The sequence below is a fragment of the Pongo pygmaeus genome, chromosome X (genome assembly GCF_028885625.2).
Source record: "Pongo pygmaeus isolate AG05252 chromosome X, NHGRI_mPonPyg2-v2.0_pri, whole genome shotgun sequence".
Lineage (NCBI taxonomy): Eukaryota > Metazoa > Chordata > Mammalia > Primates > Hominidae > Pongo > Pongo pygmaeus.
The window spans coordinates 123,115,794-123,187,443 of record NC_072396.2 but is presented as its reverse complement, the minus strand read 5'-3'; the positions used below and the strand labels follow the sequence as shown (position 1 = coordinate 123,187,443).

General features: G+C 45.1%; 1 protein-coding gene across 3 annotated transcripts; it reads right to left on the bottom strand.

The window, feature by feature from the left end:
* Window positions 1-16,049: 16,049 nt before the first annotated feature.
* On the bottom strand, window positions 16,050-59,629 carry LONRF3 (LON peptidase N-terminal domain and ring finger 3). 3 transcript variants are annotated; one of them, XM_054472513.2, is made up of 12 exons: window positions 58,646-59,621; window positions 55,781-55,899; window positions 51,331-51,453; window positions 47,206-47,361; window positions 44,600-44,864; window positions 43,712-43,802; window positions 28,063-28,177; window positions 25,066-25,187; window positions 22,348-22,506; window positions 21,123-21,285; window positions 19,970-20,119; window positions 16,050-16,755 (listed from the first exon to the last, which is right to left on the bottom strand). In XM_054472513.2, exons 1-12 carry the CDS (start codon window positions 59,460-59,462, stop codon window positions 16,600-16,602), a joined length of 2,436 nt encoding a protein of 811 aa, XP_054328488.1. In that variant the 5' UTR covers window positions 59,463-59,621; the 3' UTR covers window positions 16,050-16,599. The 3 variants fall into 3 exon arrangements, with proteins under 3 accessions (XP_054328488.1, XP_054328489.1, XP_054328490.1); XM_054472514.2 differs by lacking the exon at window positions 47,206-47,361 and having other exon boundaries at window positions 58,646-59,625; XM_054472515.2 differs by lacking the exons at window positions 47,206-47,361; window positions 51,331-51,453 and having other exon boundaries at window positions 58,646-59,629.
* Between the last annotated feature and the right edge of the window lie 12,021 nt (window positions 59,630-71,650).

Genomic DNA, 71,650 nt, shown 5'->3' with positions numbered 1-71,650 from the left:
GATAGTAGTACTTGATCTATTGGACTGTTGTGTTAAAAAATACTTTGCCTGTTATGTAGGAAGCCGTAAATATATATTAGCTGCTGCTGCTGCTGCTGCTGCTGTTGTTGTTGTTGTTATTTACCCCTGTGTCGTGGTGGTGCACAGAAACTTCTCTAGCTGGGAGTTCCTGGGCTGGGGACCTCTCAGTCCATCTTGTCGTGGCCTTAGTGGGATGAATGATGAGGGATTCAAGTGCTTTATTCCACTGAAATCCTAGGCAGGGGAAATAATTTCTATCTTGTGGTTTGAAGGGGGTGAGCTGGAGAGATGGCCGTAAGCAAAAATGTAGGAGATTGTTGTTTATTATGCACATTTCAATAGCATATCTCCCAATCACACCATTATGGATGGTGTCTCTGGCAGATCTCTGTTAAAGTGCAAATAAATTACCTAAGAACCAAGACCAGAAATCTGGACTCTTAGCACTTTACATATCCATGTGAATTAGTTGCGGGGGTTTCTTTTTCCTGAAAACAGCCCTATTGGCATTGGAAGTAAGCATAAAGACAGAGAAAGGAAGCACGCCCAGAGGTAGTGGTGTGCTGGAAAAATGTAACAACCAGTTCTCTGTGAGGCGTGCCTTCATTTCTAGTGTGATGTAAATACTCCCACCTTGCCGATTTCAGATACCATCACTGAACATGGAGTTGGGAAGAGCTGCTTAGCAGCACGCCATTCTATAGTAGCACTGCCACCACACAGTTGCAGTAGACCTAAATACCTTCAAGAGCACAGATAACATCAAAAGTAGTAAAATAATTAGGAAGCAATAGGTTTTGAGTATTTATTACTTTGTTTTTAATGTTACTTAATTGTAAGTTTAGATAATTTTTTTTTAAAATAATGGCTGTGCTTAACAGCTGGCTTTTAAAATTTTTGAAGTCTTAATGATCAGCTCTCATGAGCTAGTATGAGCCAGTTCTAGTACGCCACAGCCAGAGCCCTGGTTTGTGTCTGGTTGATCAAGGTGAAGAGATTCATCTGGGTCCGTTATCACAAAGCCTCCAGGTCATATAAATCATAATCCTCGATTCTGGTCATGCCAACTGCTTGCTTTCCTCCTCCCTTCCCAGCCAGTCTCCCCACTTCTATTTTTTTTTTTTTTTTTTTTTGACACGGAGTTTTGCTCTTGTTTCCCAGGCTGGAGTACAATGGCACAATCTCGGCTCACTGCAACCTCTGCCTCCAGGGTTCAAGCACTTCTCCTGCCTCAGCCTCCCAAGTAGTTGGGATCACAGGCACATGCCACCATGCCCAGCTAATTTTTGTATTTTTAGTAGAGACGGGGTTTCGCCACGTTGGCCAGGCTGGTTTCGAACTCCTGACCTCAAGTGATCTGCCCGCCTCAGCCTCCCAAAGTGCTGGGATTGCAGGTGTGAGCCACTGTGCCCGGCCCCCACTTCTGAACACTCCAATCACTCCTCAAAAATTATCTGTATCACCAACTCCCACTTCTCTTCCTCTTGTCCAAACCCTAAGGGGCTTCCTGAGCCCAGCACCCAGCATCAGGCTGTGCCAAGGGGACTCCCTTGGTGGCTACCCATTAAACCGACTTGGCCAGCAAGCTGGGCTCTCATAGGCCAACCCTCTCCTCCTCACTCAAAAGCCTGCTGCAGAGACCTCCTTGGAGACCCCCTTGGAGACCAGATTTTAATTGGAATGAAACAAAATGGTGAGAAACCAGGCCCTGCTCCCCTGTAAGGAACTTGCATACCTTAAGCCCTGTTCGTTACCAGGCTGAACGGCTCATAACATTCCACACTACTGGTCAATTCTATGGATCACCAGATGTTTTTCATGAGTTGTTGCGTCTGCCTGGAGTGCTCTTCAGCCCTTCTCTACTCTCTCATCTGCTTCGACCCTTCTCTACTCCCTTATGTAGAAAGCATCTTGTTCTTCTGAGTTCAGCTCCTGCATCACCTCCTCCCAAAGCCCTCCCTGAACACCTCCCCAGGCAAGATTAGGTGCCTTTCCTATGAGGTACCACCACCATGCCCTGTGTAATGAATAAGTCCGTGTTTTCTTCCTTAGGCTGCGAACTTCTCAACGGCAGGGATAGTGTTGTATTCCTCTCTATAACCCAATGCCTAGCATATGACATGTGTCCTGCAAATGTTTGTTCCATTAATAAATGAATAACTTAGAGATGTTAATGCCCTTTTAGGGCCTGGACTAAGAATTACCATGATAGCTGAGCCTCTATTTTCCTGGCAGTTTCTATAGGTGAACATCCTCACATTTGAACCTTGAGGTAGGCGTGAACACTAGAAATCCCCCTTTCTCACTTTAAAAATTCCTTCATCTGTGGATTTGTAGCCCTTTAGACCTGTTAGCCAACAAAAAACCCTCCCTTTAAGGCATCTGGTCCCCAGCAGAAAGGACTGGATTGACTTGCTGCTTTTCTTTGTGAATCTACTTCACTATGGGGCTTTAAAAACATTCAGGAAAGATAGACCAGGCACTTGGATGGGATTGTTGAACCTGTGACCCCAGCCCTGAAATCTCTTGCTTCTTGTCTTCCTATTTAAAAAGATAATGTATGTCTATTTTGGGTGGGAAAATTATAGGAAATATTTTGATGACCTGTCCTATTGTGTCTGGAATTGGTGGGTTCTTGGTTTCACTGACTTCAAGCATGAAGCCGCAGACCCTCCCAGTGAGTGTTACAGCTCTTAAGGTGGCGCATCTGCAGTTTGTTCCTTCTGATGTTCGGATGTGTTCGGAGTTTCTTCCTTCTGGTGGGTTCGTAGTCTTGCTGACTCAAGAGTGAAGCTGCAGACCTTTGCGGTGAGTGTTACAGCTCTTAAGGCAGCACTTCTGGAGTTGTTCGTTCCTCCTGGTGGGCTCGTGGTCTTGCTGGGTTCAGGAGTGAAGCTGCAGATCTTCGCAGTGAGTGTTACAGCTCATAAAAGAAATGTGGACCCAAAGAGTCAGCAGTAGCAAGATTTATTGCAAAAAGCGAAACAACAAAGCCTCCACAGTATGGAAAAGGACCGGAGCGGGTTGCCACTGCTGGCTCGGGCAGCCTGCTTTTATTCTCTTATCTGGCCCCACCCACATCCTGCTGATTGGTAGAGCTGAGTGGCCTGTTTTGACAGGGCGCTGATTGGTGCGTTTACAATCCCTGAGCTAGATACAAAGGTTCTCTACCTCCCCATCAGATTAGTTAGATACAGAGTTTCGACACACAGCTTCTCCAAGGCCCCACCAGAGCAGCTAGATACAGAGTGTCGAGTGGTGCATTCACAAACCTTGAGCTAAACACAGGGTGCTGATTGGTGAGTTTACAAACCTTGAGCTAGAAACAGAGTGCCGATTGGTGTGTTTACAATCCTTGAGCTAGATACAGAGTGCCGATTGGTGTGTTTACAATCCCTGAGCTAGACATAAAGGTTCTCCAAGGCCCCACCAGAGCAGCTAGCTACAGAGTGTCGATTGGTGCATTCACAAACCCTGAGCTAGACACAGGGTGCTGATTGGTGTGTTTACAAACCTTGAGCTAGATACAGAGTGCCGATTGGTGTGTTTACAATCCCTGAGCTAGACATAAAGGTTCTCCAAGGCCCCACCAGAGCAGCTAGCTACAGAGTGTCGATTGGTGCATTCACAAACCCTGAGCTAGACACAGGGTGCTGACTGGTGTGTTTACAAACCTTGACCTAGATACAGAGTGCCGATTGGTGTGTTTACAATCCCTGAGCTAGACATAAAGGCTCTCCAAGGCCCCACCAGAGCAGCTAGCTACAGAGTGTCGATTGGTGCATTCACAAACCCTGAGCTAGACACAGGGTGCTGATTGGTGTGTTTACAAACCTTGAGCTAGATACAGAGTGCCGATTGGTGTATTTACAATCCCTGAGCTAGACATAAAGGTTCTCCAAGGCCCCACCAGAGCAGCTAGCTACAGAGTGTCGATTGGTGCATTCACGAACCCTGAGCTAAATACAGGGTGTTGATTGGTGTGTTTACAAACCTTGAGCTAGATACAGAGTGCTGATTGGTGTGTTTACAATCCCTGAGCTAGATATAAAGACTCTCCACGTCCTCACCAGACTCAGGAGCCCAGCTGGCTTCACCTAGTGGATCCCGCACCGGGGCTGCAGGTGGAGCTGCCTGCCAGTCCCCGCGCCCTGCACTCGCACTCCTCAGCCCTTGGGTGGCCGATGGGACTGGGCGCCATGGAGCAGGGGGTGGCGCTCGTCGGGGAGGCTTGGGCTGCACAGGAACCCACGGAGGCAGGGGAAGTCTCAGGCATGGCAGGCTGCAGTCCTGAGGCCTGCCCTGCGGGAAGGCAGCTAAGGCCCGGCGAGAAATGTAGCACAGCACTGGTGGGCTGGCACTGCTGGGGGACCCAGTATACCCTCCACAGCTGCTGGCCTGGGTGCTAAGTCCCTCATTGCCCGGGGCCGGCAGGGCCAGCCGGCTGCTCCGAGTGCGGGGCCTGCCAAGCTCACACCCACCCAGAACTCCAGCTGGCCCGCAAGCAAACGCACGCAACCCCGGTTCCCGCTCGTGCCTCTTCCTCCACACCTCCCTGCAAGCTGAGGGAGTGGGCTCCAGCCTTGGCCAGCCCAGAAAGGGGCTCCCACAGTGCAGCGGTGGGCTGAAGGGCTCTTCAAGTGCCACCAAAATGGTAGCCCAGGCAGAGGAGGCGCCGAGAGCGAGTGAGAGCTGTGAGGACTGCCAGCACGCTGCCACCTCTCACCATGAAGTAGATACAATTGTTTTGCAGATGTGAAAACGGAGACACAGTTTCTTTATCACATAGGTGGTAAGTGGTGGGGGCAAGATTCTAACGTGAACAGTCCAACTCTAGGGTCTGTGACCTCAACCACTGCACTGTAGTAATATTTGATGGATGGATTAATGAATTAATAAATGCAGTGGAAAGCACTGTGGCTTGAAGGGCTGTCTGTGCTGGATCAGGATCCCAAAATCTGATTTTAGTCCTAACTGTGATAGCCATTCCAACTCCTTCCGTGATCACCTGAATGACTGGGGGCACAGGGTGTGTGAGTTGACAGGCATGAGGTTCCTCTTTTTCAGCCAAAAGCAGTCTTCCTCAGTTGCATGAAACCCAAACTTCTGTGAATGGAGTCAAAGGTTTCTCCCAAGTAACAGATTGTGTGAGAGAAAGGCTCCTAGAACAGAGAAGCAATCTAAAGAGAAGTTTGGGTCGGGGAGGGTCAGAGAGAGAACAATCCCCAAAGGGGCCTTTCCAAATAGGCTGTAGCTCTTTAAAAAATTATTTGTTCTTCGCAATGAAAGTTCCATCTCCAAGAAGCCACACATCAGAACATTCATGGGGTGGGGAGGGCCAGCTGTGAGCTTCTTCTAGTGTGTTGAGTGTGCATTACATTTTAGGCTCTTGTCTCATTTGGCCACTAACTCATGGAGTGATCTTGAACACTGTTGTGCAATCATAGTTCTCTTATCTGCAAAATTGGAAAAATAATAGTGGCTGAAAGCAGGAGATTTAGCTGGGCTGAATGATTTCCTAAGGCCTCCTTCAGCACTGGTGAGAGGTGACAACGTGCTAGCAGCCCTCACTCGCTCTCAGGCGCCTCCTCGGCCTCGACGGCGTTTGAGGAGCCCTTCAGCCCTCCGCTGCGCTGTGGGGGTCCCTCTCTGGGGCTGGCCGACGCCAGAGCCGGCTCCCTCTGCTTGCGGGGAGGTGTGGAGGGAGAGGCGTGTGGCAGGAGCAGGCTGCGTGCAGTGCTCAAGCTCGCGGGCCGGTGCGGGTTCCCGGTGTATGCAGGCACGGCTGGCCGGCGCCTGCTGGGCTTGATCGGGGATGAGCTCCCTCTGGGCTGCCAGACTGCCCAGGCTAGGTGCTGCAAAGTCCCGCAGCGAAGGCCACTGAAAGGTGAAGCTAGCTGGGCTTCTGCGACAGGTGGGGACTTGGAGAACTTTTCTGTCTAGCTAAAGGATGGTAAATGCACCAATCAGCACTCTGTGTCTAGCTAGAGGTTTGTAAACGCACCAATCAGCACTCTGTGTCTAGCTAAAGGTTTATAAATGCACCAATCAGCGCTCTGTGTCTAGCTAATCTGGTGGGGACTTGGAGAACTTTTGTGTCTAGCTAAAGGATAGTAAACACACCAATCGGCACTCTCTGTCTAGCTAAAGGCTTGTAAATGCACCAATCAGCACTTTGTGTCTAGCTCAAGGTTTGTAAATGCACCAATCAGCACTCTGTGTCTAGCTCAAGGTTTGTAAATGCACCAATCAGTGCTCTGTGTCTAGATAATCTAGTGGGGACTCGGAGAACTTTTGTGTCTAGCTGAAGGATTGTAAATCCACCAATCAGCACTCTGTGTCTACCCCAAGGTTCGTAAACACACCAATCAGCACCCTGTCAAAACGGACCAATCAGCTCTCTGTAAAATGCACCAATCAGCAGGATGTGGGTGGGGTCAGATAAGGGAATAAAAGCAGGCTGCCTGAGCCAGCAGGGGCAGCCCGCTGGGGTCTCTTTCCATGCTGTGAAGGCTTTGTTCTTTTGCTCTTGGCAATAAATCTTGCTGCTGCTCACTCTTTGGGTCCCTGCGGTGTTTATCAGTTGTAACACTCACCTCCAAGGTCTGCAGCTTCTCTCCTGAAGTCAGCGAGACCACGAACCCACCAGAAGGAAGAAACTCTGGACACATCTGAATATCTGAAGGAACAAACTCCAGACACACCACCTTTAAGAACTGTAATACTCACCGCGAGGGTCCATGGCTTCATTCTTGAAGTCAGTGAGACCAAGAACGCACCAACTCTGGACACACTGGGATGTATGACTCTAGAACATACATCTGTGTGTATGTAGGTTTCAACGTTTATTTTTTATTTTGCCTTTTGAATCTCCAAATCTATACTATTTTTTTTTTTGATGCAAAAATAAATCAAATTGGCCACAGAGGTGAGCAGGGAGAAGAACAAGTTGGGCAAGCTGTGTTGATAATCAAGGGGCCCCAGAGCTTGTAGTCATTAGGGAGAGAGGCCTTCATGGAGGAGGACCCCAAAGACAGAAGAGGAGGCAGGTTTGGAGGGACTAGAGAAGGCCTGAAAAGTGAGAAGAGTGGTGGGCTTTATGAGAGGCACCCTAACTCACAGAGTGAGTAAGAACAACAGCTGTGGAGCAGACAGCCTGGATGCCAAGCCCAGCCTCCCTGCTTCATAACCACATGACCTTGAACAAGTCACTTTATTTTTCTGAGCTGCCGTGTAAAAGCTGGGTAATAATAGCACCGACTTCAGAACTAAATAAGGTAATGCTTAGCACAGTGCACAGCACATAGTTCACATTCAATAAATGGTTGCTGTTGTTTTGCTGTCATCATTACTGGAAGTTCTCCACCAGACATTTTTTGTAAAGTTAATTTTAAGTTCTGGGATACATATGCAGGATGTGCAGGTTTGTTACATAGGTAAACGTGCTATGGTGGTTTGCTGCACCTGTCAAGCCATCACCTAGGTATTAAGCCCCACATGCATTAGCTATTTATCCTGATGCTCTCCCTCCCACCACCTCTCTGACAGGCCCCAGTGTGTGGTGTTCCCCTCCCTGTGTCTCATTGTTCTCATTGTTCAGCTTCCACTTAAGAGTGAGAAGATGCAGTGTTTGCTTTTCTGTTCCTGTGTTAGTTTGCCAAGGATAATGGCTTCCAGCTCCACGCATGTCCCTGCAAAGGACATGATGATGTTCCTTTTTATGGCTGTATAGTATTCCATGATGTGTATGTACCACATTTTGTTTATCCAGTCCATCACTGATATCCATTTGGGTTGATTCTGTGTCTTTGCTACTGTGAATAGTGCTGCAGTGAACATATGCATGCATGTGTCTTTGTAATAAATGATTTATATTGCTTTGGATATATACCCAGTAATGGGATTGCTGGGCCAAATGGTATTTCTGGTTCTAGATCTTTGAGATATCACCACACTGTTTTATGCGATGGTTGAACTAACTTACATTCCCACCAACAGTGTAAAAGTATTCCTATTTCTCCACAGCCTCACCAGCATCTGTTGTTTCTTGATTTTTTAATAATTGCCATTCTGACTGGTGTGAGATGGTATCTCATCGTAGTTTTGATTTGCATTTATGAACTGAGTTGTTCTCTTGGGTCTGTGGCACTACACAATGGGCGGCCCATAATAGTGGGTAAGAATGTGGGCTTTGGAATCCATGTGGGCTCTGGCCCAGATCTTAATCAGCATGACCATTGGTAAGTAACAAAACCACCCCGTGCCATAGTTTACTTGCCTATAACAAGTATATAACAAGATGTCCACTTCACATATTATAGTGAGTTCTACTTCAGATTATTGTGAAGAACTCTACTTCACAGATTATTATTCCTTTTTCTTTTTGAGATGTAGTCTCGCTCTGTCACCCAGGCTGGAGTGCAGTGGCACAATCTCAGCTCACTGCAACCTCTGCCTTCTGGGTTCCAGCGATTCTCCTGGCTCAGCCTCCTGAGTAGCTGGGATTACAGGTGCATGCTAGTACGCCAGGCAATTTTTTTTTTTTTTTTTTTTTTTTTTAGTAGAGAAGGGGTTTCACCACGTTGACCAAGCTGGTCTCAAACTCCTGACCTCAGGTGATCCACCCGCCTCGGCCTCCCAAAGTGCTGGGATTATAGGCATGAGCCACCGCGCCTGGCCACAGATTATTATTTCTAAGAATGTTAAAAATTCTGGAAAAAAACATGGCACGTAATGAACACTCAATGGACACTGGCTTGGCCTTTGGATCAGTGACCAGCTCAATGAGGAGCTGCTGATACACTGTGTGTCCTTTGTGGGATCAGCCTACAGGTGCAAGAACATGGCTCATATTTCCTGAAGACATGACTGCAGTTTTAGTTTGGCCATAAATGACTTCCCAAATCAGGATGGAAGATCAAGTCCACAGTTATGGGAAGAGGATACATGATGTTCCGGCCAGGAGATGAAAAGCTAACCACTTTGGCTCTCATAATTAGCCATTTCCATGACCCTTCTCTGCCTTCATTCCTCTCTTTTCCTTCTTTTCCTCCCCCCATCCTTTTCTCTGTCCAATGGGAACTCATCACTGTAGACTGCCTAAGCAGAAGGGCTTAACTCCATTTGTGGACATAATGCTCCCCCTTCCCTAATAACCACTATCTTCTTATGAAAGTGTTCATTTCAGCTCACAGAAGAAACACACGGTCCTGAGACTGTAGAGTTGCCTTCTACCAGTGGCAACAGACATCCTGATAGGCCAAAGGTGCAATGATCTCCCCTGTTCCCATGACTGTATCGAATATCCCCATAATGCCCTTCTAAAATCCAAGAGAAGCAAGATTTCTGTAGCAAAACTGGATTTAGGGCAAGTGGGCTATTTCAGCCCTTTGCAGCATTTGTAGTGTCCAGAAATTGTTGATATTGACTTACTAGAAGGTAGGAAGTATTCTGCAAAGGGGTGCAATTTGGGAGGCCATACTTCAATAAATGGAGTAGAATTTTTTCAGGTCTTTGTAATGCAACGATGACATTTGATAATATATGTGTGTAAGTGGACAGGAAACGTGTATGACCAGTCAATGTGAGTATTGGTTGAAATGGGAAAATCAGTAACCAAAAACTGGAAAGGGTGGGAGAAGGGGCCTCAGAGATACAGAGGCAGGGCTCCTCAGAACTTACACTTCTCTACCTTGACCAGAACATACCTCTGCATTGAGCTGACCACAGACAAGTCTGACTAGGAAATCTACATTACCTGAAGAAGTCAATATGGGGAGTACTGACACCAGCCTCTTCCCATCCCACCTCAGGCCCTCCTGGGAATGAAGAAATCATAAAACATAAGAGAACAAGGAAAAGTTTAGGCTTCTGGGAGTCTAGGGCATTTTTCCCTCCTTTCGTTCATATCTCGTTTTTCAACTGGCGTTATCTTCTACGGAGGCATCTTTGGCCCTGGAGAACTCAAAAGAGCCAGAGTGGACCAGGCGTGGTGGCTCACACCTGTAATCCCAGCACTTTGGGAGGCCGAGGTGGGTGGATCACGAGGTCAGGAGATGGAGACCATCCTGGCTAACATGGTGAAACCCCGTCTCTACTAAAAATACAAAAAAATTAGCCGGGCGTGGTGGCGGGCGCCTGTAGCCCCAGCTACTCGGGAGGCCGAGGCAGGAGAATGGCGTGAACCTGGGAGGCGGAGCTTGCAGTGAGCCGATCGCGTCACTGTACTTCAGCCTGGGCGACAGAGTGAGACTCCGTCTCAAAAAAAAAAAAAAAAAAAAGAGCCAGAGTGGATCCCAGAAGAGAGGATGCAGTAAGTGTTGGCTTTGGTTCTAACAAAGGCCTGGGGTACAACGTACAACTGCAAACAGAACCTTCTTTTAAGATAGCTCAATTCAGTTCTCCAGAGAAAAATTATGCAGGGATTCTGGGCAGGACTGTCTTGGAAGGACTGGCTTGTGCCTTTAAGTGTACTCTATCTCTTAAGAACCAGCGAGTGGCAGACTGGGCACAGAAGGACGAAGTCTAACAGCCAGGTCTTTCCTCTGGGGCCTAGATGGGCAAGAGTTCTGATTTTTTTCAATATCCCCCAAGGTCCTGTTACACAGAATAAGATCAAGCTCAAGTGGAATTTTCTATCATTTCATTTTTAATTGTGCCATTCTTGTGTCCTTCTTCCCTCAACGGTAAGAACTCATTTAAAAGTTATCAATGGCATAAGACTAAAATCAGTACTGTAGAGAAGATGGGATGTTGCTGAAGCTCTTCTGCTGGGGTCAGCTTGGTCAGTATCACTTATTGTCACAAATGTTACCAATTTTCCTGTTAAAAGGTTAATGTTTTGGGCCTTAGCTTTTAGCCTATTATTAATAAACTGCTTGTTTAAAATAAAAACGTATTATTTGTTTTCTTGAACATTTTATGATGCCAAAGAAAATAGTAGGCAGTGTGTTCTGCTTTAAGCAAACCCAATATGTGAATGCTTGGATTTACATGTAAAGTAGGGGCAGATATTGACAAAATGCTTCAACATAATTCTTTATGTAACAAGCTTTTCTGGTGCATTTTGAAACACTTTATGGCCAGTTTTTCAGAACACATCAGTCACATTAATCAGTTCACACCTGCCTCGCTGTCACATACATGGGAGTTTGCTGTCTGAATGCAAGTATATTTCCTTAAAAGATCTTCTGATCAAAGCTATTACAACCAATAGGAACAAGAACGAAATAGATGTTCCTGAAGCATTCCTTTCTATTCAGCTTCCACCCTTCGAAGTGATACTGAAGCTAGTTGGATAATTCTTTTCCTAAGGTAGGAATACAGTTTTGTTGGACACAAAGTGAGGCAATAGGAAACATTTTTTAATGAACAAACAACTTTCACACGAACTGTCTGTATCACATTGTTATTACAACACAGATGAGCTGAAACATTTTTGTACAGATTTGGAGGATGGGAATCCTAAAAAGAAATCAAGCATATAGAGGTAGTTGAATAGCAATATGGGGGGAAAAAGCATTATCTTATATTTCCCTTCAGTTTGTTACAGTGCAAGAGTAAAATGGCTGCTTACCAAACAAATGGAAAACACACACACACATTTGCCACTGTTTACGTGGCTTGCTTGATATTTTAATCCTGGTATTACTTACAACTGCATAAGATGATGGAACTAATTTATCTAAAATAAGCCTATGGTGCCACATTGACCTATTTGCTTTCCTTTTATTCCATTATTAGTGTTGCTTTAACAATAGATAAATGTTAGTCAACTTTTAAAATTATGCATTAGCTACAGTGTTGCTTTGTAAACTTCTGTTAAATCACGTTTGCTGCAAAAACATTTTAAACAACAGCTACAGTCATGAAGCAAAAGCTTTAAAGTGACACCAGGAACAGAGATTACAGGCACTTCTCTCTGGAGGTTAACTTAGCATGTTTGGAAATCCACATTTGTAAGTGAAAATTTCTTCATTTCACCTCTGGATGTGTGTAACCCAGATTATTAAATAGTTGTACAGTGTAATAAGGTGGGAGCTATCATTCTAAGATGAATTGAATGTGTACATTTTATGTGGCTCCTTTTCCTTCCTTCTCTTTGAACTTAGAAGGGGCACAAATTGAAGCCCATGCTGCCAGCTGCTTTTTAGAACTGTCTTCCACCATAAATCAAAACCTCACTTCTCAGCCCCAAGAATGGGCTGAAAATCTCTTTTCTAGTGTTTGGGCTGCCCTCCATTTGCATCTTTGTCACACACCACTGCTATATTTCTGCCTTGGTGAGCAGAAATGGATGCAAAGTCAACATGTTGGGAACTCAAGAAATAAGTTCCTGAATAAAATTCCCATCTTGGAAATGGAGTTGGTGTGGGGAACACAGACAGATTGCAGTCTGTCAACAGTATGCAATCTGTTGACTGTAAGAGACCTCTGGGTGCTGTGAACCAGCCTCAGGAGCTCCACCACTCCAATGGCCAGTCACAGGGGATTATCTGAGCCCAGGCCAGCTCCACAGGTAGAGCTGGAAGCGCCACATGCGCAATGACTCAGCTTGCCCCTTGCTGCTGAGGCAGCACTGGGCTAGAAGCAGCTGGCCTTCAGAAAAGGCAAACTTTAAAAATCGTCATTCTCTGCCCCACTAAGTCAGGGGCAGGCACTCGTTTCTCCAAGTTGTCTACAGAAAATTGGTTTTTCATTTTCTACATTTTGCTGGTTATTTGCTAGCAGCAGTAGTACAGTACAAAGCAGAAAGATATGATGTCTGCTTGCTACCTAGTATATATATATATACACACACACACACATACACACACAAAGACATACATACACACACACATACAAAATATAACCTACTAGGCAAAGACTGGGTCAGTCATGATAGACAGAAAAACTAACTAAATCAGTGGCACTATCTACCATGGGGGACGTCTTATTTTTCTGGCCTAGATTTAGCTTTATGTCTTTCTTCTGTATACCCTGCATTCCCAAGCTGTGCAGCAAAACCAATTTCCCAGTGTAAAAATGGTCAAGACCAATTGATTACCTCGTTAAGGTACATCCCAAAGAAAGTCAAAGCTTAGCCTTGCATCCTGCCTTGCAACTAGACAAAATATTTAACATAGTGGGGGCTCAGTTTTCTCATTCGTAATATGGGGATAATAACTGTTCTCGCAGGGTTGGTATGAGAAATAAATGATTTAATGAACTCAGGTATGTGAGATCATTTGGCTCAGTACCTGATATATGGGGATCTCAGTACATTTTTGTTGAATCTGTTACTTTGGGCAACATAAAGAAATACTATCAACTAAGCACAGAAGTCACAGATTGTAAACTCTCATCATCTGGGATGGGTAAGGTTCTCAATACATTTTGGAGAACAGGGAGTGATAAGTTGGTTATTCTAATGGAGCTAGAACTTAAGGCTTCCATTCTATCAGAAATCCTAGGCTGGGTGCGGTGGCTCACACCCACGCCCATAATCCCAGCACTTTGGGAGGCCCAGGCAGGTGGATCACCTAAGGTCAGGAGTTCGAGACTAGCCTGACCAACGTGGTGAAACCCCATCTCTACTAAAACTACAAAAATTAGCCAGGCGTGGTGGTGCGTGCCTGTAATCACAGCTACTTGGGGGGCTGAGGCAGGGGAATCACTTGAACCTGGGAGGCGGAGGTTGCAGTGAGCTGAGATCGAGCCACTGCACTCCAGCCTGGGTGACAGAGTGAGACTCAGACTCGCACACACACACAAAAAAAAAAAAAGAAAGAAAGAAAGGAAGGAAGGGAAAGAAAGAAAGAAAGAAAAAGAAAGAAAGGGAGGGAAGGAGGGAGGGAGGGAACGAAAGAAAGAAAGAAAGGAAGGAAGGAAGGAAAAGAAAGAAAGAAAGAAAGAAAGAAAGAGAAAGAAAGAAAGGAAGGAAGAAAGAAATCCTAGACCTACATAGGGCACTACCTTCTAGCCCTTATTGAAGCAGGAAAAAAATTTCTGGTATAGGATTGATCTCTATCTCTGACCCTCATTTGTTCTCCAGTCATTTCACTTTCACACAGATTTAATTCCCAAAAGAATTATCTGTAAATCATCAAATTATGGGTCCAAAAGTCAGTGGTATGTATTCCCCCAACTAAGTTTAAAGGGGTTTCAAGTGGATATTGTGTGTAAAGACAGTGTTTTATACAAATGTAGGCCCTTGATGATATTCTATAACTATGACTAATCTAATAGTAGCTATTATTTCTTGAATGCATTCTAGGTGTGAGACATTGTGTTAATTGATTTACACGTTATCTCATTTAATTTTCATAACAACCCTATATGCAGAACTTATCACTATCATTTCACAGATTAGAAAACTGGGGCTTGGCAAAAGTTAAATCAATTGCCAAAAGTAATATATCTAATAAGTAGAGAAGCTTAGGGCCCTTTTCTTTGTTGCATTTACACTAGCTAACAAGAAACTATTAGGATTGTGTTATGACCACATGGTCTGGGAACCAGGTGGGAGGGGGAGTCTTTTCTGCTCCCTGAGTTTTGTGGAGTTTGCTTGCTCAGAAATAATGCCTATACTTCTGCCTATTTCTGTTCTTCACCTGCCCAGACTAGCTCCAAACATCAAATCTGATAAACACAACGCTATGGCAACATAATGTCCATTAAGTGAGTGCAGAAAAGACTATCTGGTTTCTGCTTACATGCATCTTTTTTATGTTGTCTGGATCATCTCATTCTCCCTTTCCTGTTTCTAGCTACAGGTGGTGATGGGAGAAGTAAGAATTACCCTCTCACCTTAACAGAGCGATGGGCTGTGAGTGAATGATGCAAAAATCATTCATTGTCCAAAATCACATAGTATAATTTGCACGAAGGTACTAATGGCACAATTCACTTCCTCCCTGCTCTAATCGTTTCACTCTGCCATTATAACACTCCTGTACTCGTGGTACTTTACAGGCTGTCCTGCCACTGAAGGACTCAAACTAGCACTAAGCAAGCTAAATCAGGGCTTACTCTTACTCCTCACCCTGTATTCTCCCCATACATTGAAATATTTCACCCATGCAACTAGAAGCAAAGGCAGTACTTAGGTAAAATAATAGACTATCTGGTTCCTTTTTTTTTTTTTTTGTTTGAGACGCAGGTTTGCTCGTTGCCCAGGCTGGAGTGCAATGGTGCAATCTCGGCTCACTGCAACCTCCATCTCCCAGGTTCATGTGATTCTCCTGCCTCAGCCTCCCAAGTAGCTGGGATTACAGGCATATACCACCACGCCTGGCTAATTTTGTATCCATTTTTAGTAGAGACAGGGTTTCATCATGTTAGTTAGGCTGGTCTCGAACTCCTGACCTCAAGTGATCCGCCTGCCTCGGCCTCCCAAAGTGCTGGGATTACAGGCGTGAGCCACCGTGCCCGGCCGTCTGGTTCCTTTAAAAAGATTTTTATAGGGTTCTACTCTATTTGGCTTATTTACATTTTTAATAAGAAAAAGACCTTATCAAGTGTTTCTGTCCAGGTCTTGATCCTCACAACCCTGGGGAGAGGTGGGTTATGGAGGCTAGTTGGGCATGACTGTGATGTGCTCAACTGAACACCATTTCCTCTGAAGAGTTAATTATGATCCTGCCTAAAATCCGATTCCTAACTGCACTGGGGAAAAATTAGATACACGTACAACTAGATTGCTGAAATAAATGCCTATAATAAAAATAATTCTTTCAGCTTTGTTCTGTATTACACACAGAAAATGAATTATTTTACTTTACCTTGGCATATACCATAATCTAGGCCAAATCCCTTAAGTATTTTATATTGTTTAGTTCAAACTGAAAAAAAAAAGTGGACTCTGAAGACAGATGATCTTAGCATCATTCTGAACTTCTTTTGAGCATCCATTTGGATAGATACAGAAATGGTCTAAGAACTAGTGTCATTGTAGTAAAAAAAAGATTAAAGCAAAAACTGCACACTCCTAGTATTGTTATTTCCCCCTAGGTACATGGTAAACCACATCAATAAATAAAGCAACGGACTTTTCAGCAATGTACGCTTAAATAGTTACAAACATACATTTAGAAAAAAGGATACAGTAGTGCAAAAAATAAATTATTAAAACAGAAAGAAGTATGAACATTATTTTACACAATGCTCTATAAAACCTGAACCATTTGGAATGAGACCTCAAGTCAGTGAAATTATACAGCAACATTATTAGTATCTTTGTTTTCACATTTCAACCACACAGTCACTGATCTATGAAAGAAGGAATATTAAAGCAAAACCACTTTAAACTTTTGGAAATTTTAATGTTAAAATCAAATTATGTTTTTTCTGGGCTCTTAAACACCTCTGCTGTTTATGTAGTTATGCAGCATGTCAAGAAGCATCTTAAGACAGAAAGTTTCAAATAGGTCACATTCTTTTGGTCTTTCTACTCAATTTTTCTCTGTGATCAACAGCAGGCTGATGCCTCTGTTTGACACCCCCTTCTGTTAAGATATTATTGCAATTAGATATATTTACAAGAAGACTCCCCCCGACGGCAGTGGTGAAGGTGGGAGCTCCTCTTCGACAATCCACTCACTAGTTTTGGTTTCGGGATATGAAGGCCAGGACTCGTCGAATACCATTCAGTCTGTCCTTTAAGGACCTCATTGCTAGGAAGGGGAGCTGAGCTCGGCTTTCCAAGGGAAGAACCGCTAACATCCACCAGCACCAGGCTGGGCCATTCGGGTTCATCTGCAACAGAGAAACACAATGGAGTAATCCTATTCCCATCCAAGAACATCAGTCTGCAGAGTTCCAAATGCTCAAAGTAAAGACCCCCAGGTAGAACAACTCCACGTGGCAGATTGCTAATTGTCCCTATATCTATTTTCCCCCTTATTTTAGCAGGGCATATAGCCACCCAGAAAAAAGACTGCATTTCTCAGCTCCCCTTGCAGCTAGGTGAGGCCATGAGACAAAGTTCTGGCTAATGAGATGTAAAGGGAAGTGATATGTGTAACCTCTTGGTCATGCTCTGGGAAAGCAGCATATGCCCTCTGCCTTCTTCTTTCTCTCCCTTTCCCCTAGCTAGAACACGGACGTGGTGAGGATCAGCCTTTCTCAATCAAGAGGATGAGGGCGACATTCTAAGGATGGTAGAGTTTTGTGATGAAGGAGCCTGGGTCCCTGAATGCTCTCGTGTAATAGAGTTGCCCTAACTGTCCAGGACTTAGCCCCTCCACCTTGTTTAAGCTCCAGTCATTTTTGGTTCTTGTTAAAGCAAACCAACCAGTATCCTAACAGATACACCATGCCTCCTAGCCAATGTGATTTTACAAGCTGGTATCTACTGTGTAGTCTCTTCCACTTCTAATATTCTGTTGAGGTCCTTTGGACTGATGCATTTAACATTCAGGCCTTCAATTCCCATGACCCCTTGTCCTTTGCATGTCTTTTAAGTCCCCTCATTTCCTTGATGTGACTGAAGGCAATAGTCCAGGTATACCATGTCGCTATACAGGGCCACAGCTCTCTTCTCCCCTGAAACCAAAGGCTATGATTTACAGTCCCAAAGAATCACAACCTCACTTTGTAAAAATTCAAATTAGAAAACATTCACAGTAGAAATATATTCTGCCCCAGGGCCGGGCACGGTGGCTCACGCCTGTAATCCCAGCACTTTGGGAGGTCGGCGGGTGGATCACGAGGTCAGGAGATCGAGATCATCCTGGCTAACACGATGAAACCCCATCTCTACTAAATATACAAAAAATTAGCCGGGCGTGGTGGCGGGCTTCTATAGTCCCAGCTACTCCGGAGGCTGAGGCAGGAGAGTGGCGTGAACCTGGGAGGCGGAGCTTGCAGTGAGCTGAGATACGCCACTGCACTCCAGCCTGGGCGACAGAGCAAGACTCCGTCTCAAAAAAAAAAAAAAAAAAAAGAAGAAATATATTCTGCCCCTAGATTTCCTTTTAATAAAGAGCTTTCCGATTCCACATAAATCCTTCCCCAAAATTCTGTTTGTAAGCAGCTTCCCTGGCACATATTTTAGACATTGGGTACTTATTTCCTTCTAAGCCTAAAATGAGCTTTCTGCCCACAACTTTCGCAAGTTTGGTTTTAGGACTATAGAGAACCATTCTGGTCAAAGTGCCTACACCTGAAATTATTTGGCTCCAAATTGGTTCCTCTGATCGTCACCAAATCTCACTGCCTTCTTTGCTTCCTTGTGCCTCTAGCTTCATTTGCATTCTTTTTTGTCCCTCCCTGAAGCTGGCAACATGCTCTCCCTCCTATGATCAGTTCTGAATATTAGACTGATGTTCTGAACTTTCTTTCCAAGGATCACCAACAAAGATATTTAAGCTGGTATTAACACTTGTGGCAGTTTCTAAGAAACATCCTCCTGACAGGACACTCTTATTTGTGGGACCACTGGGGCTGCAGCATTGACTGGAGCAAACTGGGATGGGTTTGGGTTTTTCTTTTTTGCTGGTGCTGCTGCTGCCAAAGCAACATAATAACAGAACTAAGAAAAAAGGAAGTGAAACCCAAGATTTCAACTTTCTCTGTCATTAGCCTTTATGAATCACACTGTAGCATCTGTGTTTTCCCCTGTTACCATTGCTGATCTGTATCTTTTGCCTAAGGGAGAACGCTTCCCGGAAGGTGAAGGGGAACATTAAGCTTGATCATGAGTTTGCTCAGAGGTATATGCTGCAGTCCTGACTCATCGTGGCCCAGAGCCAGGAGCTGGGTCACAGGAAGCACTAACTGGCCTTTCTCCCTTGAATACTCATGATGCCTTTGCATGGGGGGAAAGAAGCCACCTTTGTGGTCTGAGGAAAGCAAGACATTTCATTTAGGGAACAGACTGGTGTCTTAGAACCTCAGAATGCAAGAGGAAGAGGGGGCTTTAGAACCCTCCTCATGTCAGAGATGGGACAAAAGTTGAGAAAGGGAAAGGAATCTTCCCAAGGTTATACTGCTAGTGAGGTAAGCAGGACCAGACTTTTGGTCAGAATATGCATGTTGAGATTTTTCTTTTGTGACAGAGTTGGGGATGAGCATAAGTAAAGAATCAAGGAAGTTCTGGGAGTGTTTATGTAGGAGAGCCAGCTTGGAGCATAGGAAGAGATGGTGGTGAGGAAATATGTGGTTAGGATATCTCCAGCCTTATCCTAGAAATAAAGTATTCCCTGATTTATTCCAGGCAAGCAAAGCTTAGTGAAACTTAACCATCTCCACTCTCCTAGAGAGCTTCTGATCTGCAGCTTGATCTTGCAAATAGGCCTATCCCCCACGAAGAACACTGATTAGTAGAACCTAACAAACTACTTTCTAGTATAACTCAACCAACAGTGTTTAACGATGGGGTCAGTTTTCTCAGGAGCTGTTCAGCCCTGGTGAGGACAATAGCAAGGGTCTAGACTTGCAGGGTGAAGCATAGATAGACCGAGGCACAAAAAGTTTTTGTGGTCTTGCAGTTGTAATCTTATAAGGGTAGCTGGCCCTATCCCCTAGTTCCCAAAGCAATGAGGGAGAGGGTTATGAAGTTACCTGAAAGCAGCAGCTTTTGGTCTCAGCTCCCAGGATACCCTTCTCTTAAGTCCTGGCCTTTGCACGTGTCTTGTCACCCTAACATTACCATGGTGTGAATCTGGACTCCCATGGAAGGTTCTTCTGTTGGTGATATCTATGTTCCCTTTCTCTTATCTTACTTAGTTCTCAAAACCTGCCTTGGATCCAAGTTCCTACTGCTTTACTTTAGTTACCCCAATTCTAACTTGGGATCTTTTTGGTCTTACTCATGACACTCACTGTGCAGCCAAACAACACCAAATTAAATCCATCTTCCTCTCTGCATTCGATGTGCTGAATGGTAGCCACATACCCATCTAATCACAAACACTAGGCACTCTCTTCTAGTGGGGCAACCCGTTTAAAAATAGACATTTTTCTATACCTGAGGATCAGCGTCTTTCTCTGGCATGGGACCAAAGTGATTGAGTATCCGATTCTTCAGGGATGATTTGAGCGAATGAAACCACAATGACGATTGCTGATAGACAGAGTTATGTAATCCCATGAGCTCAGCACAATCCTCTCCCTGAACCTGAAAGTATCAAAGTGGAAGTGAAACATTCTATACCCTCTCCATCATTCCCGGAGTCACTTTTGACACCTGATTCGCTTTGAGCATCCATCCTGCCTTCCTATGGGAAGGCTCACCCATCCAGCTTTCTCCTTCGCTTGATGTGAAATGCCCCTTAGTCAAGTGCTGGACAGTGTGTAGATACTGCTGACCATGGAGGAAGGAGAAAGGTTCAGCTGGGTAGATTAGCTGAAACAGCAAAACATGCAGAAAACCAGAGATTCAAACCGGCCTGAGTGGAGGCATGTGGTTAAACCAGGTTATGCTGGTCCATGTCTTTGCCCTTTACATTTTTACATCTGTTTTCTCATTACTTGCTGGAAAAGACACAGGAGTATGTCAGTCTCAGCATGTGACTATCTTGGTCAAACACATTTACTCAGTCACCAGATATTTATTAATCTACTATGTAACAAATGTAAATGTAAATGAACATAGGATTATTTACCTCTTCTTCCACCCATTACCTCAGAAAACCAAGGATTAACTAGATGTGTCATCTTTCTGCCTTATGGGATGATGGATTATTGGGAAGGGCTCTTAGCCAGGTTATGTACTTTAAAATACAAATGCATGTGTGGATCTATAATTGTCTCAAAAGAAAAGTTTAAAATATACATAAATCGATAGATGACATATATATGTATAGACCCACCCCCTATCTATTCCTTGGTATCTTTGGCAGAGACTTAACTCCCAAGCTGAATGAGCCCCAGGGTTGATCTAGGATAGCATTTCTTATGCATGAATGCAACTCAGCAGCTAAGCAGAGCCAGGACAGTAGGCGCCCTCACTGCCATAGTGCAATTGGACAGCAATCCAGCAGCATTCAATGTTGCTGCAGCAATTTGGTGTGAAATCCCAAGGCCCTCAAGGGTTCTGAGAAATCCTTCCACAACTATCTTTGTGTATCAAGTTACAAGGATAGCCTGGCTTTGGGATTCTTGGCACTGGCCACCCTTACCTTTTGGTCTTCAATGTATTCAATGTCGGCTGTGTTGTAGCCATCCCGCTGGCTCTGATGGAGCACCCTGAAGCGCCTCTTGCCTATGCTGTCAACCACCGAGCGGCCATCGGCAAAGAATTGAACATTTCTGATCTCTAGGATGCAGCCATATTCTGCAAACCTGTTTATTGAGAATGGAGTCGAGAGAATAGATCCTTGATGAGTTCTGTTTCCCTGGGCTGGCACCCAGCCATTTCTGTAACCCCATGCTGTGGCTCAAAGGACTTCTGCCTATTTTCCTGTCCCTGGGTTACAGCTTCAATTACACAACAGGCAGTGCCTGTGTGAAGAAAAAAAATTCGTAATGTATTTGTGTAACTGTTACCATTTATTGAGCACATACTATGTGCTGTGCCAGTGCTATGGTTTGAATGTTTGTCTCCTCTACAACCCATTTTGAAATTTAATTGCTATTGTGGCATTATTAAGAGGTGGGACATTTAAGAGGTGATTAGGCCTCCACCCTCATGAATGCATTAATGCTGATATGGTGAAAGTAGAGTAGGGTTGTTATTAATATAAAGGGGCAAGTTTGACCCCCTTCTTTCTCTCTCTCTATTGCCCTTCTGCTATGCCCTTCCACTATGTTATGATAAAGGACGAAGGCCCTTGCCAGATGCCAGCACCTTGACCTTGGACTTCCCAGCCTCCAGAACCATGAGAAATAAATTTCGATTGTTCATAAATTATTAGTCTGTGGCATTCTGTTATAGTAGCACAAAATGGACTAAGGAAGCCAGGAACTGTGCTTAGCATTTTATATGCATTATTAACTCACCAATCTTCCCAGCAAACCCAACGAGGTAGGTACTATTATTGTACCCACTTCACATATAAGGAAACTGGGATACAGAAAGGTTAAATAGCTTGCTCAAACTCAAACTTGCTCCAAGGCTGCAACTAGATAATGAACGCAGGCAGTTTGACTCCAAGGCCCATATTCTTACAAGTTTTATAACACATACCACCTGTTTAACCAAATATTAATTCTAGGGTTCTTTAATAGACAGCCTCTCACATGGTAAACTAACCACCAAAGGGACCCTGATCCTTACAAATGCTCATATTCTTCATTTGGTTAAACCTCATGAGCTAGGCCTCCCTGTCTCCTGGGAGTACCCCAAAGTAAAACAGAAATCCCTCGTTACACAACCTCCCTTTGCTCGCATGGCTCCTCACTTACCCTTTGACAGGATCTCCAAGGCACATGCCAAACTGTCTCGTGCCTGTCTCAATGCATCTACGAATCATCAGGCGGTAACAAGGCTCAAAGATGTGCAGGGGACAAGGAACGGTGGGATAGGCCATAGTACACACGAAAATAGGCACATTCTTATTAAGGCTGTCAGAAAGAGAAAATGACAGGGATCTCAAAGCAATCGGACAGAACACAAAAATATTGGTCAATGTTAGCATGTGATACCCCTGGGGGAAGGCAGAGACACCAAGTTTGTTTTTTGACAGTGTCACTTGCCAAAGATACATCAAGTTTTGATGGCTAATAGAAAAATATTGAAATGCAATTGATAGTGTGGGCTGAGTCCCATGATCTGATGCAGAGGTTAGCCTAAGGTCTAAGAAATTAAAATTGGCATTCTACACATTTTAATTTGGCTGAAGAAGTTCTCTAGTATCTTAATATTGTGGATGATAGCTATAACTCATATTTTTTCTTTCTTTCATGCTCTCCACTCAAAACAATCTCTTCAGGTGTTTTTCAGGCTGCATGGGGAAGGTTGCTGATGATAGAAATGGACTCAGCTCTCCAGAAGGGTGGAGGGAAATTCTCTGTAAGGTCCCTAGGGCATCTCAAATTTGCAAGGACCCCAAAAGAATCTGCAAAGGAGGCACAGCTGAAAGGAGGAAGGACCAAGAGATAAGCAAGAGTAATCCAGCCCAGTGATGCTCAAATGCTTCTTTGCATCAGAATCACCAGGAGCTCTTAAATCAAGATGACTTGGACACCACATTACCAGAGATACTGATGCATTAGCTCTGGAATTGGGACCCAAGGGTCTTTCTTTTTCTTTTTCTTTTTCTTTTTAAGCGGAGTCTCACTCTGTCACCCAGGCTGGAGTGCAGTGGTGCAATCTTGGCTCACTGCAACCTCCGCCTCCTGGGTTCAAGCAATTCTCTTGCCTCAGCCTCCCAAGTAGCTAGGATTACAGGTGCATGCCACCATGCCTGGCTAATTTTTGTAATTTTATTAGAGACGGAGTTTCACCATGTTGGCCAGGCTGGTCTTGAACTCCTGACCTCAAGCAATCCACCAGCCTCTGCCTCCCAAAGTACTAGGATTACAGGCATGAGCCACCGTGCCGGCCTTGCCTTTCAATAAGTACCCCCAGAGATTCACACACACAACCCGTTGGGGAACCAAAACAGAGCCAGCTCCTCTGGGATCCTTGTCTTATTTGTCTAGTAAATCCAACACAGGAACATCTGAACCTAAACCTGTCAAGAAATATAAGACCAACTGCCCAAATCTCAAAAGGATCAAGTTTAGGATTCATTTACATAGAAAGCCCTAGTACATCTCAGTATTTGTTAATAAGACCTTAAATGAGATTTGAGATGAGGGCTCAGAGAGGCTGAATGCTAATTTACAGATCAGAAATAAAGATCCCCCAAGTAGTTCCAATGTAAATTAATGAGAAAAAAAAACCGATTTCTAATTTCTGAGAAAAGCATTATTCTAAGTGAGGAGTGCATTCAAACAAGCCACTGGCAGAGTTTACGAATGTTCTCTACACAATGGGCATGAAATCAGAACCATTTTTGCTGTCAGGAACCTTGCCTCTGGAATGCTGTTAGGATTCTACTGGGGATGGAGGGAGGAGAGGGCAGAAGCAAGAGAGGCAGAAATTAGTGATTGCCTCCTGCTTTTTCTGCTAAGGGAGCTGTTCTTACAGCCAGGCAGAGCGCTGAGAGCCTCAATGACGCCTCTGCCCCTCCCCTTCACCTCTCACATTACCTGTGCACGGCAGAGAAAGCGCTTAACAAGTATTAGTATTATTACCATTAATTAAGTGCTTACTATGCACAAACTCATTTGATTTTCATAAGAAGTCCATGAGGTGGCCAGGCATGGTGGCTCACGCCTGTAATCCCAGCACTTTGGGAGGCCCAGGTGGGAGGATCACTTGAGTTCAGGAGTTCAAGACCAGCCTGGCCAACATGGTGAAGCCCTGTCTCTACTAAAAAATACAAAAATTCGCTGGGCATGGTGGTGCATGCCTGTAATCTCAGCTACTCAGGTGGCTGAGGCAGGAGAATCGCTTGAACCCAGAAGGCGGAGGTTGCAGTGAGCCAAGATCACACCACTGCACTCCAGCCTGGGTGACAGAGTGAGACTCAATCTCAAAAAAAGAAGTCCATGAGGTAAGAACTCAAATTATTAAATTATTCTCAAGCTACAGATCAGGAAAGTAAGGCCCAGAAAGGTTAAATGACCTGCCTAGGGTCATGAAGTAGACTCACTTTGAGGTAGAACTGGGTCTTAAGCCTGGTTTTGGTTGACACCAAAGTTCTTAACCTCATAGCAACTCCTTATGTATCTGAAAACAATCTTTTGGACATTTCGTTAAGTTCCCCTGATTAAGCTACTCCAATTTACTCTTGCCAACAATACCCTGTTACTGGGGGCAGGGCGTACCCTCATCACTGGTTTCGCTTATGCTTCTTCAGTGGTATGCTAGTATGTTTAACAACTGGCTCTCTGGGTGCAGGGGAAACCCTGGTTTGTAGCACTTGCCAATTTCCATGGTGTAAATACTCTCACCTTGGCCAATTTCAAGCAGCTAGCATGACATCACTAAGTCGGAAGCTGGGAAGTAATGTGCACATTCAGCTCTCATGAGCTGGTATGAGTGAAACGAAACAGAAATATGCATATACATACTTAGAAAGTTCTTCCATTTCCTCTTCATAAAGCTTCCTTCGTTCCTTCAGTTCTTCTGGAAGGAATTTAGCTATGAGCTCCTCCATTATTACATTTTTGCTGTATTTTCTTGATACCAAGCACTATATGGGGGGAGGCAATTAGATAATATGCAATTAGGTAATATGCAGCAATCAGCAAAACACTTCTGATGTAATCAGTGAACAAGTCAAATGACCCACATATTGGAGTAATATGGACCCACAAATTAGCAGCTGATACCATCATAATATATGTATTTTCTGGATGTTAGTGTCATTTAAAAAAACACACATGCAATTGATTATCTTTATAATTAGAAAAAAATATTTTAACAAGGGGGTAAAAGCTGCATTGAAATTTTAAAACTGTCACAGTTTTCCTAAAACACTGAAATCAAGATCATGTTCTTGTCCAAAAAGTAGGATGGGGGGAATTCTTCCCTTTCCATTTTCTGATGATTGTATTTACAAGCTCACAGAAATTGTCTCCATCTGGGATATGCTCTAAGTTAGTGGCCAAAAGGTTCAGGGAACTAAAAAGCAATTTTCAATCACTGATCCTTTCCTGCCCTGTCCCACTCCCAGCCTAACCCAATGCTTGGCTTCTGGATATTGCCAAATCTACCTATTTTTTCTCTTTTAATTTTAGTTTAAAAAAACACAAACAGCTAAATATTGATTTGTCTATTTGCCTTTCTAGTATACCATCTAGGTATCACTGAGATTAAAAGTCATGATTTCAAGAACTGGACTCAGGCTCAATTGTCACTGTTACTCTCCTCCCAAACACCCCTGTCCGATGCATACCCAGGGATGTTTAAGTAGTGGGTATTTAACGGTGTGAATCAAACAACTGATGTTAAAACATCTGCAGAGAATTGCTTGCTATGGAAACTACCCCTACAGTCCCAGCAGGGGGAGCGCCGAGTATAAAACTGTTGGCTTCAAACAATTTTGTTCCTTTCTCAGTATGGGCTGTGTCTCTATTCTGCAGTGAACATGATTGGAATATTTAATTCTATGTAAAATGGTGCAAGTGTGACCCTATGTGAATAAACAGAGATAGATGAGAATATCTTCTAGACCCCAAGTCCTGAACTCTATAGCATCTGTCTCCAGAATGCCTTATCTGCCACTGTCACTGCCATTGCCTGGCTATGGGAAAATCAACTGCATTTCCCAGTCCCAGTTTTGGGGGATAAGCAGTGACTGAGGAGGCAGTCAGTCCAAAAAGTAGGTGACTCCTCTGCTGATGCTAAAACAAAAAGCAAGAAAAGGCACATACTAAAATGTTAACTAACAGTGGTTTTCTCTAGGTACTGACCATATGGGTAGATTTTTCTTCTTTCCACTTAATCTGAATTTTCCAGTGCTACAACACAGATGTATTATTTAAGTATAAGGATCATGGACTTCTCACCTGCAATCAGGCCTGCAAATCCTACAACTTTATCCAGGGAAAGGTATGACATTGACCCTCCTCCCAATCCCAACGCATACCCTCAGGGCTACCAGTGATGATGATTTCACTCCATTCCCTTAATTTAAACACTGGGGTGATGGCAAAGCTCAACATGTGACTTCTCTTGACCTGTAGTCACCTAGAGATAGCCTTCCATCTCGAACCTCTCCTCAGGAATGACAGGGGTCAAGGAACATTAACACCGATTGTAAAATGTGGCATGTAAGTCCCTGAGGGAGGGAAAACAAGATAGATTCTCAGGTCTTCTTTATCTATAGGAAATTCCTTCAGGTTCACTTGAAAAACAAAGGTGGGAGTCTGTGTGATTAGTTTTAGAGAACCTGGAAGTCCTAGAGGGCTGCAGTCTGCTAAATTGGCTTACTGCAAAAGCTCTAGGGCTTCCAGGTACAGTGGCTCCTGAGGGGTTGGACAAGGATCACACTGAAGTTCTGTGAGGTTCTTCTGGGGCCTTTGGAGCTGTTATCTTCAAGCCACAGAATAAACACGGATGATAAGGGAACATCAGGGCTTACCTAGTCCAAACCTAGAGGGGACAAAAGATTTACTCAAGATTATAGTGTATCAGGTGCCACGATGACATCAGAACAAGGATCCAAGTTTATCATCTATTTAATACTTTTGTTTCCAACACAAATTAATTTCCCTACTTACACCGCATAAAAAGCTGCATGTTGCCTCATTTTCCTGAAGGACTTTATGGAGAGGGGGATGGTGGCTATAAGACAGGAGAAATAGGCTGGGCGCGGTGGCTCATGCCTGTAATCCCAGCACTTTGGGAAGCTGAGGTGGGTGGATCACCTGAGGTCAGGAGTTCGAGACCAGCCTGACCAATATGGTGAAACCCCATTTCTACTAAAAATACAAAAATTAGGCCAGGCGCGGTGGCTCACGCCTGTAATCCCAGTACTTTGGGAGGCCGAGGAGGGTGGATCACGAGGTCAGGAGATCCAGACCATCCTGGTTAACATGGTGAAACCCCGTCTCTACTAAAAATACAAAAAATTAGCCGGGCGTGGTGGCAGGCGCCTGTAGTCCCAGCTTCTCGGGGAGGCTGAGGCAGGAGAATGGCATGAACCCAGGAGGCGGAGCTTGCAGTGAGCTGAGATCACGCCACTGCACTCCAGCCTGGGCAACAGAGCGAGACTCCGTCTCAACAAAACAAAACAAAAATTAGCTGAGCGTGGTGACATGCACCTGTAATCCCAGCTACTTGGGAGGCTGAGGCAGGAGAATTGCTGGAACCCAGGAGGTGGAGGTTGCAGTGACCCGCGATCACGTCACTGCATTCCAGCCTGGGTGACAGAGTGGAGACTCTGTCCAAAAAAAAAAAAAAAGACAGAAGAAATAGATGGTTTGAGGGAGTAATGTGCCCTACCACAGTGCAGTGGCTTGGGGTCCAGTTGAACACTGTCTTAGTGCCCAATTCCAAATAAGCTAAACAAAACAAGAAAGAAATACTGATTTAAACCAAACAAGAAAGAAATATTGATTTACCTGTGAAAGACCGTCTTTGCACAATGGACACTTTGCGTTGTGATCTAGGCATCTTTCTAGGCATTTTAAGCAAAAAGTATGCCCGCAAGGTGTTGTGACTGGCTCATAGAATAATCTGAAATTTAGGAATCAAAATGGAAGAAAACTGCAATAAGACCAAAAATAAAAGAGCGACTCAAAGCTAAGGTTTTAAAGCATTATTTAGAATATTTTAGGGTGGGGGAGGAGTTCTTTTTTAAAAGTCCCTATTGTTGTACTTCAGACAAACATTTGCCTTTCATTTTTGAGCTGGATTAAAATACATTTATTAAAGTTTAGGGCATAGCTAGATCATTTTGTAACATCAATTCTAGTCTATCTCTTCTGGGGAATTCAGATTTTTTGCCCTGTCTGGTCCAAGAAAAATAGAGATTAATGCACAGAGTGTCTGGATAAATTCCATTCCGAAAATATTTAGCCAACCTGTTCACCTGAATATATGTAAACACACACACACACAAACATACACACACACACATTCTCTCTCTCTTACACATTTACCCATTTAAGCACTTTACATCATATTACCATGGAAAAAAACCGTTTGCTAACCTTGATTCCTCTTTTCGTCTAAGCAATGTTAATGCCTGAAGGATATCAAAATTGTACCTCTAACAAACCTAACTGCCTTTTATATAGATAATTTTCATAGGGGCAGGAAAATAGTATTGTTAGTGTGCTTACTGATATAGACTAGATATGGATCTATATTGATGCATATACACACATATATACATACATTTACATGTGTACATACATATATATATACATACATATACTTCAATTTGGTACTATTTTAATTGCTTGGGGAGAGCAGGATATTTTCAAAGCAACGTGGGAATCCTTTTATAAAGCTGTTCTGTACCTTCAGAAATTCATGGATTTGCTTTGCTTAAAAAAAGGCTCACCTGCAGCGAGATCAGTGAGTGAGGGTAGTTGAAGATGACCGTTGAGGAGTGGGGCTTGCACTCACCAAGAGGAGCAGCACAGGAAGAAGGGAAAGACCCCTGCCTGACCAGCCTATTTTCACCTCACAAGAGTATTCAGTGGAGAGTCAGAGGCTGCCAGCTGCACGGCTCCCTCGTGTGGCCAGGAGGTGCACCAGCGGCCTGGCCAGCACTGCCAGACAGAGTAGAAGAATCAACATGCCAGCTGAAAAGTACTTGAGAAGAAACTGAACCCACTAACTAGAATGAACCTGAGGTCCACAGGGGTTGAAGTTACTTGTCTAAGTGTGCACAGCCAACTGTTGACATATGAAAGTCTATCCAACTTCCACTTCCAGTCATGTGCCTTTTCTATTACAACAATAATTCTCAGTCATTGCTGTGCATCAGAATCACCTGAACAGCTTTATCTTTAAACAGCTTTATTGATGCAAAATTGACATAAAATAAATGGAACAGACTTAAAGTGTACAATTTGATAAGTTCTGACATATGTACACACTTATGAAACCATTGCCACGATCAAGATAGGAAACATACCCATCCCTCCCAAATGTTTCCTCATGCCCCTTTGTAAGCCCTCCTTCCTGCCTCCCCCAATCACCTGGGGAGCTTATGAAAACTCTAGATGCCCACTACAGCACCTACAGAGATTCAGATCAGTAGGCCCAGTGTACAGGACAGGCAACAGAAATTTTTTTTAAGCCTCCCAGTGGTTTTAATGTACAGCCAAGGTTGAGGATCACTGTGTTACACAATCCCATTAATCTCTGCATAGGCAAACTTTCTGTATTGGTCTTCAAATATGTTACGTGTGGAGCAAAAAAACCCATACATTGTGAAGCTCCACTGGCTAAAGTTCCAGATTCAGCAAGTCAAGGAGACCAGCAGAAATAGGATATTTTTAACAAGCCAATGGAGGTCTGGAGGAGGAGAGAGACTTTTCATGTATTCACCTTTTTGGTACTTTTTGAATTTTATGATTCTGTTTAAAAAGTAGTTAATTTAAAACTAATAAATTTTAGTTATCAAATTGGCCAAAAAGCAAAGTTATTAAAAAAAAACTATTTACTATGGAGGTCTCAGTGCACTAAGGCAAGAAAAAAAATATGAGAACTGGAAAGGAAAAAAACAAATCTGTCATTATTCATAAATGATATGATGGTGAACTTAGAAAAATCTAAAAGAATCTACGAATGATTATTAGCATAAGAATAGAATTAACAAAGTTACTAGATAAATACACACACGTGCACACACAATTATAGTTCTATATACCAGCAATAGACATTAGAAATGTCATCATCTTAAAGATAACATTTGCAACTGCTTTTAAAAATCAAGTGTCCAGGAAGAAATCTAACAACAGTTGTAGGAGACCTCTATTGGAAAAAGCTACAAACACCTCATTGAAAGAAATTAAACAACTAAGTCTCAATAAAAAACCTCAACGGGTTATTTCATTTGTTTATTTTTGTAGAACTTGACAAGTTGATTTCTAAACTTTATAAGGAAAAGCAAAGGGCCAAGAGCCAAGATACATCTGAAGAGCAACGATGTGGGAGTACTCACTCTACCAGATAACAGAACATATAAAGCTGCAGTGATTAAAACAGTATATGACTAGCACAAGGACAAATAGACTCAGGGAACAGAACAGAAAGCCCAGAAACAGATCCAGACGTGGATTCTTGATTTATGACAAATGTGCCACTTCAAAGCAGATGGGAGAAAGATTTTCAATACATAAATAGCATTCTCAATAAATGGTATTAGGAGAGTTGGCTATCTATAGGGAGAAATGAAATTGGATCATCTCTCATATCATTCTCAAAAATCAATTCCATGTGGGCTGTAAAAATAAATGTGAAAAGCAAAACAATAAAATGTTCATAAGATGAAATAGCTGGGCATAGTGGCTGGCACCTCTAATCCCAGCTACTTGAGACGGGGGTGCTGAGGCAAGAGGATCGCTTGAGACCAGGAGTTTGACACCCCATGTCTCAAATAAATCAATTAGTCAAATAAAAGAAAATAAAGACAAAATAGGAGAATATCTTTATGACCTGAAGGTAAAAAAAATGAATTATGACCCTGTCTATAAATGAAAAGATTGATAATTTTGACTGTATTAAAATGAAGAGCTTTTGGCTGGGTGCAGAGGCTCACACCTGTAACCCCAGCACTCTGAGGCTGAGGCAGGCGGATCATCTGGGGTCAGGAGTTCAAGACCAGCCTGGCCAACATGGCAAAACCCCATAAAAATTAGCAGACTGTGGTGGTGTGTGCCTGTAATCCCAGCTACTGGGGAGGCTGAGACAGGAGAATCGCTTGAACCCAGGAAGTGGAGGTTGCAGTGAGCCGAGATTGCACCACTGCACTCCAGCCTGGGCGACAGAGTGAGACTCCACCTCAAAATAAAAAAAAATAAAAAAAGAAGAAGAAGTGCTTTTAAGTTCATAAAAAATGTCATTAAGAGAGCAAAAAGGCAAGCCAGAGTAGGAGAAAGTATCTGCAACACATACGACTAGCAAAGAACTTGTATCTAGAGCATACATAGAGACCCTAGAAGTCAGTAAGAAAAAGAGAAGGAAGCCAACAGAAAATGAACAAACACTTATAAGCACCAGCAGATGTAAACAATGTTTATAGCAATGTTGTCCATGATATCTCCTAACTAGATACAATCCAAACATCCATCCATAAGAGAACTGATAAACAGACTGTGGTGGATTCATATAATGGGATATTATACAATAATGAAAATGAACAAACTTCACCTATATGCAATAATATGGATAAATCCTAATACTGAGTAAAACAAGCCAGATTGAAATAATAAATTCTGGATAATTCAGTTTATATAAAGCTTTTACATAGGCAAAACTAGATTGCATCGCCTGGATACACATATTCGGGTAGTAAAGCTATAAAGAGAAACAAGATAAAAGTCAGGATAGTGGTTGGGGTAGGGAGGATAGTCCTGATTGGGAAGAGGCATATGGGCAGCTTCTTGGGTCCTGGCAATATTTTACTTCTTGAACTGAGAGGGGTTACATAAGTATCTTCTCTACAATATTTTGTTAAGAGAACATATTTATATTTTATGCACTTTTCCACTGTGTGTATTTCACAATTTAAAATGTTTTTCAAAAGTGTTATTTGGAACCACTGCTGTGATCTAATTATCAGAGCAGCCAAACCAAAATATCTCATTTCCTTGGTAACTTAGTCCTGTGAATCTGAATGCCTTATATTATTCGATGGTACTAATGATGAAGATGATTGATGAATCTGTATCTACAACTAATATGCAAAACCATTTTTCCTGAGAATTTTGCAATTGGGCCTATTGTTCATTTAAGAATATAACCTAATGTAATCTATCTAAAATAACAAAGATATAGCTGGCTAATTAATTGCAATAAATACTGACATTTAGTGAGCAGATGAATAAAACACACACAAAAGGACACAGCAATCTCTTAGCAAAAGCTGTGATTAAAATGCCCCTGACTGAGTGGTAGCAAACATAAATGCGGCCACAGATGCTGCATAATTATTGCTTCGAAACAGTTCAGGGTTCAGATGCTTAGAATACATTACACTTTTCAATACTCAATTCACTTCTATATTTAGGGCTACTCTGCTTCTCTGCACGGCCTGAGTAAAGTGACTGGAACAGATGGAATATATTTTTCTGGCTGTATTTCTTGGTGTGTCAATACTTAACTTTGTATATTAAGAGGTGGTAATTATGATTAGCTTCATTATATTATTGAGAAAATTTAAACCCAGATAGGTTAAAATAACTTGCCTAAGATCACACAGCTAGCTGGTAAGTAGCAGGGCTTTGGGATGTGAGGTCAGATCTGACTCCCAAGCCCATCTTTCTTCTTCACTCTATGATGCGGCAACAAATGTGTGCGTGTATTTCTGCATCCAAATAGACATCATCCATCTACATGTAGACGCACACACTCATATGCACATTTCCCTCCCTCCCTCTCTCCTCTCTCCCGCCTTCTGAGAAAGAGAGAGACAGACACAGAGAGAGAGAACTTGACTAGAATTTTTTTTAATTTACCACTTTAGGTAATGATTTCAGAAAACACATCCAAGAGGTATTTATAAATCAGAGCAGGGCCAGATTATCACACAAAAAACATTTTACATTGTTACAGTGATGGAGTAAACAATAGCAATAATAAATGCTTTCAGTTTGATGTCAGCCCAGATAAAATGTTTGGCTTGTCTGGAAATAGCTATCTTTTCCCACCAGTTACATCCTTGTATTGTTTTCTTTTGCTATCAAATGAGGGCAAAGAGGAAAGGAGGAGGAGAGGAGGGAGGGGAGAAGGAGAGGGAGAAATAGGGAGAGAGAGGGAGGGAGGAAGAGAGAGTGACAGTGAGAGAGAGAGAGAAAATGAGAGTCAACTGACAAGATCCTTAACACCAAGCTACTTGAGTAGCTAAAACTAGGTTAAATATGAAGCTTCTTGTTAGAATTGACAAAGAGGTCAGTGGGCCATTAGATAACCGGTTCAAATATCAAACATTCTTACTGCATATCTCAAAATGTCTTTGTCACCCCAAAAGTTCTGCTCCACAGCAGCCCCAGAGGTGGCCCCCAATGGCTAAGGTATCCACACTAGGCAAATATCAAAGGAGAATTTGCAACCACTAAGGATTGAGGAGCAGAGTTCTTAAGGGTTGAAGTTAGGGGGTAACTTCCCTCAACAGAGCTCTCCCAGTTCAGCAAGGGAGACCTGGAGATTGGAATGGTCCTCACTTACACACCTCCGATTATTATTCCATTCACTCTTTCCACCCTTTTCCCTGTGGAACTTACAACCTGCTTCTCCTAATTTTCTCTCTAGAATCCGTGTATACAAATTCGTACTCTAACTTGTTTTTCTACCAATGCAACACCATGAAACTGGATTTCATACTAAAATCTTGCACAAGTAGTACAAATGTCTAATTTCATGACCTCCACAGATTGTTTCAGACTATCTTTACTCTCAGACACTCTCCCCCAAGGACACATGAGGGTAATAAGAGAACCAATCATATTCCTAACAACAAGAAAGAGAAGAAAAACACTGGAGAGGTGGAATCAAAAGCTTTGTCAAGGCTATCATAATTCAAGCTGAAGGATGTGTATGAAATAGCCTCTGTCAACATCCGATGTCTAACTTATAGACAAACCCTGTTGGAAAGGGAACTACATGCTTCTGACCGATGGCTGCAGTTTTCAGAACTTCAAGATCCAAAGTTCTTTCTAGATTTAGTAGGTTTCTTATCACCATCAAGCAGTGAGAGGCCAGCTATAACTTAGCAGTGTATGCAATGGCTACTCCAGGCACAGAGGGTTTTGTTTTGTTTTGTTTTGAAGTCTCACTTAGAACGGAGGGGCAGGATAAGGGAAATGATGGCTTTTAAATTTCGAGTGAGCCAACTAGAAGGGGGTCTTATCCTCTTGGTGTTTATTTCTTGGACCAAATTTCGAGACCTCCTTCAAAGCCCCCTGTTGAGTTCAAGGACAAACAAGATGAAAGGGAGAAAGCAGAGGAACAAAAGAACTTACACCTCAGGATTCTTAGTTTTCAGAGAAAACACAAACAGGATGAGTCTGTATGTTTGATTTCTTGTTCCCTGGATGTTGAGGGGAGTGTTAAGAAGGATACGCACAACAAAGACGTGGTCTCTGAGCAGGCTAAGTCAAGTCTACTCCACAGTGCACATCATGGGCTTAGAGCCACAACGGTGTTACCTGCAGGAGCCCATTGCTCTGCCTGGAAGCAGGATTTCTCTATCTTCTACCTTGGCTTTGCCAGAACCCACCTGCCATTCTATCGTGAGGGGGTGAGGGAAGTAGTGAAAGGAACCTGCTCATTTAGCCCCTCCCACCCTAGCCCACTCCACCCACACCAACTCCTGAGAGCATGCGAGGCTTGCTTTGAGTGCTTCAACATTCCACCTGCTGAGCTGTTTGTTATTAGGTCTGCCAAAGCTTATGAGAAAATCTGGAACCTAAAATTTTTTTTAAGAGAAAGAAGGTCCACATTTCAGGTAACGGCTGTGTTACTCGTTTTTAGTCATCCAACAACAATCATTCAGAATACAAATGCACATGATCGATATGAGAAGCATATGTGCTCATAAAGGGCGAGGAAATATCTGAGCAGTTTCTGCTGGCTGGATCCCACCATGTAGTGTATGAAAATACTTTTTTAGGGCCAGGCACAGTGGCTCACGCCTGTAATCCCAGCACCTTGGAAGGCCAAGGCGGGTGGATCACCTGAGGTTAGGAGTTCAAGACCAGCCTGACCAACATGGTGAAACCTCATCTCTACTAAAAATACAAAAATTTTCCAGGCAGGAGGCTGAATTGCCTGAACTGGGAGGCAGAGGATGCAGTGAGATGAAATCACACCACCGCACTCCAGCCCGGGTGACAAAGTGAGACTCTGTCTCAAAAACAAAATGAATTTAACTTAATTTTTTAAAATGAAATAAATAAAAAGACTTTTGTTATATTTTCTCTTGGGTCAATCTTCTTAATTTCTGTTTTTAATTTATTTTATTTTTCCATAAGCTATTGGGGTATAGGAGGTATTTGGTTACATGAGTAAATTCTTTAGTGGTGATTTCTGAGATTTTGGTGCACCATCACCCGAGCAGTATACAACGCACCATATTTGTAGTCTTTTATCCCTCACCCCCTTCCCACTTTTCCCCTCAAGTCCCCAAGTCCATTGTATCATTCTTATGCCTTTGCATCCTTATAGCTTAGCTCCCACATATCAGTGAGAACATACAATGTTTAGTTTTCCATTCCTGAGTTACATCACTTAAAATAGTCTCCAATCTCATCCAGGTCACTGCAAATGCTGTTAATTTATTCCTTTTTATGGCTGCATAGTATTCCATTGTATATATATACCAGAGTTTCCTTATCCACTCGTTGATGGGCATTTGGGTTGGTTCCACGATTTTGCAATTGTGAATTGTGTTGCCATAAACATGCATGTGCAAGTATCTTTCTTGAATAATGGCTTCTTTTCCTCTGGGTAGATACCCAGTGGGATTGCTGGATCAAATGGCAGTTCTACTTTTAGTTCTTTAAGCAATCTCCACACTGTTTTCCATAGTGGTTGTACTAGTTTACATTCCCACCAGCAGTGTAGAAGTGTTCCCTGTTCACCACATCCATGCCAGCATCTACTGTTTTTTGAGTTTTTTATTATGGCCATTCTTGCAGGAGTAAGGTGGTATCTCAATGTGGTTTTGATTTTCATTTCCCTGATCATTAGTGATGCTGAGCATTTTTTTATGTTTGTTGGCCATTTGTGTATCTTCTTTTGAGAATTGTCTATTCATGTCCTTAGCCCATATTTTGATGGGATTGTTTTTTTCTTACTGATTTGTTAAAGTTTGTTGTAGATTCTGGATATTAGTCCTTTGTCAGACGTATAGATTGTGAAGATTTTCTCCCACTCTGTGGGTTGTCTGTTTACTCTGCTGACTGTTCCTTTTGCCATGCAAAAGCTCTTTAGTATAGTTAGGTACCAGCTGTCCCAGCTATTTATCTTTGTTTTTATTGCATTTGCTTTTTGGTTCTTGGTCATGAAATCCTTGCCTAAGCCAATGTCTAGAAGGGTTTTTCCAATGTTATCTTCTAGAGTTTTTATGGTTTCAGGTCTTAGGCTTAAGTCCTTAATCCATCTTGAGTTGATTTTTGTACAAAATAAGAGATGAGGATTCAGTTTCATTTTCCTACATGTGGCTAGCCAACTATCCCAGCACCATTTGTTGAAAAGGGTGTCCTTTCCCCACTTTGTGTTTTTGTTTGCTTTGTTGAAGATCAGTTGGCTGTAAGTATTTGGGTTTATTTTTGGGTTCTCTATTTTGTTCCATTGGTCTATGTGCCTATTTTTATACCAGTACCATGCTGTTTTGGTGACTATGGCCTTATAGTATAGTTTGAAATCAGATAGTTTGATGCCACCAGATTTGTTCTTTTTGCTTAGTCTTGCTTTGGCTATGCAGGCTCTTTTTTGGTTCCATATGAATTTTAGAATTGTTTTTTTCTAATTCTATGAAGAATGATGGGGATTGCACTGAATTTGTAGATTGCTTTTGGCAGTATGGTCGTTTTCACAGTATTGATTCTACCCATCCATGAGCATGGGATGTGCTTCCATTTGTTTGTGTCATCTCCGATTTCTTTCAGCAGTGTTTTGTAGTTTTCTTTTCTTTCTTTTTCTTTCTTTTTTTTTTTTTTTTTGAGACAGAGTCTCGCTCTGTCGCCCAGGCTGGAGTGCAGTGGTGTGATCTCCGCTCACTGCAAGCTCTGCCTCCTGGGTTCACACCATTCTCCTGCCTCAGCCTCCCGAGTAGCTGGGACTACAGGTGCCTGCCACCACGCCCGGCTAATTTTTTGTGTTTTTAGTAGAGACAGGGTTTCACTGTGGTAGCCAGGATGGTCTGGATCTCCTGACCTCGTGATCTGCCTGCCTTGGCCTCCCAAAGTGCTGGGATTACAGGCGTGAGCCACCGTGCCTGGCCTGTGTTTTGTAGTTTTCTTGTAGAGGTCTTTTGACTCCTTGATTAGATATATTCCTAAATACTTTATTTTTTTTGCAGCTATTGTAAAAGGGGTTCTTGATTTGACTCTCTGCTTGGTCACTGTTGGTGTATAGAAGAGCTCCTGATTTGTGTACATTAATCTTGTATCCAGAAACTTTACTGAATTCTTTTATCAGTTCCAGGAGCTTTCTAGAGGAGTCCTTAGGGTTTTCAAGGTAAACGATCATATCATCAGCAAACAGTGACAGTTTGAGTTCTTCTTTACTGATTTGGATGCCCTTTATTTCTTTCTCTTGTCTGATTGCTCTGGCTAGGACATCCAGCACTGTGTTGAAAAGGAGTGGTAAGAGTGGGCATCCTTGTCTCGTTCCAGTTCTCAGAGGGAATGCTTTCAACTTTTCCCCATTCAGTATTATGACAAACCCACAACCAACATAATACTGAACAGAAATCAAAACAAAAATCACATGATCATCTCAATAGATGCAGAAAAATCATTAAACAAAATCCAGCATCCTTTATGATTAAAACTCTCAGCAAAATCAGCATACAAGGGACATACCTTAATGTGGTTTTCTTTTTTTGGTTGTCCTTTCCTGGTTTTGATATTAGGGTGATGCTGGCTTCATAGAATGAATTAGGGAGGGTTCCTTCTTTATCGTGTGGAATAGCGTCAAAATGATTGGCACCAATTCTTCCTTGAATGTCTGGTAGAATTCTGCTGTTAATCTGTCTGGTCCTGGACTTTTTTTTGTTGTTGTCAGCAATTTTTAAGTTATCATTTCAATCTTGCTGCTTGTTATTGGTCTGTTCAGGGTATCTCATCCTTCTGATTTAAGCTAGGAGGATTGTATTTTTCTAGGAATATATCTATCTCTTCTAGGTTTTCTAGTTTAAGTGCATAAAGGTGTTCATAGTAGCCTTGACTAATCTTTTATATTTCAGTGGTGTCAGTTGTAGTATCTCCTGTTTTATTTCTTAGTGAGGTTTTTTGAATTTTCTCTCTTCTTCCCTTGGTGAATCTTGCTAATGGTCTATCAATTTTACTTATCTTTTCAAAGAACATTTTTTGTTTCATTTATCTTTTGTATTGTTGTTGTTGTTTCAATTTAATTTAGTTCTGCTCTGATCTTGGTTATTTCCTTTATTCTGCTGGGTTTGAGTTTGGTTTGTTCTTGTTTCTCTAGTTCCTTGAGGTGTGACCTTAGATTGTCTGTTTGTGCTCTTTCAGACTTTTTGATGTAGGTGCTCAGGGCTGTGAACTATCCTCTTAGCACTGCCTTTGCTGTATCCCAGAGGTTTTGATAGGTTGTGTCATTATCGTCATTCAGTTTGAAGAATTTTTTAATTTCCATCTTGATCTTGTTTTTGACCCAGTGCTCATTCAGGAGCAGGTTGTTTAATTTCCATGTATTTGAATGGTTTTGAAGGTTCCTTTTACAGTTGATTTCCAGTTTTATTCCACTGTGGTCTCAGAGAGTACTTGATATAATTTCAATTTTCTTAAATTTAGTGAGGCTCATTTTATGGTCTATCATACGGTCTATCTTGGAGAAAGTTTCATGCACTGTTGAATGGAATGCGTATTCTGCGGTTGTTGGATAAAATGTTCTGTATGTATCTGTTAAGTCCATTTGTTCCAAGGCATAATTTAAATCCATTGTTTCATTGTTGACTTTCTGTCTTGATGACCTGTCTAGTGCTGTCAGTGGAGTATTGAAGTCCCTCACTATTACTGTGTTGCTGTCTATCTCATTTCTTAGGTCTATTAGTAATTGTTTTATAAATTTGGGACTTCCAGTGTTAGGTGCATATATGTTTAGGATTGTGATATTTTCGTGTTGGACAAGGCCTTTTACCATTATATACTGTCCCTCTTTGTCTCTTTTAACTGCTGTTGCTTTAGAGTTTGTTTTGGGCCGGGTGCAGTGACTCATGCCTGTAATCCCAGCACTTTGGGAGGCCGAGGCGGGTGGATCACGATGTCAGGAGTTCAAGACCAGCCTGACAAACATGGTGAAACCCAGTCTCTACTAAAAATACAAAAATTAGCCGGGAATGGTGGCGCGTGCCTGTAATCTCAGCTACTCAGGAGGCTGAGGCAGGAGAATCGCTTGAACCCGGTGGCGAATGTTGCAGTGAGCTGAGATCACACCATTGCACTCCAGCCTGGGCAACAGAGGGAGACTCTGTCTCAAAAAAAAAAAAAAAAAAAAAAAATTTTGTTTTGTCTGATATAAAAATAGCTACCCCTGCGCATTTTGGGTGTCCATTTGCATGAAACACCTTTTTTCACCCCTTTACTTCAAGTTTATGTGAGTCTTTATGTGTTAGGTGAGTGTCCTGAAGGCAGCAGATGGTTGGTGAGTTCTTATCCATTCTGCGGTTCTGTATCTTTTAAGTGGGGCATTTAGGCCATTTACATTGTTAGTATTGAAATGTGGTGTACCGTAGCATTCATCGTGCTCTTTGTTGTGTGTGTACTTTGGTTTTTGTTTTTGCTTTTTAACTTGTATTTTTGTTTTATAGGTCCTATGTGATTTATGCCTTAAAGAGGTTCTGTTTTGATGTGTTTCCAGGATTTGTTTCAAGATTTAGAGTTCCTTTTAGCAGTTCTTGTAGTGGTAGCTTGCTAATGGCAAATTCTCTCAGCATTTGTTTGTCTGAAAATGACTATCTTTCCTTCATAAGTGATGCTTAGTTTCACTGGATACAAAATTCTTGGCTGGTAATTGTTTTGTTTGAGGAGGCTGAAGATAGGTCCCCAGTCCCTTCTAGCTTTTAGGGTTTCTGCTGAGAAATATGCTTTTAATCTGATAGGTTTTCCTTTATAGGTTAGCTGGTGCTCTGTCTCAGTTCTTAAGACTCTTTCCTTCATCTTAACTTTGGATAATCTGATGACAGTGTGCCTAGGTGAGGATCTGCTTGTGCTGAATTTCCCAGGTGTTCTTTGTGCTTCTTGTGTTTGGCTATCTAGGTCTCTCACAAGGCCAGGGAAGTTTTCCTCGATTATTTCCCCAAATACATTTTCCAGACTTTTAGAATTTTCTTCTTCCACAGGTACACCAATTATTATTAGGTTTGGTGGTTTAACATAATCCCAGACTTTTTGGAGGTTTTGTTCATATTTTCTTATTCTTTTCTTTCTTTGTCTTTGTTGGATTGGGTTAATTTGAAGACCTTGTCTTCAAGCTCTGAATTTCTTTCTTCTACTTGTTCAATTCTATTGCTGAGACTTTCCAGGGCATTTTGCATTTTTAAAAGAGTGTCCAAAGTTTCCTGAATTTTTTAATTGTTTTTTCTTTAAGCTACCTATTTCCATGAATATTTCTTCCTTCACTTCTTGTGCCAGTTTTTGGATTTCCTTGCATTGGGCTTTGCCTTTCTCTGGTATCCCCCCGATTAGCTTAATAACTAACCTCTTCATTCTTTTTCAGGTAAATCAAGGATTTCTTCTTGGTTTGGATCCATTGCTGGTGAACTAGTGTGGTTTTTGGGGGGGTGTTGGAAGAACCTTGTTTTGTCACATTACCAGGGTTGGTTTTCTGGTTCCTTCTCATTTGGGTAGGCTCTGTCAGAGGGAAGGTCTCGGGCTAAAGGCTGTTGTTCAGATTCTTTTGCCCCACGGGGTGTTCCCTTGATGTAGTACTCTCCCCATTTTCCTATGGGTGTGGCTTCCTGTGAGCTGAACTGCAGTGACTGTTGTCTCTCTTCTGGGTCTAGCCACCCATAGAGTCTACCCGGCTCCAGGCTGGTACTGGGCGTTGTCTACAGAGTCCTGTGATGTGAACCATCTATGGGTCTCTCAGTAGAGATAGATACCAGTGCCTGTTCTGGTGGAGGTGGCAGAGGGTGCAATGGACTCCATGAAGGTTCTTAGCTTTGGTGGTTTAATGTTCTATTTTTGTGCTGGTTGGTCTCCTGCCAGGAGGTGGTGCTTTCCAGAAAACAACAGCTGTGGTAGTGTGGAGAGGGACCAGCGGTGGGCAGGGCCTTAGAACTCCCAAGATTATATGCCCTTTGTCTTCCACTACCAGGGTTGGTAGGGAAGGACCATTGGGTAGGGGCAGGGCTAGGTATGTATAAGCTCAGACTCTCCTTGGGCGGGTCTTGCTGCAGCTGCTGTGGGGGATGGGGGTGAGATTCCCAGGTCACTGGAGTTGTGTACCTAGGAGGATTATGGCTGCCTTTGCTGAGTCATGCAGGTTACCAGGGAAGTTGGGGAAATACAGCAGTCACAGGCCTCACCCAGCTCCCATGCAAACTGAAGGGCCAGTCTCACTTCCACCGTGCCCTCCCCAACAGCTCCAAGTCTGTTTCCAGGCGGAGAGTGAGAGGGACTTGAGAACTTGACCAAGGCTATTTGCCTCCCAGAGTATTTGAGATGTCTCCTGGGTCCTGCAGAAGCAACCCGCTTCCTTCAGAGGGACTGTGGGCCCTCTCGGGATTGCTGGTTTGTTCTTTAGTCCATCTGGAGCTCCACAGCCCTCCCCGCAGGACCCGCCAGCACAACGAACAGCGGCCTGCCAACCATCTTAATTTTTGTGCAAACATCTCAGCCTCCTTTTAATGCTCTTTTGGAAAACAGACACATTTGTGAATCTGCTAAAGGATGTGGACCTTGTCCTGGAAAACCCACATACTTTAACATACAACTTCGAGACATTCATACATCTATTAGAAGCCATATATAGAACATCCTCAGGGGTCCATAGACCCAAAGTTTCCTTCTGGACCTCTGGTCTAGAAGGAAAAAAAAAATAGTTAGCATTTACTGAGTATCTATTATATGCCAGGCACTATTCCAGGTGTTAAACAGATTTTTCTCAATTAATCATGACAACCCCATGGAGTAGGTACACTGTTCTTTATTTTACTGACAAGAAAACAGTAGCAGAGAATGTTAACTTGCTCCATCCCGGTCAACAGCCAGTAAATGACAGAGCCAGGGAGCCTCTCCTCTAAGCCACTAAGTCACAGCTGTGAAATCAAAGACATGTAAGCAATTTTAAAAAATTGTGTATGGTTACACACACCATAATCATAGCCTCTTTCTTTTGGGGTGGGGGAGCATGTGAATAATTTGCCTCTCCGGAGATCTGAGGAAGTAGAGATGATGTGGCACTGTTTGGTGGGGAGATACTTGGCTAAGTATCTCAGGCCCACCACTAATATTCATGGCACAACACAAAACAAAAGCTAGTCAGGCCCACCATTTGGCTTCCCAAGAATAGACCCGTGGCAGTGACAGTAGTCCTTGAACTTTGAGCTCTTGACCATGTAACTGAGATTAGTGCTGGGGTCCAAAATTTAAATTATCTCTAGGGGCTAAGAATGTAATGCAATTGTGACACACAGGTTGGAACAAGGCAGTTGGGTGGCGGGGGGCATGGTCAACTGGAGAGTACATGTCCTGTCTCAAGACATTCAAGTTTAAGAAAAACAAACCCCATGAGGGCCAAACAAAAGACATATTCAGACCGGGTGCAGTGGTCTGTAATCCCAGGACTTTGGGAGGCCCAGGCAGGCAGATCACTTGAGCTCAGGAGTTTGAGACCAGCCTGGGTAACATTGTGAAACCCTGTCTCTACTAAAAATACAAAACTTAGCCAAGCGTGGTGGCGCAGGCCTGTAATCCCAGCTACTTAAGAGGCTGAGGCATGTGAATCGCTTGAACTGGGGAGACAGAGGTTGCAGTGAGCTGAAATCGCACCACTGCACTCCAGCCTGGGCAACAGAGCAAGACTCTGACTCCAAAAAAAAGACACCAAAAAAAAGACATATTCAGACATATTCAGCCCAGTGGGCCATCAGTTTGTGACCTGTGAATAGACTGTTCCCTTCCCACTCTCCAGGTTTTTCCAAGTCAGGAGCCAGGAATGCAGGGAATGCAGTCTGTGGGAAGGGGACACAAGCTGACCCATGTGACAATCAACATTGTGATTTCCATTCCATTAGAGCTATGCTTTTTACATGCTAACCAACCCAGCAGTAGGTCACTAGCAGAAAGGTCCAGACACCAGAGATGAAGAAACATCAGGAAGTAAATGATAGTACACAGGACATACCTCATACATAGAGCGCATTCAAGGTCAGATGCGTCGAAAGATGCAAGTGGTAAACTGAGAGCAGGTTTGTCCCCCTGATCAGTGGGAGGATCTGCGATTTAGAAAGCAAGAAGTCAGCTCTGGAGCCACCCCAGTTTCATAGATAGTACTTCTGAGGCAAAATAATCCAATGCTTTTTTCAGTTTGCCACTCTCACCACCACCTCTCAGAGAGTTGATTTAGTGGACACCTGAGCCGTTGAGAATGGGACACTCAGAAGTAGGCTCTCAGAGGTTTCCAGCAGCCCCAACAGAAAGAGAAATGCAAGTCAAAGAATGTCCAGGAGCCCTGGGGACTTCATTCAAATGCAACAGGCACCTCTCTCAACAGCAGAAGCTACAGCAACTCAATGGACTGAGCCAGGCCTTCAAAGCTAAAGCTGAATCTTGGCACTGCCAACCTCTCGTGGAAAGATAGCAAGCCACAGCTGCTGCTTCTCACATGCCTACCTATGGGAACACAACTGGGAATGAGCAGGGTGAGGCCTGACCTCACTTTCCTCATCCTGCATTCCTAGAATGGGGATGGGGGTAGCGAGAGGCTGACCTAGAAGGAAGTGGCATCCCCATGGGTATGGGATGTCATTAGTTGATACTGTGCTTGACCTGATGCTTTGGCTTTCCATTATATTAATAATTAGTATTGAACACTTATTACAGTGTGCTAGGCACTGTACATGATCTCATAGAAGCCTCATAGCAATCTCTGAGGTCACACAGCTAGTAAATGCCAGAGCTGGGCCACACACCCAGAGCCTAAGGAGCCCCCAGACAGAGGTAAGTAACTTGTATATATTGGTGAGCCCGGGGATCTCCTCCAAGCTACCTTCTCCCTGGGTAGAGCCAGTACCTTGCTTGGAGGCTTTATTAGGCATCCCTGTTTCTTCTTGGGATTCAATCTGGCAATGTTTCCTTTTCTTTTCCTGGCATTTTCCAGTCTTGCTGGAAGCAGCTTTTGGAGAGGTAGCATCCCGCTTCTCCTCCTCTTCTTCCTGGTCTTTCATGTGGTGCTGCTGACCATCCGCCTTCACTTTAGCTGGGTCCATCAGACTGCTGCCATCTCCCCTGGCTGCTGCTTCCTCCTGACTAGAACAATGTGGGAGCTCCAGATTGTCCTGGATGAAGAAAGGGCCACATATCAGAATCTTCTTAGGACCAATATTGTCCTCTGATGTTCCTACCCAGAGGGACAAAGGGAAACTATAGAGTCCTGATCCCCACCCCGATCGCATAGTGGACACAGAGCTCAACTGGGGGGCCGTCATAAGGCATTATTTCCTACTTCTTTTCTGCACAGTATCTGCAACCAAGGCATGCCCAGCTTGGGTGGAGTTAGGGAACTTCCCTAGGCAAGGACAGGAAGGTATGTAGGAGGAGAGCCTCCTTGGGCAGGTGCAAAAAGGGGAAATGCCAGGGATAGCACCAGTTCCCCTTCCTATCAAACCTTCCCCAGTAACCACTTTAGCAAAACCAAGGCAGGCAGTGAGGGCAGATCCTGTCACTCAATAGTTCCTCTCTCCCTCACTGCCATTCACGGCCGTCTGCGATCCCCAAACTCCAGCTCCAAGAGGACTTTTGGTAGGGCTTTGGCACAGGTCTGTTCACAGGCCTGCCAAGTTACCTCATGCTCCAGGGCTGTATGTTACACTGGTCAAATGAACAAGCTACAAACTATTCCTTTTACTAGATTTGGGGTGAAAAGCATTAAAAAAAAAAAAGACAAAACCACCTGGCAAAAAAATCAACAATGTCTTAGCCTTTTAAAGAATATTTTCCCAGGAGATGGATATTTGAAAAAGGATTTAGAAATAAGTGCAATAACAACATGTTTATGCAGATTTACATGGAGAACCCCTCTCTAATCTAAACCCATAGTCCACAGGTCAAGATACTCATCGTGTTGTTTCCCTCTAACCCTACCAAAAAAAAAAAACTGGCAGACAGGTAAAAAAGGGGAGCATATAGCTGGGAGAAAACAATGAGGTGAGGAGAAAAATAAAATGGGTTTTCTCTGTCTCTAACTTGGGAGTTGGGGTTTTCTTCAGCACTACAGCAATACTACAACCTTGACTTTCCATGAACCCAAGGCATTGGCCACTCAGGAGTATACTGCTTTGCAAAGCAAAGTTTGGGTGGAAATCCAATCCTTGTTCCCCAGCTGGTTCACATTGAAAAGCCAAGGTTGCTATTTTTCTTCTTTTCAGATGGAGCTGCAATTAGAAGTCACTCCAGGCATTTCAGTTCAGTATTAGCATTCTCAATCATGTAATAGTGATCTTAATTATTGAAATCACTGGGAGTTCTGTGATTTCAGGAGATCCTCTAAGTTCTGCCGTTTTTTAAGAAAAGTTGGGGGCACCTGCATTTCAGTCCTTTTATGAGAGCCCAGGGCTTACACACAGGAGAACACCGGGCATGAATGGAGGGAAAAGTGCCCCCTAAAGGTGCCCAGGCATTCAGTGCTAAACTCTGCCTTGGAGTCTGCGCTTCTGATCCTCAACTTCTAACCATTTACCCTCTGCTGGGAAAGCCAGGGCCTGGAACCCATCTCTCTTGTGTTCTGTTTCCTTGCTTTCAAAGAAAGGTACAAATACCTGTCTTCCTCCCAGGTCCTTCAACTCAACTTTCTTTCCAACATCTCTTTCCTCTTCTCTGTTACAAATACGTATTGGGAGCTTACTTATGTATAAGGCATAGTGCAGGAATATGCAATTACATCCATTTGAGGATCAGACAGAGTTGTCTTTGCACAGGATAAGTGCTGGCACTCAAAGGCCAGCAGCTTGAACAAACAAAAGCTCCAAAGGAGGAACTGTTAGGCTCTCTTCCCAGACTCCTCCCCAAAGCCTATAAACCCACCCAAATGGTATGGCCCAGGGGCAGTGAGACAATTCCTTTCTAGTTCTGTAAAATCTCTCTCTTGGCTGGATCTAACCAAGAACTGGAAAAAAATGTATCTTAGCACTTTGGAAGGCCAAGGTGGGAGGATCACTTGAGGCCAGGAGTTCGAGACCAGCCTGGGCAAAAATGGTGAAACCCCGTCTCTACAAAAAAAAAAAAAAAAAAAACAAAAAAACAACAACAACAACAAAAAACTTAGCCAGGCATGGTGGCACTTGCCTATAGTCCCAGCTACTCGGGAGGCTGAGGTGGGAGGATCTCTTGAGGCCAGGAGTCTGAGGCTGCAGTGAGCCATGATAATATCACTGCCCTCCAGCCTGGGTGACAGAAAGAGATCCTGTCTCATAATTTTTTTTCAATGTAATGAATAAACTCTGGGACCATGCCTGAAATTCACAGCTGCATCTTTAAGAGGTTCTTTGCAAAGAACAGAACCACCAGTGACTCAATTTCTTCTTTCTCAGGAACCAAAATAGGAGAGGGAGGGCTCACTCCCCACGTTTGCCCACAAAACAGCTAAATGAAGCGTCACAAGCGAGCTGGGTGAGTTTTTACCTGTAACAACCTTGGCAGATTATGGCTGGTAACTTCAGTAGTCATTGACTCTACGTTTTCCTTTAATCTAGGGTGAGGTGCCAACAGCTTCAGGATATCGGGAGAATGTTCCTGAGAATCCCCCGGGACTGATGGTGAAAAGAAACTAAGGAGAAGCTGTGACATAAAACAGAAGACTTCACTGCTTAAGTTTCTACAGGTGCCCAGGTGAAGGGGAGGAGGGTGAAGGGGGGAGGGAGCCAGCTTGCAGGGCAGAACTCCAGGGAGGAAGCCTTGGACCAGTGTCCCTAACACACCACACCGGGGCAGGGGTCCTCGCTTCAGCGGGCATCAGAATCAACTGGGGAACTTATGAAAAATCTAGGTCTCTACTTTGTACTCCCATCTCCCCCAGGTCTGAAGTGTGGCCCAGGAATCTGGATTTTGAGAAGGCACTACAGATGCCTCTGTTGCCTAGCCAAGGTTAAGAGCCACCATGCTAGTGCTAACACTCCACAGAAATATCTGCAGTGGGATTTTAAAACTCATCTAGGAGGAAAAAGACAGAGAGGTAAAGTCAGGAGAGAAACCTCAGTTGGGGAATTTGAAGTTCATAATACCTCAGTGGGTAGAAGTCTACAAATGTCTTCTAGGATCCTCACTGTTTCTTTTCTCCACTACCCATTTTGCTTCCTCCTCTCCCCACCATCAACCCTGGATCTTTAATCCCTTCAAAGCTGGGAACCTGAGCAGTTAACTGTTAGGAAAAACAGAACTCCAGCTTCCTCCCTCTTCTCCCAACCTCGCCTCCCCTATTCTGGCCTTTGCCTCCCAGAGGATGTTAGGTTAAGTTTAAGTACTAGGCGCAGGGAGGTTCCAGTCTCTTGCTGGTTTCCCTTGCAATTGGATAAGCTGGGAGGGTAGACATGCATTCTAATGTAGCTTGCACCACTCACTGTCCACATTCTTGCCCCAAGTTTCCCCTGTACTAGCAAGGAGTGTGTGTGTGTGTGTGTGTGTGTGTGTGTGTGTGTGTTTCCATATACTGAAACATGTAACACAAGAAGAGCAGGTGACTTTGCTTCTAAAACCTGCTCCAGTGCTTACCACCCAGCAGCTCCAGCAGTGTTTGGAGATCCACTAAGGGAAGCTCCAGTCCCGTGCTGAGGGTACATAGTTAGGGTATTAATTGATCAATAAAATTTGACAGAACACCAAACTCCAGTTTGATTTATTCTCTGGCCCCCAGCAATCTCTTCATGATGTTCCTTCAGATGCCAGCACTTGCCATGAAGCCAAACCCCACTCAGCCTTCAAAGCTCAGCTCTAGTGTTACCTTCCCTCACTATTCCAGTCCTGTCCTACACAGTAGTAGAGAGTGCACCATAATATAGCATCTTGAAGAACACCACGTTATGTTATCCTAGAAATGTGTCACAGATGTAAGCCTTTCTCTCCTGCCAGATGGCCAGCTTCTAGAGGGCACATAACAGATACCCAATAAATACTCATCACACTGGATGGAATTTAATTAAGACACTTATCCACCCCAGGGCCCAGGGAGAGGCCTAGCATTCAGGCCCAAAGTCCTCAGATTGATCCTTATGTTTCCTTTCAGCTCTGAGAAACCCACTTTCCAGTTATGAGTTGGCACAGGAGTTAAATGGGGAGGTACTCACAGCACCCAGGGCCATAAATGCCAGCTTTCAGAGGTCCCTCCTCCACAGGAGCCAAGGTTGGTCCTCTGAAGCCCTAATGCATGACTCAACAGGACCAAGCCAGTTCTGAGGAGGCAGTATCCTTGGAATTCTCCCAAAAAGAGCATAATACTCTTCAGTAGCAGCCACACAGCATCACAAGGTGCAAGGATGAAAGGGCAGAGGGTGGTAGGAAGGAAAAGGAGGCCAAGCGAGAAATCAAAGGAAACAAAGCAGAAATAACAACAGCAGTTCCCTTCTTCATTTTACTACTCGAGATCTCTCTCTAGGCCTTCTCAATGGCATTGGAAAACAAAAGTTGGGGTCAATTCTCAGTGAGAATGATGATTCCACATGAATGAAAGTCAATTCCACTTCAGCCTCAGCCTTAAAAAGGCCCAAATAGGTCAAGAAGGGGGAAAAAGAATCTACAGTAAAAACAAACATTAAAAAGAAACACAGGCTTGTGAGTTCGAAGGCAGCTTATAAATGTCAACTGAACCTGCATCATCTCTGTCAAATCTTTAGCCCTGAAACTGGAATGATCTAGTAAATAAACACAACTGAGGACTCTTGATGTTCTTAATCGCTGCCATGGCCTCATCACACTCAGTGGAAATTCGCCTCTAAATTCTCGCCCTCAGTTCAGAACTCTGTAACACTCATCACGGGCATACGCTCACTTGCATCATCTGGCATTTATGTTAACAAATGCAAGATTGTAAGTTCTTTGAAGACTAAAACTGTGACTTATGCATCTTTGGGTCTCCAGAGCTTCACACAATGCCTTGCCTCAAACCATTAGGCAGCTGTGGAAATGACAACAGTTTCTCTATAAAAGTGGACTGGAGAGACAGGTCAGCCCAACTGATGACACCAAAAACATCTCAGCCCAGCTGGGAAATGGACAAACAGGAGTCAAGAAACCATTCCTCCTTGGGTCTGAGACCTGTCTCTGCTGGCCTTTGCACGCTCTGTCCCCAAAGACAAGTTTCTTCTAACTGCCTTTGTTCATCCTGGAACTGGAAAGTTCCATTGCTACTATTGATCCAGCTTCACCAGTGAGTGCTGAGGCTGTGGCCATGTCCTCATGGGAAGCAGGATGGCAGAGCAGCTAAGAGGCCAGGCTTTGGAAGCAGATAGACTTGGGTTTGAATACTTTCCCACCAATCACCAGCTGCATGACCCTGGGAAAGTCAGCAAGCCCGAGCTTCATCTGTCTCACCTGTAACCTGAGGATAAATAACCAAACCTAGCCTCAGGAATGTAGTGGGATTTAAATAATATACTCCACATAAAATGCCTAGCACAGTGTCTAATGCAGAAGAATTTCTCAACAAATGTTAGCTATTATTATTATCATTACATCATGGACTACACTTAAGATTTGGAGAAGGGTCCACAGCTTGAAGCAATTCTCCCCGAACCATGCTCCTCTCAAGCACACCTTTTTCACATACTCAAACCAATTCAAAGCAACTTCCCAGAAAGGAGATCTTTTGTGAGAGACAGAAAATCCAGGGCCAGTTCCCTTATTTCATTGATTTTGCTAACTATTCCTTTCTAGAGCCTTCAGAAACCAGTTCTGTCTCTTGCTCACTTTCTTTATCCACTGCTCTGCCAAACCACCCTGGGACAGAAACCGTAAGGCTCTGCGGTGAATAGTGGGTGGGGCACAAGGAGAGCAGAGACAACCGCCAACTGTCAGAATCCAACTTACGGGCCGATTACCCAGACACCAGCAGAGTAAATTGTAGAACAATAAACAACAAAGTCCATGAATTGAAGATGCCTGAGCCTTCACTAATGCTCTCAGTATTTCACACCATTTTTCTTTTATAACTACCACATTCTCCTGGGACCCAAGAGTTGGAATGACTGTTTGCATTATATTGTAATGGTCTCTGACTAGCATTTGTGAGGCAGTGTGTTTTATTTCTAGCAAAGGAGCTGAAGGTTGGAGTTCTGTGTATGGTGATAGGGGAGGTGGGGACCACCAACGTCCCTTCCCAGGGGCTGGCTGTCACGTTTGGCTGGTGAAAACTGTGATTCAGCCAAAAAAAAGTTACGTAACAGCAGGTAGCCCCACGCCCTGGATCTCTCATCAACAGCCGGAATGTCCTCAGTGAGCCTCAATCCCCATGTTAATGTATTTGATTTTGGTTTTTCTCCCACTGACAATCCAGACCCTGAGTCAAAGAAGCAAGAACATTCCTCACAGCCTCCTACAAAAATGTAGGAACTGCCCAATCTGATCGTACACACCAGAAGGATGGTGTTTCTGGCCAATCAATTAACACTCCCATCTCCCTTTTGTCCCCTTAACCCAGGGAACCACCCACTCAGGACCCCAAATGCCAGGCAGGACAGCACCCTCACTCCCCTTCCTAGAGAAGACAGAGAGGGGAGGGTCCAGTAGGCAGCTGGACCTGATGTCATTTCAACTCACTCTTTGGGCTTCACATCTTGCTCTCTTGTTCTTTCCATCAAGGGATACACAGTAGAGAAACTCCCTTAGTGCCTCCTCCACCTTGCCTAGGGTGGCTAAGGCTTGGGCTTTTCTGAAATGTGCCTGGAAGGAAACATTAGCATTCAATCCCATTTTATTCAGCCTATTAACACTACTGCTCTAACAATAGCTAACCCAGAGCACTCACTGTTGTGTGAAACATTTTAAAAGGACTCTCTTATCTACAGCCCTAAAATGTGGGCAACTGTTCTAATGCCATTATAAAGAAGACAAAACTGAAACCCAAAAACGTTAACTTGCCCAATGTAACACAGCTGGTAAGTTGTGGAATCAGGGTTTGAACCTGGGACTGACTGATACCAAAGCCTGTATTTTTAACCACTCTGCCATACTACCTTGTCTCTGCCCCACCATTGTACGGAGTGACCATCAAATGTAGGAAGAACCCCCATTTGACCACATGCTAACCAGCTTTCAGGGCCTGCCCAGCTATGCCTTCGTTTGAACTAGTCTCTCAAGCAGAGAACTAGTCCTCAGTAGTGGCTTGAAAGAGCACCTAAACTGACTGATCAGTTTTCAGAAGAGGCCCAGGAGAAGGGATCTGACCTCTCCAAGACCTCAAAGGTAGCTAGTGGCAAAGCTGGAACTAGAACTGCAGTCTCAGGACTCCCAGAATGCTCTTCTCCACAAAGCAGACTGCCTTTCAGAGGGCTAACCAGGGGCTGAGCAGATGCTTACTCTCCTAGGGGCCTGGATCACTTCTGCTCCCTCACCACATACTTTAAAAAGTATAAAGAAGTTTATGGCTCCTCAAGGCCCAAGCCCAGCTGCTCTGGGAAAGACACTCTAGGGAGGGCAGAGGAACATCCTGGGGAAGAAGGAAGAAAAAAGAGTAGCGGGGGAGAAGGCTGCCCTCTGTGTGTGTCTTGAGACAGGTGGACACTAGCAACTTGGCTTGAAGAGCATTTCACTTGAGTCATCTAGGACGTCCCTCCACCCAGTGGCCTGCTCCCTTGCCTCCTCCATTGGCAGTACTAAGCCTCACTTAATGAACGAAGTGATCCAGGTTGTGGCTGCTGGATACTCCCTGCCCCCCTTTCTAACATGCCTCTTTGCAGGCCCCGGAGCCCTCAGGCTATGGCCTGGCTGCAGAGGCTGCCCTGAAGCTGCCTTCTTGAGCAGTGGCCCCTGCTCCAAACCTCTTGAAGACCTTTCCGCATTCCCCCAGTTCCTTCTGAAGCCTTGTCTTGGCTGATACATGGATGTTGATGGCCTCCCTTGTTGCTTCTCCCAGCAGTGTTTACCAAGGGCCTTTGGGAAATGCTTGCATGACATCACAGGGCAGCTAGAGGGGAGAAGTGTTGGGAGACTGGAAAGGCCTCTGTGTGATCCCACTAATCATATCAAGTAGCAATCCATATACTCTTTTTTTTTTTTTTTTTTTGAGATAGAATCTTGCTCTGTCACCCAGGCTGGAGTGCAGTGGTGGATCTCGGCTCACTACAACCTCCGCCTCCTGAGTTTCAAGCGATTCTCCTGCCTCAGCCTCCTGAGTAGCTGTGACTACAGGCATGCGTCACCATGCCCAGCTAATTTTTGTACTTTCAGCAGAGATGGGGTTTCACCATGTTGGCTAGGCTGGTCTCAAACTCCTAACATCAAGTTATCCACCTGCCTCAGCCTCCCAAAGTGCTGGGATTACAGGCGTGAGCCACCGCGCCTGGCCAACCCATATATTCTACCTGCTCAGGGCAACCAGCTCACACCACTGAGAGCTGTGTCACCTGCAGGATGTGCTGAGTACCACACACTCTGGCTGGATGGCTGGAATAGAGAACAGGGCTTCCAGATAAACCCCTACACTTGGGGCATTTTACATAGAAATGTTGGGAAATATGCAAATCAGGGTGGGAGGTGGTTTTGAATTATATGCATCAGTTCGTCTTCTCTTAACCCCCAAGACAATAAATTACCTAATCACTGCCCCAACCTCTCACTTCATCACTATGGGGAAATGAAACTCCTATTTAATACTTTCATTAACTCTTCCTTCACTGGGGAAGTCACTTTTCCCATTTCATCCAAAATGCTTCACTGCTTCTCAGCTCTGCTTCTCACCACACTATCAAGGTCCTTAGCCCTAGGATCTAGGCTTAGGGTGGAGGTGGAAAGAGTTGCAAGTCTTCTTACTCCTAGGCAGCTCCCTGACTTGCACTACTGGGAGGCCAAAAGTGCCCCCACTAAAGCTCCTTTGGGTTAAGACACTGGTGACTTGTATTAAACACTAAATGTGTTCCTTGGGGAAAAAAACCCGTACTAATCCATCATTACTCATGAAAACCTTCCCGGAAAAAAAAAATATATACGAATCCATCATCACTCATGAAAACCTTCTCAGGAAAGAACATACAAGATTCACCTGACATTCATTGCAGAGTACACAGGTCCACATGCTTTATCTGGTTTCCAGATCCAAAAAAGTTCTGATAATCCATTATTTTCATAAGCCTGACATCATAATTCATTAGATGGCAAAACCTGACCTAAACTGATATAAAGTGTTTAAAAATATTTGTCCCACTGAGTGTGAATTTTCACGGAATTGTGTTGGATTACAGGAAGCTGTCCAGAGCTCACTGAGACCTAATATATGGTCCTTGCGAAATATAAAACATTCTGGATTCTGAACACTTCTGGTCTTATAAGATTCAGATAAGGGATCATGGACTTGAACTTGGATACATTGGTTTTCTGAGGAAGGCATCCTTGGGTTGTATAGAGAGAGAGCACTACACCCAGGAAGCTTTATAGCTGCAGAATTTCCTCTTGGCCACGTTCACTTTTGACCCTCATTGCATCATTGCGAGGCAATCAGGGCAGATATCAATAGCTTCATTTTGCAAACAAGGATACTTGGGGGTTTGCAAGTAGTAGAGCACAGGCTCAAATCTAATCTTCTAAACAAAGTACTGACATGTGGCTGAGGGCCAGTCCTGAAGCCAGGCAAAGATACAGAAAGTGACACTTTGCATCCTGGCATCCTGAGAGGTATCCAGGCTGTTTTTCTTCTCACCCCCCATGTGACCTAAATCCCTGGGGATACTGGCAGGCTGACTGACTATATTAAGGACTTGAAATGGCACAACCATTATTGTGTGAGTGTGAGGATCCCTTCAGAGAAAACTGGCCAAGCTGCCAAGGAGCCTGGCTATCAGTAGAGGTTCAGGAGCACTAGGCCAGCAACACCACTCTCACCTTCCTCTTTCTAATGTCCCTGGAAAATGATAACAATGGCGATAGAAAACATTTATATAGGCTGGACACGGTGGCTTACACCTGTAATCCCAGCACTTTGGGAGACTGAGACAGGTGGATTGCTTGAGGCCAGGAGTTTGAGACCAGCCAACATGGCAAAACCCCGTTTCTACTAAAAATACAAAAAATTAGCCGGGCATGGTGGCACACGCCTGTGATCCCAGCTACTCGGGAGGCTAAGGTGGGAGACTCACTTGAACCTGGGAGACGGAGGTTGCAGTGAGCTGAGATCACGCCACTGCACTCCAGTGTGGGTGGCAGAGTGAGACTCCGTCTCAAAAAAAAAAAAAAAAAAAAAAAAAAAGCCAGCGCGGTGGCTCACGCCTGTAATCCCAGCACTTTGGGAGGCCAAGGCAGGCGGATCATGAGGTCAGGAGATCGAGACCATCCTGGCTAACACAGTGAAAACCCGTCTCTACTAAAAAAATACAAAAAATTAGCCGGGCGTGGTGGCGGGTGCCTGTAGTCCCAGTTACTCAGGAGGCTGAGGCAGGAGAATGGTGTGAACCCAGGAGGCAGAAGTTGCAGTGAGCCGAGATTGCGCCACTGCACTCCAGCCTGGGTGCGAGAGGAAAACTCCGTCTCAAAAAAAAAAAAAAAAGAAAACAGAAAGAGAGAAAGAAAGAAAGAAAGAAAGAAAGAAAACGTTTATATAGTGCTACATGCCAGACACTGTTCTAAGCACCTTACATTATTAGCTTATGTAATCCTCACAACAGCCCTATTTAGTAGCTGCTTTGAATATCCGCCATTTTACAGATGAGGAGATGAAGTACTGGGAAGTTAAGTCATTTGCCCAAGGCCACAAAGGTCATAAAAGTTAGCAGAGTTGGGACATAAACCCAGGCAGTCTGGCCCCAAGTGCATATTCTAGAGAGTCACTATGCCCAGGCTGCTCTGAAGGTCATCAGTTGAAGACTGAATTGGGGAAGAATCCAGTTCCCTTGCAGACCTGAGTCACCCTTTGCCCAGGGATCTTTACCCTGGCTCCTTTGCAAAGTCTTCTTCCTGTTCTGCTTGAGCTCTAGTGCCCCTACGCTCCAGGGAGGCAGCCCTTCCTGCCAATTCCTGTCTGCAGTACAACCCCTTCCCACCTCTTCCATCCCACACTCACCTTAAAACCCATCGGGCGGAGCTTACATGCTATTTCTGCATCATGCAGTGCGTTCTCATGAGACTCCAAGGTGAAATAAATCTGAGACCGATTGCTATAAAGCAAGTGGTCATTCGGAGCTGCCAAAATAAGAAAGAAAAACCCTTATTAATGGCCCCCAGCGCAAGCAGGTGCTAAGTCCTGTATGAGTATGGATCTTGAGCAAATGATAAGTTTTCTAGGACTTTTCTACTGGAGATCAAAAGGGTTAGGCTCTATTTCTAGTCCTACTATTGTCCTGCCTTCTACACCCCCAGCCACTCTGGGCCTGAGGTTCCCCAACTGCAAAGTCATTTTTGTGCCCGCTCACAAGCGGTTCATTAGAAGCCCCATGGTGTCAGTGATGCATTAGACACTTTGACATAGATGAGATGTGGCTACACACAGCTAGTGCCTGGCAGCCCGGTTTATGAGTGCAGTATTACCAACAAGAAAACAAGCCAGGTAGGAAGGAGAGAGAGGTGGGCAGATGTGACCCCTATCTGAACCACCAAGATGACAAATCCAAGTTACTTTTCCAGGTGGGAATGACTGATGACATTAGTAACATCTTTGTCTACAAAGCCCAGCACATATGAAGATTTCCTAAAGAAAATGGAAATACATTTACATGGTCCCATCCTCTCATTTCAAATGGCCAAATGTAAATGAACTTGGACAAGGTTTCTGGGAATAAGATGAGGCCGGCTCTCACCAAAAACTCTGGATTACTAGATGTCAGAGCTGGACAGGCTATTAGAGATTATCTGGCTCAATCAACCCATTCTTCAGATGGGAAAATCAAGCCCAGAGAAGGGAAGGCATCTTCTCAAGGTCACATAGTTAGCTGGGCAGTCACTGATAACTGGTCAGACTTTGAAGCTTTGAAGCTGGGATGTGGGGAGCAGGTTCCTTTTTCTGAAGGTGTATGCAGTACTTGGAATAATACGGACACAATGGCCATCTTGCAGAACAGAGAGCCTCCTTTCCTCTTAGAAGGGTAAAGCTGGCCTTGACATTTTCACCCTGACTTCTCTGAGGGGATTAACAAAGATGCAAGGAAGAACCTCCAGGGGAATGTGGTGGCAACAGAGGAGGAGGGTGAGGGCAGGAAGGGGCTTTCCTGGCCCTTGGGGGATGGCTAAAAGGTATGGAATCTGCCTTAGAGATCTGGAGTTAAGTGACCTCCACCTGCCTCATTCATATTGCCCTGCTCTTCCCCAAGATCTGGGCTCTAGCTTCCTCTATGGCAACAGGCTTTGATGGTTTTTTTCCCAGGGGTGTGCTCAGGGCTTGCTTGGGTGCCCATTACTTGCTCTTAAGACATTAGCAAATTGTTTAGTCTTTTCTGTCTTTTTTCTTCTGCAGCGCACTCCAGCCTGGTGGCAGCTCACAGTCTGCCTTGCTTGTGCACAGACAGGAGCTAGAGGGGTCCCCTTCTCCGGCTGCCAGCCTTGCCCCGTCAGTCCTCATTCCTCCTCCTCCTCCCCCCATTACCTGTTGCAAGCTTGAGTAGAGATTCAACACGTGGAGACTCCGGCCCACACCCCTCCTCCACTCCACAGAGTCAGGTCCAGGACACCCTCGGATCCCAGGGCCCTGCCTGCCCAGCCCTGCTGCCTCCTCCCCGGCATGCTTCGCCAGACACCGCGCCCCGCGGCCGAGCTCCTGGCAGACTGCCAGAGCTGGGCAACACCGGCTGGCGGCTCAGCAGCCACTTCCTGGGTCCAGGCTTGGTGGGTAGGAGAGAGAGGCTCCCTGGGGAAATTCGGGTGCCCTAGTCTAGCTGGAGATGGGGGACTGCCCACGTCACCCTTGAAGCTGCAAAGCCCACCTAACCCTCCCAGGCGGCACTGGAAAGCGAGACAGAGGTGTGACCCATTCGTAGCCAGCCCACCGTCCCCGGGGATCCCCAAGCAGTTGACGGGCCGGCCTCCCGCCGGGCTGGCCAGGTTAAAGGGGTTGGAGGCGAGGGCACAGGCTACGGGTTGGCGGGGCGGGCGTGGGGGGGCATCTATTTCAGCCGAGGATCGTGTGATAGGAAGCGGTGACAATGAGTCACAGGGCAGCGGGGCGCAAGCGCTCCCCCTCCCCCCGCACACGCTCGTGGGATGGTTTCCGAAGCGAGCGTGGTGGCCCACTTCAGTTACCTCAGCGGTTACACAATCCCGCCCGCTCGCGCGGGGGAGGGGCGCCCGACCCGGGCCGTTCGCGGCCCTTATGCAACCAGTGCTCTCCTGACCTAATTCCACGCCGGACCCACCCCACAGGGAGCCGCGGCCCCGGAAGGGGCAACACCCGGCGGCGCGAGCGGCGGACGCAGGCGTCGACCGGACATCTCTTGCTGGCTACAGCCTGGAGGACCGGGCGCGAGTGCCAGGAGCGCGCGAAGTTCCTCTCCTCGCTGGGAAGGTGCGAGCAGGTGTAAGAGGAGGCCAGGAGTGCAGAGGAGAAGGAGAGTCAGAGGAACAGAGACAGTGACACCGAAAAAGAAAGAAACAGTGACAAAGATACGAAGAGACGGAGAAAAAGAACCAGAAGCAAGAAGACACAGACAGGAACGGGGACTGAGAGACAGGCACACAAAAGCTAACAGAAGTAGCAGGAAAAGACAAAAAGCAACCGAGATCAACACAAACACAGTGAGAGACAGATAAGCAGTGAAAACAGGACAAACTCAGAGACCCGGCCCCAGAATCACCCCTCCCCCACCCCGGCCACAGTCCATGGGTCCCCCGCCCCCTCTTCTGCCCTGGTCCAAATCCCTTCTCCCTGCGGGGTTTGTTCTCCCGCTCCCTCATGTAGCCACCGAGCCCCAGCCCCGGCCCGGCAACGCGTTGGACTCACCCAACTTAACTGCCTCGTTGTACTTGAGCAGTGCCGCCTCCACCTGGCGCTCCCGGTACAGCCGGTTGCCCTCGTGCCGGAGTTGCGACGCCCGCGCCGGGCCTGGGAACAACTTGCCAAGGAGGCCGCTGAGCACCACGTTGACTCGCAGCGGTGGCGGCGGCTGCTGCCCAGCCCGCCGGGCTCCACGCGCCCGCCCAGTGGCCACCATCAACGCGGAGAGCTTGACCCCGCACAGAGCACAGCGCCGGTCGGCGGCCCGCCCACGTTCCAGGCACAGTTTACAAAAGGTGTGGCCACACGACAAGGACACGGGGTCTGATAGAAACCCATGACATTTCCGGCACTTAAAGCCGTCCCACACCTCGGTGGCCGCCGCAGCCGCGGCGGCCCCCGTCTCTTCCGCCGCCACGGTGCCGCTTGCAGTGCTACCCTCGTCCGGGGGCGCTGGCGCCAGCGCCTCGCCTTGCGGGACTTTCTCCGCCAGGCAGCGCACCAGCTGCTCCAGCTGCTCAGCCACCAGCTGCTGCCGCTCGGAGAGCTGTCTATACACCTCGAGGGCTTCCCGGATTCGCCCCCGGGACGCCAAGGCGTCTGCCTGCGTGAGCAGGACTTTGCTCTCCGGCGTTGAGGTCCCCGGAGACTGCTCTTGCTCTGGCTCCCGCGTCGGTAGAGGTGCGGGGCCCTCTGCAGCCACCTTTGGGTGGGGTCCCATGTCTACTTGGGCCGCTGATGCCCCTCGCTCCGCCGGCTCCAAGTTGTCGCTGCTGACCTCGGCGGGCAAGCTCAGCATCTGTTCGGTCCGTACTGACTCCATGGGAAGAGGGGCACGGGAGGGGACGAGGCGTCTAGGGACTGGGGACACGAAGCAAGGAGTGGCAGCTGGAGGAAATCGGGGCAGCCACCGCCGCCGTGCCACCGAGCTCCTGACCCTGCCGCGCCTCCGGGAGCTCCATGCCGGCCGCCCCGCGCCGCCTAATAACTGTCTTGTCTCAGCAAAGTGTTATATAAAACGGTACCACGTGACGTGCCGCCACGCTGTTCATTGGCCGGCGGCGGGGAAATTGTTACAAAACCAGATAGTTTTGTAACAGTGTTGCTCTTGCTTCTTTGGGCTTCGCTTTTCTTGGCTTCTTTTTGAGGTTGTTTGTGTTTACACTTCGCCTTATTCCTCCTCGCTGCCTGGTTCTTTTTCGGAAGTGGGGTTGGGGGGTGGGGAGAAACTCAGTGTCTTCTCTTGGGCTTCTCAGTCTCCAAACCCCACCCCATCCCACCTCCAAACGGGCAAGCAAACAGGTCCCCTCTGCCAGCCGCTGACCAGCGGCCCCCCCCCCAGTCCTCCCAGGAGAGGCTGGTACCTCGAGGTGCACAGTCCGTGGGGTCTTCCGGGACGCCTAAGACTCTCCCTCTTGGGGGAGATGGCTGCTGTCAGGGAAAGGAAGCAGGTTGGGAGGGGTATCCGTGAAGCCCCCCCCCCCACACACACACAACCCAGTCCCAGCCCGAGAGCCCTGGGAGCCCCGCCTGGGTTCCTTGCCTTCTCCCAGGAGCCTCCCAAAGGTGGTGAATGCGGTTTCTGAGGGTGCTTGGTCTTCTATGCCAAGAGCGACTCAGAGCAGCGGGTCCCACCGGCGCAGAAGTTGGGCAGCGCTCGCTGGACAGTGAGGAACTCGCGGAGAAGATGCGCTTGCCGGCTCAGCCCTGGGAGGGAGATGCCCTGCTAACTCCCTTCCTCTCTCTCCCCTCAACACCAGAACTAGCGCTGGGGCGGGCGGTAGGCGCCCAGCTGGAGACACACCAGGTCAGCCCCTGGAGCCAGTGGCCGGATGGGTGCGGCAGGGATGTACCCGGCCTACTGGGGCCGGTGGGTACTCTGGGGGCGTGGGAGAGTGGCAGGGGGAAGACGCGAGCTGAGAGCGCTATTCAGGAGAAAGTCCGCGAATCCTGGCACAGCCCAGTGGCCGACCGAATAGCCTCCAGGTTTGTCGCTCCTGAGCGCTGCGCGGGAAGGGTACAACTGGGCACGAGCCTCAGCGCCTGGTTTACAATGGCTAGGGGGCCTCGACGGTGTCCCACACACTTCCTGAAGGCGAGCGGGGTGGCCAACCGCACACTCTTTGTCTCCCTTGAACCCCCACATTTAGGACGGGAACCAAGCTCACAAATGAGCAGACAGAAAACGGTATAGTCGCACTGCTCCAAGCAGGGAGGCAGGGACTAGGCTTGCCGCTGGCTCAGTTGGCCTTCAGAGCCTGCGGGCTCTTGGGCAGTGCCAGGGTGCCGCCCCAGGGGCCTGAAGACATATTGTTGCCCCCTGCTGCAGCCACCTCTTAGCCGGATGACCTTGGGCAAGTCAAACTTTAGAATCCATCATTTTTGCTTCTGAACGAATGTTAGAGCTGATCTTACTTGGGATTAAGTCATGTTTCAGAGCTGGGTTATGGCAGGCCCCCTCGGGTCTCTGCTTCTCTTTAGGTAGTTAAACCAGCCTTAGATCAACACCAAGGTCCCAGAGAACAGGTACTATGCAGCCTGTTCTAGAGCCTCTTTCTAATAAGACAGGACAGAGGGAGAGGGTCACAGGGCAGAAAGGAAGCATCACATAGGGGAAAAAAGACACACACACACACACACACACACACACACACACACACACAAAAGAAGGAGAAGGAGAAGAAGAAATAGAGAAACTCCAGATGTAGCCAGGAAAGCACGAGGAACACATTGGAAAACTTGGCTTGAAGCCTTGGATTTGTCACATATTTGCTATGAAACCTTAGGTAGGTTCTCCAAACCTTAGTTTCTCTTAATCTCCAAGGTTCCCTCCAGCTCTAACCTTGAGTGGCTTTGATCCTAAGACCAAATTTCATGATACCAACTCAGTTACTTAAGTACAAATGACTAGTCCAAATGCTGTGGATGGTGGCTTGAACGGGGGTTGAGGGGATGGGAAATCAATGGAAGATTGTCCATTTAGTCGGGGTCGGACGTGATCTAGATTTTTTTTTTTTTTTGAGATGGAGTTTGGCTATTGTTGCCCAGGCTGGAGTGCAATGGAACGATCTCAGCTCACCACAACCTCCACCTCCCAGGTTCAAGTGATTCTCCTGCCTCAGCCTCCCAAGGAGCTGGGATTACAGGCATGCGCCACCACAGCTGGCTAAATTTTTTTTGTATTTTTAGTAGAGACGGGGTTTCTCCATGTTGGTCAGGCTGGTCTCGAACTCAGGTCCTGACCTCAGGTGATCCGCCCGCCTCAGCCTCCCAAAGTGCTGGAATTATAGGTGTGAGCCACGGTGCCCGGCCCCTGAGCTAGATTTTTAATATGTAGAAGTCGAAGGACTGGCTAAGAGGTGGAGGAGGTGGCCATACCAAGCAGTAGGGGAGAAACTGGGGTTCCTGGTGAGTTGCTATCTAACTGAAGGGAGCTCTTTTCACCTCTCAGTTTCCCCTACTATCAAATGAGGTCCCCAGCACTGATTATCTGCCTGCCCCTTCAGGCACCTGTGAGGAAGGACAGTCGTTGGGGAAGGTAGAGATTCATGAGATAGATAATGATGAAACCATCTTAATTCAAGAGCTTTACCCCTTCGACATATCTAAAAAATATATATATGTCTGTTACCCAAAATTGTTTCCTAGGTGCAAATCTGGGATGTGCTTTGCTCCGTGGACGACCTTGACAAGGGAATATCCCCTGGGTTGATTCCCCTCCCTTGCCCTGTTATGGTAGGGAGGCTAAGAGAGGGCCAGGTCAGGTAGAGAGTCACAGTCCTGCAGGCATGGAGAAGAGAAGCTCTCTCCAGGCAGGCCCTCTTGGCTGCCAGTGCAGGAGGTTGACCGTGAACTTGGTCAGGAATGTGAATAGCGGTCTGGATAATGCGAGGTACTCTGGTGTAAATGGCAGTACCAGCTACTCACTGACCAGACTCTACAGGGAGTTTTACATTGTAATCAAGACTGCCTGTAGGACAACACCAAGTGGGTTCCTACTGAATGCTGAAAAACATTATCACAGTGGTTTTCTTTCTTTCTTTCAGTTAAACAAATATTACCATTACATTGATATACATTGTTGAACCAATTCAGAAGTCTCCTACTCAGAACTTCCTTCCCTCTGCTCTTACTAATTGGAGCCCCCCTGGAATGAGGGGAAGGGGGAGATTAACACCATCTTTTTCAGGTGCAAATATTCCCTTTGAAGTGTAAGGTTCTTTAAACCTCCATTTATTTTGCTAGGATCACCTTGTGGCTAAGGTTAACCAAGAAGAGAGAGCAAGGATTGAGCTGCCCCTCATTTTCAACTAGTATTTTTCCAACTGGACTCTCAAGAATCTCTTTGGGGCTCAGAGGAGACACGCAGGCAGGCTTTGACCCTAGCTCCCCTCAAGCAAGGCAGTATTGTATCCATCTATTTCATGTAAATGAGCCTCCAGGTATGATTTCATTGAAGAAAAGCTGTCCCTTACAATATCAAGTTTGAAAACCATAGCAATTTTCACACATTTTCATATATTTGTTGGGCATCTTCCACATACCAAGGACTGTTCTAGATACTGGAGACACATCAAAGCAGCAGCCGGATGTGATGGCTCATGCCTGTAATCCCAGCACGTAGGGAGCCTGAGGCGGGTGGATCATGGCGAAACCCCATCTCTACTAAAAATACAAAAAAAAAAAAAAAAATAGCAGGGCATCATGGTGCATGCCTGTAATCTCAGCTACTTGGGAGGCTGAGGGAGGAGAATGGTTTGAACCCAGGAAGCAGAGGTTGCAGTGAGCCAAGATCACACCACTGCACTCCAGTCTAGGCGACAGAGTGACAGACTCTGTCAAAAAAAAAAAAAAAAAGCAGCACATAACTCCCAGGCTCTCCCTCACTTATGATAGTGCATCTTTCCCCACATACACACATCCTTGTACGGGCTTCCCATGTAGGCTAGAAGCTTCAGAGGGCAAGGACTGGTGTCTTATATCTCCTCCAGTGACATAAGCAGGATAGTGCTTGAACAGATCTTACTGAACATGCCAGTGGACATTCTGGCTCTAGGAGTGTGCAGAGGGACAAGAGGAAACAGTTGGAATGCCATGCACTGTGGTCATTCACAAAGCAGAGACTGGGCACACAAATAACAAATGGTTGACAGTCCTGTACTTGGAAAGGCCTGCTGAGCAACTCTGGGAGGAAAGAGTCCATTCAAAGCCAGAGACCTGTAGTAAGGTGTAAGCAACCACGCACACACATACACATGCACACACTCTATGCCTGGAAGCTTGGCCAAAGCACGCATTTGTTCTGTATTTGATATTCTCATTTTATAAACTGGGATGACCCATAAATCTGCAGTCCTTACAGGGGGAAAAAAAGGAACCATGGACATTAATGGTATTGATATGGAAAGCAAGACCGCCCCTTGCTATACAGAGTAGCCAAAACCCACAACTAAAAGAAAGTTTAGCCGGGCATGGTGGCTCACGCCTGTAATCCCAGAACTTTGGGAGGCCAAGGTGGGTGGATCATTTGAGGCCAGGAGTTCAGGACCAACCTGACGAACATGGTGAACCCCCATCTCTACTAAGAATTAAAAAAAAAAAATTAGCTGGGCGTGGTGGCCCGTGCCTGTAATCCCAGCTACTGAGGAGCCTCAGGCAGGAGAATTGCTTGAACCCAGGAAGTGGAGGTTATAGTGAGCCAAGATCGCACCATTGCACTCCAGCCTGGGCGACAGAGCAAGACTCTGTCTCAAAAAAAAAGGGAAAGAAAAGGAAGGAAGGAAGGAAGGAAAGTTAGCTTACACATCAGCTCTGGTTTCACAAATGAGGCAACTGAACACTAGAGAAGGCAAGTGACTTGCCACACGTCATAATGAATTTGATACAGCCAAATTGGAAGCTAGGGCTCATATCTCTTTGTTTATAAAAATTTTTTTTCATGTGATCAGAAAGCTAAAGAGCACAGAACATCTCCTTCTTTTTTTTTTTTTTTTTTTTTTTGGAGACAGAGTTTCGCTCTTCTTGCTCAGGCTGGAGTGCAATGTCGCGATCTTGGCTCACTGCAACCTGTGCCTCCTGGATTCAAGTGATTCTCCTGCCTCAGCCTCCTGAGTAGCTGGGATTACAGGCATGTGCCACCACGCCCAGCTGATTTTGTAATTTTAGTAGAGACAAGGTTTCTCCATGTTGGTCAGGCTGGTTTCGAACTCCCGTATCTCCTTCTTCTTACTTATTGTAAGAAATTATTTCAGATTTCCCACCTACAAGATTTTCATCAGTTCAACAAATATTTATTGAGCATATACTATGTGCTAATGGAGTTGGCATTTGTAGGGCAATAATGGGATATAGCACAGTCCTTATCCTCTAGTAGCTAACTGAGGAAACAAGAGACAAAGATTTAAAAAATAACAGGCAATCTGTAAGAAGTGCCAAAATTAAGGGAACAGTGTGTCCACGGAAGCCCTCAAAAAGGACAGACTGCAATGCAGTCTCATGGAAAAGGTGCTTTTAAGCTAGGTTGGAGAGGATTTAAACAGAGAAGTGAAAGACCATCCTGTGGCTCAATACCAGGGGACTTCCTTTATATTGGGGGATAGGTGGCCCAGGAAAAAAAGAATTCCAAGTAAGCTGAACTGGTCAAGTGCAGTGACAGGATCTCAGCTCACTGCAACCTCTGTGTCCCAGGTTCAAGCGATTCTCCTGCCTCAGCCTCCCGAGTAGCTGGGATTACAGGCATGCACCACCACACCCGGCTAATTTTTGTATTTTTAGTAGAGACGAGGTTTTGCCATGTTGGCCAGGCTGGTCTCAAACTCCTGACCTCAGGTGATCCATCCGCCTCAGCCTCCCAAAGTGTTGGGATTACAGGCGTGAGCCACCGCCCCCAGCCAGGAATTTGTATTCTTAAAGGCTACCCATGTGATTGTGATGCTCAGTTAAATTTGATGTTCCTCCACGTAAAGGATGATGCAGAATACACTGGAGGAGTTTACCCCGATTCTTCCCTCCCTACTTCATCCTCAGTTCCCCTGGTAGTGGCATTAATAATTCTTCCCTACATTTTACTGAAGGGTAAACTGACAGTCCAGAGACTTTCAATGATGTGCACAAGGTCATTCAGCAGTAGTGGAGATACTGGCCTGTCAACCACTAAAAACAGAAAGATGGCAAGATACTATCCCAAGGAAGATTTTGCTTAATTTCTCTGCAAGACAAGTTAGACCCGCTTGGTTAGCCAGGGAGTCTGTCGCCCAGAGTACAAAAAGGAGCAAGTCTTGAGCTGCCAGGTGTGTGGGACAGAGCCCAGAGCGAGGTTAGTCGCTGGGAGGTTGGAGTTCTAACTTTGCTATGTGACTCAGCCCAAGCCACTTCCCCTCTCTCTTTTTGTCTGTTCTTCACCGATGAATAACAATGCCCAACATCACTGTTGGAATTAGTTACCAGTGATGGAAAATGCACAGTGCAGTTAGTCCCGATGTGAGATGTGATTCCTGGGAACAGAAGGGATGCACAGCCATCTGTTAATGGTTATGAGTAAAATTTGCGCTGGCTGCTCTCAGAGTAAGCATTTTCTTCCCAAGAGGAGAGTGGGCAGGGGGCTTGAGCCTGGGCCCTGCCCTCTTCAGAGACACCCACCAATGTGGAGGCTCTAGAGGACCAGACAGAGCAGTCTGGTCATGGGAGGAAAAAGAAACAAAAGGCAGGTTATCTGGAGGGAAAGCAGCAAACATTCATCAGGAGCAAATTATCTGAAGCTTTGGCAGGACTGAGAAATGGTTAGAATCAGGGCTTGGATCTTTTTATTAAATTGTAGTAAAATATACATAACATAAAATTTATCATTTAACCACTTTTAAGTGCATGATCAGTGGCATTAAATACATTCACATTGTTGTGCAACCATCGTCATCATTCATCCATCTCCAGAACTTTTTTCATTTTGTAAAACCGAAATTCTATACCCGTTCAACATTAATTCCCCATTCTGTTTTTCCCCAACCCCCTAGTAAGCCACCATTCTACTTTCTGTCTCTATCAATTGGACTACTCTAAGCAGCTCAAAGAAGTAGATTCCTACAATATGTGTCTTTTTCCAACTGGCTTATTTCACTTAGCATAATGTCCTCAAGGTTCATCCACGTTGTAGCATATGAGAATTTCCTTCCTTTTTTTTTTGGAGACGGAGTCTGTCTCTATTGCTCAGTCTGGAGTGCAATGGCGCAATCTCAGTTCACTGCAACTTCCGCTTCCTGGGTTTAAGCCATTCTCCTGCCTTAGCCTCCCGAGTAGCTGGGATTACAGGTGCACGCTGCCACACCTGGCTTATTTTTTGTATTTTTTAGTAGAGACGGGGTTTCACCGTGTTGCCCAGACTGGTCTCGAACTCCTGAGCTCAGCCAATCTGCCTGCCTCGGCCTCCCAAAGTGCTGGGATTACAGGCATGAGCCATGTCGCCTGGCTGCAAGACTTTCCTTCGTTTTTAAGGCTGAATAATATTCCATTGCACGTAAATCTCACATTTGTTTATTAATTCGTCTGTTGATGGACACAGGTTACTTCTGCTTTCTGGTTATTGTGAATACTGCTGCTATGAACAGGGGTATATAAATATGTCTTTGAGACCCTGATTTTAATACTTTTGGGTATATACCCAGCAATGGAATTGCTGGTTCACATTGTCCTTCTATTTTTTTTTACTTTTTATTTTTTGAAGAACCAACACACTGCTTTCTACAAAGGCTATGCACTATTCTGCATTCCCACCAGCAATGCGTAAGGGTTCCAATTTCTCCACATGCTGGCCAACTCTTGTTATTTTCTGGTTTTTTTTTTTAATAGTAGCCATCACAGTGTGAGTAATACCTCATTGTGGTTTTGATTTGCATCTCCCTAATGATTAGTGATGTTAAACATCTTTTCATGTGCTTTTTGGCCATTTTCATATCTTCTTTGGAGAAAGGACTATTCAAGCCTTTTCCCACTTTTTAATCAGTTTTTTTTTTTAAGAAAACAATTGCTGGCCGGGCGCGGTGGCTCACGCCTGTAATCTCAGTGCTTTGGGAGGCCGAGGCAGGTGGATCACGAGGTCAGGAGATCAAGACCATCCTGGCTAACATGGTGAAACCCCATCTCTACTAAAAATACAAAAAATTAGCCGGGCGTGGTGGTGGACACCTGTAGTCCCAGCTACTCGAGAGGCTTAGGCAGGAGAATGGCGTGAACCCAGGAGGCAGAGCTTGCAGTGAGCCAAGATCACGTCACTGCACTCCAGCCTGGGCAACAGAGCGAGACTCCGTCTCAAAATAAAAAATAAATAAATAAATAAAAAGAAAACAATTGCTGCTGAGTTTTAGGAGTTCTCTATATATTCTGGATATTGATCCCATACTGGCTATGTGATTTGCAAATATTTTCTCCCATTCTGTGGGTTGCCTTTTCACTCTGTTGATAGTTCTCTTATATGAAGACTTTGGCAGGGCATGGATCTTGAACTTGAAAAATCTGGACTCAAAATCTGGCTATGTAACATTGGGCAAGCTGTGTTTTCATCTGAAAAATAGGGATGATGCTCATAATAGAACTTTGCTTATAAGATTGCTATAATGATAAGTAAATGAGATTGTACATGTAAAATCTTATTGCAGAGCCTAGACCAGGTTAAGTGCTCAATAAGTGGTAGCCTTTATTACTATTGGGCTTAAGAAGGAACCAGAATAATGTGCTTGAAATATTATATTCTTTATTATCAAATAGGTGAGTATGCCAACAATAACTAAGCAAGCAATCTGAACACAATAACGTTACATAATACTTAACACTTGTGTAGCAAGTTGCAGTTTACAAAGCATTTAAACATGCATCATTCATTCAACGAGCTCCACTGGGGACATAATGATGAGTAAGACACAGTCCTGCAGAAGTGAGTGGGAGAAATCAACAAGGAAAAAAAGGCCGTTTAATCAGGCTGATGAGTATTAAGAAGACAGAAGCATAGGGTGCTGCGGGGGTGTGACGGGGGAGACACAGAGGAAGAGCAGTTCAGACTGGGGGAGGGTTTCCCAGGTGGGTAATATAGATACAGAATATTACAGGGTTAGAAGAAGAAAAGAGGGAGTGGGAGCTGGAAGGCACTGAGTGTTCTGGGAACAACAAGAAGCTAGTGCAAAGGCTGGAGGTGAGAGAAGCTGGCTCACTCAGGAACAGCTGTTAATTATGGCTAGAGCCTAGGATTTAAGAGGGAGTAGTAGTGTGGGATGAGTCCAGAGAAACCAGCAGGTGCCAGATCATGAAAGGCCTTGTAGACCAGGGTAAGGAATTGGGATTTTTGTTATGATAATAACAGAGACCTATTGAAGGGTTTTGAGCAGATGAGCTACGTAACTGGGTTTGCCTTTTCAAAAGATCTCTTTGGCTACAGTGTAGAGAGCAAAATAAAGAGGACTCAGCTAAGGAGAGAACAGAGGATGGAGAAAAGAGAAATTTAGGGATAAGACAGAGCAGATGTGGAGACTGATTGGATGACCTCAATTGATTCTCTTTGGTAGTAACTTAGATATTAGCATCAATGGAAGTTGAGGATCCTAGGCTAAGTGATTTGTACGAGGTCTCACAGCCTAAAGAATTTGGTCAGGACCCTGGCTTTCCACCTTGACATCTTTTGTTCATTTCATCAGAAGATGCTGTTAGACGGGTTGCTAGATCTTTGTATGTAAAGCCACTTCAAGGAATTCAAGTCCCGTTTCCCCATTGACTGCTATGAAGCAAATATTCATTTCAGAGCTATAGTACTTTATCTAAATGTTGAACTGGTCATCAGTGTACTATGTTTTGGAATACTTGAGCTTCAAGTCACTCTTTTATCTTCTATTTTACATTTAGTGTTTAATGGGCAGCCTGTAAGCAAACGCTTCCATTCCAGGGAGGCTCATATAAACAGGCCAAGGCTCAGGAAAGAAAAATGGGCTTGCGTCCTAGCCCAGACCACTAATTAGCTGTGGGATGTAACTAGTCACTTTCTTTTCATAAACTTATATCAGAAAACCCAGGGGAATAGAATAAACAAGTGCATACTCACTCAAATTCAATAACCTTATGAATGTCTTTTAAAATAACTGCACTTTCAAACTGTGAATAGCAACTGTCTCATCAATCTATTTGGTAAATTGGTCTCTGACCTCATAATACACTTATACTTGATAGCAATTTTCCCTGAACTCTACTGTTTTCTCACCAGGGAGTGTGTCCCTGCCCTGTAATTGCTGAGCATGGTGTTATCAGACTGAAAGTGTCAACCAAGATACATGGGTATGTTTGTTTTTTTCTGAGACACTTGTACTGCTAATATACTTTTGGAGGGGGAGGGTCACTCATTGAGTTAGAAAACCAGTAGGAAGGGAAAAAATGACTGAGGAAGGAGATGAAATTACAGTTTATGAAAAACCCAACTGATATGCCTATCCTGAGACATCAATAAGATGATGAAGAAGTGTTGCTGTGAATGGCAAGGCCCTGCACACACACAGGGTATTAATGATAATAATCTTTCTTTGAATCCCACAAGCTAGATTAGCCTGTAAGTGAAAAGGAGCCTGTGGTGGTGCAGACTTGCCCAGAATCAGGGCCCAGTGGGGCTGCAGTTCCTGCTCAACAGGAAGGACGGAGCCCTGACAGGCAACTCCACTACCAGAGGCTGAGCTCAAGGTCACAGAGCCTTTGCAGTGACCCTCATGGGATGTGGGAGTGAAGGTCAAATCCCAAGAGAGACCAGCATTCCAGACTGTCCCCCACCCCTCCCGTGGCTTCCAGGAGCAGCAGGAAGTACTGGGCTTGAGGACCACGGGCCCTACCCCGCCTGGAGGGAGATGGCACTCCTGCACTGGTGTTTCTCTTTGGAGAGCGCCCGCAGCCTGCTCTGGCTGTGACACAGTAGACTAGGAGGCCAGCAAGGGACCAAGTCACTCCCTGTATGTGAGGGGCGGGCACAGCGTCTCCCCTGAGGGGTGAGATCCCTCATTGTCCCCAGCCTCACAGCAGAATCACACTAGGCCAGAAGAGCAGAAACCTCATGCGAGGCCAGGGAAATGATCCCAAGAAAAAGGAAGAGGGGATAGCAAGGCCCTTTGTAGACAGTCAAGCCCTAGGCAGGTAGAAGAGAAACACCATTCATGGTGATAGTGATTCCAAAGCCCTTTGAGTCATTCAGTAAGCATTTACCAAACACTGACCTGGTGCAGAGCCCTGCGGCAGGCTCCGTGGGTGTTACAAACTTGAGGCAGGCCTGGGCGTTCCCCCTAAAGGGCCTTTCTTAGGGGAGCTAAACCATATCCACACATATCACTGTCATTCAGGATGGCCTCTGGTGAGGGTGGTAGGGGGCAGATATAGAAAAGTAGGCTGCCTGGAGGCCCTGAGTTTTGAGACAGGCTGTAAAGTAGATCTTTGGGCTGGTCTTCCAGGGGTGCTGCCTGTTATCCCAACATTAAGTGGAAACCTCTGTGGGTTGTTGTGGCTTTAGGTCTCTCCCTCTGTCCCACCCTGACCCTGATGTTGGTCTGCAAATGGAAAGGACTTGGCCGCTTCTGTTGACTGACAGAGGGAGTAGGGTGGGGAAAGAGAGCACCTTTCCCTAAGGAAAATTGTCATCATCATCCAAATGTCTGTCTTCTCATCTAGACTAAACTGGGGCAAGCCACAAGTCTTAGGCAACTGTGAGTCCCCAGCCCCTAACACAACTTCAGGCGTATAGTAGATGCTCAACACATGTTCACTGCATGATTGAATGAGTAGAGTCTAGAGTGTTTGTCCTGCAGCTTCGAGTGGACAGCCCTGCTCTTCATGACCTAGGAAGACACTTTTTGCTTTCTATGAAAACTGTCTACCTAGGAGGATTTGATTTTGCGGTAGGCATAAAGATGCCTTATTCGTCATCCTCCTCACCATAGAACTTCCATTAAATCTTCTAGGTCTGTCCTCTAGGTCTGTCCTCCGGACAGGACAACATCCCCTTCC

Coding starts and splice junctions, on each gene's coding strand:
- LONRF3 (XM_054472513.2), bottom strand. CDS start 59,462: ATGGAGTCAGTACGGACCGAACAGATGCTGAGCTTGCCCGCCGAGGTC. Junction 28,178..43,711: donor GAATGCGCTCTATGTATGAG/GTATGTCCTGTG, acceptor CCTAAATTTCAG/ATTATTCTATGAGCCAGTCA. Junction 21,286..22,347: donor CTTGGAGATCCTGTCAAAGG/GTAAGTGAGGAG, acceptor CTCAATAAACAG/GTTTGCAGAATATGGCTGCA.